We start from the raw sequence: 72089 nt of genomic DNA, 5'->3' as shown, positions 1-72089 counted from the left end.
TTGAACCCCACAAAGTATGCATTCGGGGTTCTCGTAGGAAAGTTATTGGTATTCATCGTTAGTCATTGAGGGATCGAACTGGATCCGTCTAAAGTCAAAGCTATTCAGGAGTTACCACAACCTAAGAGCAAAAAGGACGTGATAAGCTTCCTAGGACGTCTCAACTATATCAGTCGCTTCACCATAGTCCACAGTTATATGTGAACCCATCTTCAAGATTCTAAGAAAGGATGTCGAAACAAGTTGGACCAAAGATTGTCAAAAAGCTTTTGACAAAATCAAGGAGTACCTGTCCCCACCGCCAGTTCTAGTCCCGCTAGAACCAGGACGACCTTTGCTACTCTATCTATTTGTATTAGATGGAGTATTCAGATGTGTTTTGGGACAATATGACAAGACAGGAAGAAAGGAGCAGGCCATATAATACTTGAGTAAGAAGTTCACACCTTATGAAGCACGGTATTCTCTGCTTGAACGCACTTGTTGTGCTTTGACCTGGACAGCCTAGAAATTGAGGCATTACTTATGTGCCTACACTAAATACCTCATATCCATGATGGATCCTCTGAAGTATATATTCCAGAAACCCATGCCGACCGGTAAGTTGGCTAACTGGCAGATATTACTAAGTGAGTTCGATATCGTCTATGTAACTCAAAAGACGGTCAAGGGACAAGCACTGGCAGATCACCTTGCTAAAAATCAGGTGGGAGGAGAATACAAACCCTTAAAAACGTATTTTCCCGATGAAGAAGTATCATTCGTAAGAAAAGACATTACCGAAGCATATGACGGTTAGAGGATGTTCTTTGACGGAGTCGCAAATTTCAGAGGAGTGGGCATTGGAGTAGTTTTGGTATCAGAAACGGGTCAGCATTATCCGGTATTTGCTAAACTCAAATTTCCATGCACCAACAACATGGCAGAATATGAAACTTGTATACTAGGGCTCAACATGGCAGTCGACATGAACATTCAGGAGCTGCTGGTGATCGGTGATTCAGATTTGCTTGTGTACCAAGTATAAGGAGAATGGGCCACCAAAAATTCCAGGATATTGCCATATCTGCACCATGTTCAGGAGTTGAGAAAGAAGTTTACAGAGATAGAATTCCGACATGTGCCCAGAATTCATAACGAGTTTGCCGACGCATTGGCCACTTTGTCATCCATGATACAACATCCAAATAAGAACAACATTGATCCCATTCCAGTGAGGATCCATAATCAACCGGCATATTGTGCTCATGTCGAGGAAGAACCAGATGGAAAGTCTTGGTTCCATGACATCAAGGAGTACTTATCGAAAGGAGAATATCCGGAGCATGCAAATCACATCCAAAAATGCACACTCCGGAGCTTGTCAAACCACTTCTTCCACAGCAGAGGAAACTTGTACAGGAGAACTCCTGATTTGGGTTTACTAGGATGTGTTGACGCAAGGGAAGCTTCTAAGCTACTTGAGGAAGTGCATACAGGGACCTATGGTCCACACATAAATGGTTTGTCGTGGCTAAGAAGATACTCAGGGAAGGTTACTTTTGGATGACCATGGAGGCAGATTGCATTTAGTATGTCCACAAATGCTTTCAATGTCAAGTGCATGCCGACATGATAAAAATTCAGCCGAATGAGCTCAATGCAACAAGCTCACCTTGGCCATTCGCCGCTTGGGGAATGGATGTTATTGGTCTGATTGAGCTCACTGCTCCAAACGGACACAGGTTTATTTTGGTAGCCATTGATTACTTCACAAAATGGGTATAGGCTGCATCTTACAAAGTTGTGACCAAGAAAGTCATCGTAGACTTTGTCAAGGATCGAATGGTTTGCCAATTCGGTGTTACCGAATCCATTGTCACTGAAAATGCTGCCAATCTCAACAGTGATATGATGAAAGCTATGTGTGAAACTTTCAAAATCAAGCATAAGAATTCCACAGCCTACAGACCTCAGATGAATGGAGCCGTAGAAGCTGCCAACAAAAACATTAAAAAGATACTAAGAAAAATAGTAGAGAACCACAAACAGTGGCATGGGAAGTTACCCTTTGCTCTGTTAGGGTACCGCACCACGGTTTGCATATCAACTGGGGCAACTCCCTACATGTTGGTTTATGGTCCCGAGGCTGTCATCCTAGCCGAGGTGGAGATTCTTTCTTTAAGAGTCATAGAGGAAGTTGAACTTAGCGATGCAGAGTGGATAAGGAGTCGCTATGAACAATTGGCCCTTAACGATGAAAATAGGATGAACGCAGTATGTCACGGCCAACTTTATCAGAATAGAATGTCCATAGCTTTCAACAAAAGGGTCAAATCAAGATAGCTCGCACCAGGGCAGCTGGTATTGAAGAAAATCTTCCCACATCAGGATGAAGCCAAAGGGAAATTCTCTCCCAACTGGCAGGGTCCGTACATAGTTCATAGGGTGCTAACAGGAGGAGCACTCATACTTGTAGAAATGGACGGAGAAGTTTGGCCAAAACCGATCAATTCAGACGCAGTCAAGAGATATTATGCCTAGATTACTTTACATTTCTCTTCTGATGTAATTGAACTACGCTTGACCTGATTCCCATTTAAGAGGGGATACTTAGGCAGCCTTATGGGTTTGGTCATATCATAATAAAATTTTCATTTCCCCCCAATATCAGAAATTGGGGCAGAATTTTGAGGAGGATCCTCAAAATTCTGGAGCAAGTCCAGCCAACGCCATCACATGCCAGAAAGTCAGTAATCATTTAAGAAACTGGGTAGAATTTTGAGAAGGATTCTCAAAATTCCAAAAAGATTCAGTATGGCTTATTATCCGTAAACAGTCAAAAGATCACCCACCAAATTGGGGCAGAATTTTGAGGAGGACCCTCAAAATTCCATAAGAGAGCTGCAATGTCTTTGAGATGCGTCACAGTCACTAGTTCATCTAAATGTATCAATACATTTCCAAAACAGCTCTATTTTTATCAAATTGTATATTTTCGAAAACTCTACTTCCATAACAGTCAGGTGTCGCCCAGGGAAACTCAAAAGGCTTTCAGAACGAAGCAAAGCAAGGTCGGGAGATGAAGGCACGAACCAACCTTCCCCCCACAAAACTTACAATTTTTCTTTGAACGCAGTCACATTTGACGTAGCGATAGCATTTGCAAAACATGTATACACAAAGATAATTCACTATCAATCAGGCCATCAGACATTGAATACATCTCCAGCTAAGACATACACTACTCTTATTTGTTGCTCGCTCTTTGCATGGGACTAATCCCTGTCCCCCATATTTGCATGAGGCTAATCCTTGCCTCTCCATTTGCATGAGGCTAATCCTTGCCTCCCTATTTGCATGAGTCTAATCCTTGACTCCATCCTGCATGAGGTTAATCCCTGCCTCCCCATTTGCATGAGTTTAATCCTTGACTCCCTATTTGCATGAGTCTAATCCTTGACTCCATCCTGCATGAGGCTAATCCCTGCCTCCCTATTTGCATGAGGCTAATCCTTAACTCCATCTTGCATGAGGCTAATCCCTGCCTCCCTACTAGCATGAGGCTAATCCCTACCTCCCCATTTGTACGAGTCTAATCCTTGACTCCATCTTGCATGAGGCTAATCCCTGCGTCTCTATTTGCATGAGTCTAATCATTGACTCCTTATTTGCATGAGTCTAGTCCTTGACTCCATCCTGCATGAGGTTAACCCCTGCCTCCCTATTTGCATGAGTCTAAACCTTAACTCCATCCTACATGAGGCTAATCCCTGCCTCCCCATTTGTATGAGTCTAATCCTTGACTCCATCTTGCATGAGGCTAATCCCTGTCTCCCCATTTGCGTGAGTCTAATCTTTCACTCCATCTTGCATGAGGCTAATCCCTGCCTCCCTACTTGCTTGAGTCTAATCCTTGAATCCATACTTGCATGAGTCTAATCATTGTACCCTACTTGCATGAGGCTAATCCTTGCATCCACCTTCACGTGGGACTAAGCATTGTCCATTTTGCAGATATTGCCCTATTTTACTATATATTTGTTTTCCAACCAGGCTAAGCTCTGCCCTCCATTTCACAAGACTAAGCATTGTCCTGTTAATATCATATTATTGCATATCATGGGCTGAAATATCACCAATCTATCCGAAGGCGTCATAAGTCTAAAGGCATCATCCTCATAGCCGAAAGACACCATGACATGGCCTGACGATCTCTCAAACTTGCATATCATTATTGAAAGGCGTCATGGTTCGGAGGCACCATCTTCATGGCCCGAGAACATCATTTCATGGCCTACGAATCCCTCACTAAACAATTCATGTCCCAGAACGTCATGGTCTGAGGACGTCATCTTTAACCGTCCGAAGACAACCTTCATGGTCCCAAGGGAATTTGCATCATGTTTAAATTTTCGCAAAATACATGTTTGTAGCATCTTTTATATGCAGGTAACCAGTAAGCAACTGCTATCCTAGTAGGAGCGACCTCGCTCCAGTTCCTTCAACTATCCCGAGCTTCAACCGTTCATCATAACCGTTTTGCATCTCGTGTTTGTTCTTGCAATAATTTCATCGGCATATTCCGCCAATGAATCCAGAACTACACGCGGCCTGATTCTTGTAAAACTAGGTATATGTAGGCATCTCAAAGACCAGAGTCTGGCCTCTAACTTTCAAAACCTCCCGCCCGGTCAAAATTGGCCATCATTTCTTTACCCGAAAACTCTTTCATCCTTCCCAGATAAAGAGGGGCAGCTGTTGATACCCAATTTTTTTCTATATTTTTTATATGTATAAATACCTTCAAAATAGCATATATATGCATATATAAGCATGCACAAGGTTGTTATAATTTTTCCATAATTTTAAAGATTTTAAATTGATTTATTTCCTTCCATTTTACTTATAAAATCCCCAATAATTATCACTCAAATTATTGTTATAGTGATTTAGTCATTTAATTCCTATATTTATGTCAAAATATATTTTATGCATTTTTATAATTGCATTGGTATTTTTAAAGCTAAATTGCATATAATTGCAATATTATCCCTATTAATGTATAATTACATTTATATGCATAAAATCGACCTTTTATATTTTTAAAATGCTGAAAATCCATTTAAATCTTTTAGTACATAAAATTATTTTCTAGAAATTATTTATTATAAATTATATATGGATAAATTGGCTATTTAAAATATAGCCAGATTACATTTCAATTTTAGCCTTAATTTTAACCCAACCCCAGCCCAATTTCAGGCTAAAATACCCGACCCAAACCCTAAACCAGCCTACCCAACCCAAAACCAATTAAATCATGGCCGTTGATCTAAGAGATCAATGGCCCGTATTAAACCTTGCCTTTTTTTTAACTCTAAACGACCCCTAACCTTAATTCATTTTCCCAAACTCGACGCCTCTAAATTCTCTCATCTCCTCTCCTCTCTCAGCAATTCAATCAAACCATAGCCCTTCAAACCACTGATCTCTCTTCTCCAGTCTTCTCCGGTGATCTCTCATCAACTCCTAAGCCTCCAATGGCTCCTCTAACGCCATGTTTGCCTTCTCTAAGGTCTTCAAGGGCCCAGGGTCACGCCGACTTGCATCTAGGGTTCGTCACTTGTTTGTTCTTGGCTACTCCAGTGTGATTTCGAGCACAATCACGCCGTATTTGTTACGATCCTTAGGATTCTAAACAGGTTCTTTCATCTCTATTTGGGTTTCTTCTGAAACCCTAATTTCTGCCTATATATCCTAGATATATGCAAACTTAAAATGATTTGAGTTTGTTTCTTTGATATTTTACACTATCCTTGGAACTCTTTACAAGAATCACATGATTTCAAGTGTTTTCACCTTCTTCTAAAAAATTAGGGTTTCAGAACTTCTTTTAAAACTTTGTTTGAACTGATTGTTTATGTTTAAACTTCTATTTCTTGCATATTTCAACTGATTCTATGATTTTACTACCTCTTCAACTCACCTATGTTAAAAGCCCTAATTTTCTAGGTTTTTCTCATTTGGTTCTATGTGTTAGCATGATTGATCGTTGCTTGTTTAAGTTTATGTGACTATCTTGCTTCGAATATGTTCCTACTGAGTTTTTAGCCTAACTTATATCACCTCTATGTGTTTTTGTTCATCTTGACTGGTCGATACTTGAATCTTTGCTTGCTATGTTTGGTTACTCCTATCTCACTCTTTTATATGCTAAAATTCTCTCTTTGATTGACTCTGAACTCCTTGTTTCTTGGCTTGATTTGAAAAACTTCCCTTTTTAAACTTTGTTTATTTGCTTATTTATGGGAACCCATGATACTCTCTTTAAATCAGTAATTTTCGAGTCATTGATTCAGTGATTTACTATATGTTGATTTTTGATTATTTCCCTATTCTGCAACTTTATTTTGTTTTCTTACATTATTTGGTTAACCGAGTATTTTACTGATTCTGCACTAGCTATTTCCTTAATTGAACTATTATGTATTTACCTCTAATTGCCTATTTTGTACCTGATACCCTACTTGATTTCTATCCTTAAACATTTTTCTACCTATTACTGTTGGTTGATTACCCCTTAATTAAAGGGGTACTTGTATTGATTTGATTCTGAATAGTACTTGGTTCCATAATTACTATACTATTGTGATTCATGCCTTATTTACTAATTTTCGAACTACTATATATACACACTCTCTCATTAACACAAACACACGAACACTTTGGTTCAAAAAGCTCTCTCTCACACTTAAACTTTCTGCTCTCTCTTTTGTGCTACTTGCTATTGTTCTGAGTTAGCCTGCTGCAAGCCAAGGCTAACTATTGTGCTCTCCTGCTCCTTCACTTTTGTTACTATCTTCTTTACTGGTATGTCCTAATTTAAGTCTCAAAAACAATATGTTTCTTTTCTCCTTCAGTTCATCATGTTCCTGATTTGTTTCTACCTCTGTTTCTACTGTTCAACATGTAATTAATCTCTATGTTAATTATATTCCACCCTTTAGACTCAGCATGTTTATGAAATGTTAAACCCCTTCTAGTGTACCCCAATATGACTCTCCCTTACTAATGTTCTATGCAAAGTAGTTGGGTTATCCTTAAGTAACCTGATTCTGTATTAATTATGAAGATCCTCAACCCTTTAGCATTTTGCTGATTCTGTACTTAAATGCTCCTGTCACTATGTGTTTACCTATGTAACCTATGTATCCCCAAATCCCTTGACCCTCATGTTTGTGATTGCTGAACCTGCTTTGGTTCTATGATCTCTGGTTGTGTATGAACTTATTTTAGGTGTGTTGTGTTTTGACTGTTGTTTACTACTCCACTCTCTCTTTTCAAAATTGTCTCTGTTCTCTTTCACAAAACTGTTTCAAACAAGTTCCTTTTCAAACTTAAATCTTTTTAAGCACTCTCACATCTACTCTTAGGTTTTAAGTTTTGCCCCTCTAATGTGTGACTGCTTAGGGATCCCTATGAGATCCCTCTAAACTCTGATACATTAGATCTGGCCCTTCCACACTGCACTTATTCAATTTGATTACCAAGTCTAGGTGTGAGTACTGCCCGGGATCCTTGAGATCCTTAGAGAACTCTGACACACCTAGACAATGGCATTGTCTATGGAATTTGGGCATTTGATGCTATTGGAGGCTTTGGAAATCTGGGCCTATTTGTAGGCTCCCTACAGAATAACTTCTTATTTTCTTATCTACTTATGTAATTCATTCATATGGTCTGTAATAATTTATAAACGAATATTGGGGTAACTAGCGAAAAGGGTGGGTAGTTACATATTTGTGGGGTAATAAGAGTAGAAACCGTACCTATAGGACTTTATATTAGTTACTATGTTTGCCTTACCATGTTAGAAATCATGCCTATAGGTCTCAAGTGGTTTCATAGTAGAAATCATGTTTATAGGTCTTAAAATCAACTTCAAGAGTAGATGCCATGCCTATAGGATATAATCCAAGCCAACTTCTGTTATAACAAATATTTACGTGTGTTTTTCATTTGTCATCATGTCTGCAAGTTTCTAAAATCAGTTTTAAACAACTAGATATCATACCTATAGGGAATACCACCAGAAATTCTGCCTATAGATTTAAACCATTTTAGTTTGAATAAGTTAATCCAGTTTACGATTAGTTCGCTTCGAAACTAGTTTAATTAATGGCTTATTTTCCCTGAAACAAGTTCTTTCAATAAATGCCTTAATCTATCATAAGACAGCATGCCTATAGGGATTCAAGAATCTGTTTTAAAATCTGCCCTGTTTTACTATAAAATGTAATTATCATTATTCCGCGTATAGGCAAGCCTCTAGGGCGTTTCCAAATCCTGTAACTCTGAAACTGTTTCTGTGACTTAATGTCGTTCTGATTTTTAACAGGCTTTTGAAACTCAATAGGCAACTGATAGGGTCATTACTTCTGAGTTTATAAAATAAACTGCCTATCTTATGTGTCTTGATATTTACTTAGACGTCATGCCTTAGGATACTGTTTAACAAAAGGCCCTTGTTTGTGCTTAAGTCGTGCTGCTTATGTCTATTGTTTGAGGAGGTAAACTTAAGCCTCTAATTTCTCCCTTTTATCTTATGTGATATGGTCCTAATTGTTCTTGCATGTCGCCTTAGTATTTTCACCTTTAAAACCTTAGGGGTCTGTCTAGAATTACCTATATGTAGAGGTCCTCAAATTCCTCCAGGACCATTAAGAAGGGACGGGTAACAACACGCAATAGATATTGCTGACCAACACTCGCTTTAATGACCACTAAAGGGGTGGGAAGGGTAGATATGGGATATGATGACTACGCGTTAATGTCATGTGTAGCCCCTCATTGAGGAGTATTTACCGGACATTGTATGGGGTGATCCTATAGGCTAACCAACCTAAGACTCCCCTTTCTTTCAAAATTCCTCTTGTTTAAACTTTGTTTTATAATACAACTTGTTCAAAACCTTTGTCTTATTATTTGAGTTATACAAACATGCTTCATTTGTAATTATTTGTTTTAAGTATTTATTTGTTAATGGACTAATTCGTAAATATAAGTTCGTCTGGGACCCACAGTTGTGGACCAAGAGGGGTGCCTAACATCTTCCCCTCGCGGTCATTTCGAGCCCTTACCCTAATCTCTGGTAATGCAAACCAATCCAAGAGTTAATCGCTCTAGGTTCCCTAATGCACCATAATCCATTAGGTGGCGACTCTTCAAATACCCAATTCCCAAATTCAAATGAGTTATTACCCCCATGATTGTCGAAACTAGTACTTCTCTCTCTGCGGATGGAAAAAAGGGAGCACGACAGTGGGTAGATGAACATCAGGGAACATACATAAGTCATTGTAAGACACGTTAATCTGATTTCCCCTCTCTTACATGTTCTTTAAGGATTGCTCTATACCTTTCATCTTTCTGGATATCTCATCTCGCTCTTATTTTCTTGTGAACTTTTCATTCTCAACATGAGGCTCATTCTGAGAGGTATGATCATATGAGTCCGGGACCTGGTGGGCCAGCTCTGGAGGGTAGTATTGGGCATCAAGGGGGTTGAATTGGTGTACTGTTGGACCTAAGGAGAGGTTGTTTAGAAGTTGTGATCGTGGGGATAATGAATATGACAGGAGGGCAATTTTTGGGAAAGGTAGTTAGAGGACAAGTGATGGAGCTATTAGGGTAGTTGGAAAAGCTGTGATAAGCGGGAGAATCTGGAGAGTATGGGGGATCATCTGGAACTATGACCGGAGTTTGGGAAAGGGTAGCATCTAACAAGCTAGGTGGTGGCGGGGGTGGTGCCTTCCCAGTCATCCAAGTCCGATACATGTCCACCATATGTTGTCTTAACATCTTTACCTCTTCAACCAACCCATTGTCCTGTTCAACCAATTGTTTTTGGGCACGAGTATCAACCAACTCAATTCTGTTGTCATCTGCCATTGCCTTTCGACTTTATGTTGTAGAGAAAGTTACCACTTTAAGAACCACAAACCAACCACCCTTCTGTTATAATGAAGATAACAAAGAAGAACAAAATGAAGTCATCACGTTAGCGTTAGGGCATGTAATATAAGATAATCTCACATTATATGCAATGTACCTAGTCACAGTTATCGGTTCTAAAATGACTTCAAGGGTATGAAGGTCATATGGCATCATCCCAATTTCACTCTTATTGCCCCATTTTCTTCTTCATTTTCCTTTCTAGCACTGCTTGGTTTTTCATTTCCTTCCCCCTCTTTTGTTTCCCCTCATTTCACATGTCCCACAACTTCATTCTCTTTTTCTTTTTTTTTTCTTTTTTTTAATGATGATTCGATCGAACCCTATGTAGGTTGCGTACGTATCATGTCCCTCATGAATCAGATCAAGCGTAGTTCTGAAAAGTAATGCACAAAATAAACTAAAAAACAAAATTATTTTTGGATTTTTCATTTATAATAATTTTTTTTGGGTTTTCAAATACAAAATAGGAAGTACGATAATGAAAGACTCGAAAAACTCAACTATACTACGATAAACCCTGACACCAACTAAAAGACTAGAACACTACTAGACAGGGCTAGAAAGTAAAAAAAACAACAAAAATAGACTCAAAATATAAAAGGTTTCTTCAAACAAGCTCCCAAATATGATGGTCCTGGGGTATTTGTCATGCTCGAGCTCTGAAAATGGAGTCATACCTGAATGAGAAAAATAAGACCAAATAGAGTTAGTGACTCGAAACACTATGCTACGCCACAACACCTCATACTGGACACACGCAAGACATGATTGGACTATTTTTACAAAATGACCTACGTGGCCAAGAGTGGCTAGAAGTGCAAACTCAACAAGAGTGACTACTCAGATATGGAAATACCTCACTAAGGCTTATATGGATTCAAAACTCCCAATAATCATGGCCCAAAATTAATTTGTCGAAATGACCAATTTTGCAAAAAGGCTGATATGACCAAAAGTGGATAAAGATGCAAACTCAAAAAGGACGGACCTTAAAGAAATATGACACTTATTTGTGGACTCAAGATCTGAAGACATGGATCATTGAACCACTTTTGCGAAAATGACCTCATTTTGCAAGAATGACTGATGTGGCCAAAAGTGGCTAGACATGCAAGATTTGGCTAAGACCCAGTGAAACCAAGAACCTAAGACTTACTAGGAAGACCGGACCCTATGTGGGTTGCCTACGTATCCCGGCTCGAAAGACGAGAATCAGGTATGCGTAGTTCGGGAAGATTGGACATGGAGAAAGCTTTTTTTAAAAAAAATACAACTAATTTGGAAAAACTATATTTTTTATCTTTTTGAAAAATGTAAACAAAAATTGGGTTTTTTTTTTCGAAAAAAGCTGGGAAAGTGCAAAATCTTTTTGGATTTTTCATTTTTCAATTTTCTTTTTGGTCTTTTCTTGAAAAAGTTGTGAAAGAAAAATATAATTGGTCCCTACTTGCTTCATTTTTCACCATTCTTTCAAAAACATCGGTCTGCCAAATGACCTTTCTACCCTCGTAGATGCAACATTTAGCATATAGGATGATTGAATGTCATTTTGGGCCACGAGCCAATTTTGACATAATTTGGATAGGCCTCCTACGACGGGACACACTGCCTGGGACCGAGCCATGCTAGGTTTAAAGAACATGATGCAAATAAGAATGACCTAAAGGCTGACCTAAGTTTGGGGTTCACTAACAAGGCAATTCGGGAGAGCGTATGGTCGATGGTGGATGCTCTATCTTTCCATCCACTCCATACATCCGACGCCCCCCACCCCCCCCACCCTCCTAAAATAAGGGTGACTCAACAAAGAGTTCGTGTACGCGATGCGTACTCCGAGACTTGTTGTAGAAAAAAAGACCTAGGGTTATGCAAATGATGACAGTTTATAAAGCAGTAACACATAAAGGAAAAACTGTAAACAAATAAGCAACTAGCAAATAATAAAACGACATAAACAAAATAAAAATCAAATAAAGCAAACAAAACACATAAAAACCTCAACCGAATATCCTAAAAACCAACAAGATCAAGTATTAGCTCGAACCTGCAACTCCCCAGTAGAGTCGCCAAAGCTGTCACACCCATTTTTTTACACTTCATTGACCCTCTTAAGATAATAAAAAGATTTGTAAAGCTCAAAAGGGTTTCAATTATGAACAATGACAAAAGATTGTGTTAAAAAGGATTTTTCCAAAGTCGCCACCTAGCATTGGGGGTTTCAGTGTGCCAGGTCACTGTTCCAAAGCAATTTTTCCTTTCAAAACACATTTTTTGACTCTAAACATAATCTGCATCAGAGATTCGGGTAAGGGGGTTCATTTGACTCGGGGAGAAGGTGTTAGACACTCCCCAAGTCCCGTAACTAGTACGGTTGCATACATGATCAAGTTGGATTTTAAAACGTTCAAATTGAGGTAAAATCACAGAAAAAGAAAATAAACATAAAAGAGGCTCGAGATCGTCCCCACCTAAATGAAGGAAAATTAAAATTAAAGTTCTAAATTATCCTACGCTACTTATTCTACGATGTTCGCCACGGCCTCCAATTACAAAATACTACAGGGCATTCCCCAGAATAAACTATGTACAGATCCTTCGGGGCATTCCCCGGATAAATTTAGCTAAGGGAACAATCTTTCGCCTCAAAGCTAACAAACATCCTAAAGTTTGCCTACCGAGGTGATGACGGCCTAAAACATGCTCCTAACGATCCAACCCAAAAACACAGGAGTAATGAAATTGTATTGAGTCTAAACTCTTTTTAATTTTAGTCCAAAACCCACATACCCATTTAAGCAAAACAATCCAATACGTTTGACTGTTAAGTACATTTGTTCTTCAGTACATGTTTGTATTCCTATAATGTGAGTTCAACTATTTTCTTATAATTAAAAAAACAAAGAACCAACTCAAACAAATTTGAAATTGACACTGCAAATCACCACATGATAACAACTAAAATGCAATAACAAACCAACACAGAATATTCACATAAGAGAATAAATAGAAGAAGTAGAGTTTAAGATTGAACCTCAAAATGAAATCGAGCTTCACAAATACTCGAGCAAAAACTATGGAACGGGGCTGGAATCGGGAACTCGAAACCCCCACGAACAATGTCAAACGGCTCGAACTCAAAACGGCTCCAAACTTAACTAGATTCCATGTTTTAGAAATTTAAAACCAAAGAAAAATGAAAGTTGTCCATGTACGTATGTGTCTCTTTTCTGTCCTTGCCCAAGAAGCCTTAATTCACAAAATAGAAACATTTTTAATGTATAATTCTCTTATGGAATTTCAATGAAAAATGAAAATAAGGGAAAGGGAACTCTTCGTCTGTCTCGTAATTTTTTTCTATCTGTGACTGTATGTGCGTGTTTTATGCCAGTGGCTTGAGTTGAAGTAGCAGTGGGCAAGATATGGGAGGCGGCGGGAGAGGTTAGAGCGGGTAGGGCAGGCGACATTGATGGGTGGATGGGTTTTGGCGGAGATAAGGGTGGGCGACTGTAGCGGCGGCTGTTGGTTCTCTTCTGTGTGAGAGATCAGGGGTTTTCGCTGGAATGAGTGTGTGTGTGTGTGTGTGTGTGTGTGTTTGTGCTGCTTTAGGGTGGAGGAGATGTGGGTGGTCGTTTGGCTGTGTGCGTGCATGTGGTCGGCGAGCAGCCGATGGGCGGTTGAAGAATAAGAACGACAGTGAGGGGTCTCTTGGTGAGGGTGACGGCTGGGAGATCTTCTTCTCTAGGGTTCTTGAGGTGTTCAAGGTCTGAAGTAGAGAAGCCATGGCTGAAGGGTTAAGAAGAAGAAGAAGAAGCTTCTGATGGGGTCTCTTAGGTCTTAGGAAATTAGGCTTTTTTTTTTTTTGGTTTTAAGGGGATTGGGCTCATCTTGTTGGGTCTTAAAATTGGGCTCCAAGACTCCAAAAATTATTGTCTAAAACCTTAGCTAAATCTCTTTAATATATAAGATAACTATATTACATAATGCAAAAATCAATCCAATTAATTACACTATATAAAATAGGAAACTATTTTGGTATTTTCAAATATCATACTAAAAATAAAAATAGGGTTAGATTAAAATCATCGCAACATAAAAATAATACTACTAAAAATACTAATATTTTTTAAAATAAAGTGAAACTATTTTTGTATTTTATGAAAGGTAGATAAACTAAAAGTAACAAGATAAAATATCAATTACCTAAATAAAAGAAAATATTTTGTTAACTTTTATTTTTGTGACAAAATAAGTTAAAAGAGTCAAAACTAGTTGAAATAGCGATATTAGGCCTAAATTAAATATTTAAATGCTAAAATATGTAAAATCTTGTGGAGGGTTAAAAATTACATGTCTACAAAGATATCTTATGAAGATAGATCTGAGGAAGGCTTATGACATGGTGAATTGGGAGTTCTTAAAGAAGCTCTTGGGGGTTTTGGGTTCCCAGACAAATTTACTCAGTAGATCATGGTGTGTGTGTGTGTGTCTACTACAATATTTTCAGTTAAAGTCAATGGAGAAAGTCATGGATACTTTGCTTGGAGAAGGGGGCTTAGGCAGGGAGATCCTATCTCCCCTCTTCTATTTGTGCTTGTTATGAAATACTTATCAAGGATATTGAAGACAGTTAGTAGACTTCCTGATTTCAAATATCATCCAATATGCAACACACTGAAGCTGACTCATCTCATATTTGCAGATGATCTGATGATCCTTAGTAAAAGAAATGAAAGCTCAGTTAAAAGGATTATGGAGGCAATAAATTACTTCAACAATGTAACAAGGTTGACAACAAATATGGACAAATCTAGTATCTTCATGAATGGTGTGGATGATAATACTAAGAAGAAGTTGCTTGAAATAACTGGTTTTATGCTAGTTACACTTCGCATAAGGTACCTTGGACTTCCCCTCTCCCCAAAGAAATGGAATAAGCTTGACTGTCACATGCTAGTAGAGAAAATAACCCAAAGGATCAGAGTCACCTACTCAAGGCTTCTATCACATGCTGGCATATTGCAAATTATTAATGCAGTGTTGTTTTCCATCCATAGCTTCTAGGGCACAATATTCATATTACCGCAAAGTATACTCAAGGAGGTTGACATGATATGCAGAGAATACCTCTGGGGCAGCTCGGAGGAGAGAAAGAAACTTTTCTTGGTTGCTTGGGAAAAGATCTGTTATCCTAAGAAGCTAGGAGGATTGGATGTTAAGGGTTGCAGAAACTGGAATATGTCATCAGTGGGTAACTTGTTATGGTAGCTGATTAAATGTAAAGAAGCCTTATGGGTGAAATGGGTACATGGGGTATACATGAGAGCAGAAATAAATGTATGGAACCACCAACCCCCGATAGATAGTAGTTTGTATTGGAGAAAGATTAATGGTCTAAAAATCAAAATACGGAGCTGGTATGAGCAAGATAATTATAAGCTTACTAGAAGTGGTGACTACTCCATTACTAGTAATTATCTTGCTCTCATTGGTGAACATCCTAAGTTGAAGATAGCAAACCCGATATGGACTTCAATAGCTCAACCTAAGCAAATGTTTATAGTGTGGTTGACAGTGCATGGGAGGCTACTCACAAATGAGAGATTACTCAAGTTGGCAGTTCCACTGGAGGATAACATGTGCTATTTATGTAATGCTCACATGATTGAAACTAATATCCACTTATTTGTAGAGTGTACATGGATCACAACTCTAAGACAAGAGGTAAATCAATGAACAGACATCAAGATACAAGCAGGAAATATCTCACAGTCTTTGGATAGTGTAAACAGGAAACATTGGAAGGTCTATAAGAAAGAAGTGGCAGCTGCTACCAATGGAGCTGTGATTTACCACACATGACGTGCAAGAAACTGGAAGATTTTCGTATGTAGTTAGAGCACATTGTAGTTATTTTCTTGTTTCGTTGGAGGCCAAATTTCTGATGCAGAAAGGGGGTGAAATTCAAAAATAGCCAGATTTACAACTGGTTGTTCAATAATAGCTCAGTTTCAAAAGTAATCGAAATTTAGCCACTTTTCATGTAAAGATAAATCTGAGCGAAAACAGTGTTCAAAACCCGGAAAATACGCCAGTATATTATGCTGGAGTTCCAGCATAAGTATACTTGAACTCTAACATATTATATTGGAGTTCCAGGATAAGTATGTTGGAACTCCAGCTTAATATGATGAAGTTCCAACATAAGTACACTAGAACTCCAACATAATATACGGGAGTTCCAGCAAGTATACCGGTCCAGCATAATATACTGGAGTTTGGAGCACCGGTGCTCCAGTCTCCAGTTTATTATACTGGTGCCAACAAAGTATACCGGTCCAGCATAATATGCTGGAGTTCATACACAGGTGCACCGAACTCCAGTATATTATGCTGGACTGGTCTTTGTTGCAGCAAAATAGTGGCTATTTTTCATTGACTTGGTAAACGGTGACTATTTTTGAATGACCAATCCGAAAACTAGCTATACCGTGCTATTTTTACTCAGAAAGGAGGTGCTCTTTATTTGTAATGGCTTTTGGAGTTAATGGTAATTTGACAATGGTTGTCAAAAAAAAGTATAAAAATGATATAAAACTTTATATTACTAATAAAATATAATTAAGTGATGAATGAATGTATATATTCAAAAAAGCCCGTGTCAATTATTCGTTGGATTAATGTAAACTCCAATTGTTGATAAGTTTTACCATTAACCAATTCACAGTACCATAAACAATTTTGCGTAATAAAACTTTTAGGTAATATGATCGATTAGCTAATTTTAGTAGTGTCAGCATATAAAACTTAATCATTTTTAATAATTAGATAAAAATGAATCCTTAAAAACGTACTACTGGATTGATTATTTTGTTTCATTTGGGAGTGCCAAAGAGTCACTGTTGGAATGAAAAGGTTAGTGCACGTACAATTGACCGTCAAAAATATGTCCCAGTAGTTCTTTTACCTTTATTAACTATGATCTCAAATAGATATTTATATTAAACGAATGAATACATGACATGTGTCTTTTTATTATACTTACCTATGGTTGGTTATTTAACCATAATTAAATGGCATTTTTTATATTTTGTTATCAAAATAAATATTTATATATTTATATTAGACCAGTAAATATAAGACATATGTCTTTTATACATTTATCACCTAACTCAGGTTACTTAACTATGATTAAATGATATAAATTCTCACTGTAACTTGTAAAGGCTAAATTGTCTAACAGTGTGGCTCACCCCTGTTTGAAGAAGTTGAGCTAGAGAAAGGAGTCGAATAGGTTTCTTGGTGCTAAAGTAAAAGGTATTTTAATTTATCATTTTTTACTGTTCATTCAAAGTATGGTCCACAAAAGTTTTGTTTTTTTGAAAATCAAGTTTAAGGTAACATGAATAGCTTTTTCATTTTTTTTTTTTTTTTGATTTTTCACAGAATTTTAACTAAAACCCTAGAGGATCAGTGTTGCAATGGGGTTACACAAGGATGATCCCGAGTTCTATTCATGTTGAGATATAACCCATTAATATTGGATAGCTAAAATGGTTTCATGCATGGAAAATATGATATATAATGTTTTTCCCTTTTTAATGTATTTTTTTTTGTAGTTTCAATCTTATAAAAACCCAGAACTAAGAACATTTTTGCTGTGTTCCTTATGTTTTCAGAAAAAGAATTTTGGTTGTCTCATTTGGAATATGCTCTGTTTCACATTTTGTTGTGTTATTACGTTTTTTGTAATTTTTTTTATTTTTCTAATACCTGATTCTGATTTTACTACGCTACGGTGTTGATGATTTTTCTTTTTGATAATTTTTATTTTATGTTTCATCTGTTAAATAGGGGGTTTCCTCGTATGATTTGGTGAAATCACAGTGGTTTTGTTTCTTGCGTGCACTAAAGGTTTATTCTGTTTTTTGCCAAATATTCATAAAATAACAGAAGAGTTTCCTCTATTTATGATTTTTTGGTATTCTTACTGTGCTTGTTTAAGGCTAATAAATTTGCTTGGGAGTGCTATCAGATACTGATAATGCCATTCTCTGTCTTTTTATTTTTTTTATTTTATTTCATTTTATTTTTTTATTTTTTTGCTTCGGGTGGTTTCCGGTTAGTTTGCTTGCACCTCACCTATTCCACCAAGTATTTGCTATATCTCACAAACATGAGTATCGGATAACTCTGTCTATTGAGGCATAAATGTTAGGAAGGTCTCTTTTAAGCTAGAGAGTGGATTGTTATTTACTTAATTTATGTCTTCGACACACCCTTTAAGTGCGAGCCTGGGTCAAGCACATGTGAATTCTTTTTTGATAATGGGTGGGAGTCTTATGCTGGTTCTGATACCATATTATAGTCTGTGATTATTTTTTTCATTGATAACCGTGGTGTCCGGGCCCACTTGGGCGTACTTTAACTAATTCCACGAGATACCTGCTATCTCCCACTGGCACAGGTGTCGGATAATTCTGTCCGCCAAGGCTTGGAAAGATGGAAAGAAATCACTTATTGTTTCTTACCTCCCCTAAGTATTGAATCTGAGACCTCATGATTCTCAATCTATTTCATTGATCAATAGGCGGCATCTTTGGGTGCAAGTGTGTTATCATTTATCTGAAAGTTTAAATTATTAGAGAGTATACTTTTATTTGCTTAATTGTATGTATTTAACACTATTACTATTTGGTGAGCAAGTTTTTTTTTTTTCAACTATAATTTTTTTAATATTTTAAAACATTCTTTAACTGTTGCATTGTGTGATTTATGTATTTCTTAATTGTACTTTCAAATATGTGAAAACATGAATGTCCAAATTTTCACAGAAATAAGATATGTTGACCTTTGCACTCCAAATCCCCTGTTCATTTTTGGATGGGAGGTAGTAGTAAAAGGAGTTTTGGAAGCAAAGTTGCAGTTAAAGAGAACCTCATATTTGTTTTTACTGGTTGAAGATGGTCTTAATTAACTTAAAGCATAGTAATCATGTGTGGGCAGGGGCAGGCGGTATTTGTGTAAAGAATAACATTACAGTAAGTGTATTTGTGACACAGCTGAAGTGGGGACTCAGTTTCTGTTAAATTGATGTTCTATTGCTCTGTGGAACCATACAACTGTCATGGGACTAATTTGTTCAATTCCTTGTAGATAACCCCCCTCAATATTGTGTCCGAAAAGGCTAAAACACCCATCAACATCTTTTCTTGTGACAAATGGGTTTTCTCAGCAGTATTAACATTGTCATATTGTGATTATAAAGCTCTTTTTCGTTAGTGGTAGGAAGATGTCTGATTGAACAAAGTTTGACAAGTAGGATCTACTTGTGATCACCATTCCGCTGTCGTTTCCTTTCGGCTATAGAGAACATGTTTACTGATAAAAAAGAAATAGTGTTTGTGAGATGTCAGTAATGAAACATGACTTGGTGAAATATGGGAAATAATTCTCCCGCTGCATTAATTGTATTTTGGTTGATGAAGAGACTATTGTGCATTCGAGTCTTTTCTGCTGTTTCAGACTGAGCTCTATTAGGAATTTCTGTACATGATGAAGTATCGTCTTGATGCTTAACAACGTCATACAGTGTCTTTTTCTAATTGATGTAGCAGCATTTGATAAGACCAATATTTTACACCTCCAATTAGCTTCTGGAAAAAAAATGCTAGGAGTCTTCATAGATTTGTACTGGATACCTTCAACTTGGAATGTCATCTAGTAAGTTAGTATTCTTAAGTTTAATGTACTTCCAGTCATTATGTTGGTAAAATTCAGATGGTGTTTTTGTGTTTCCTTGTTTGTGGTTATAATGCAGATGTTGTGTTTTTGCTCTTCGTTATCAAAAAGTAATGCTTTAACTCTATTTTTGCATTGAAAGGAAGCAGCTACTGCAGTACCTCAACCTCATTGAGCTCCTTCAAGTTCTGCATTGGTAATATAAAATGGCGTTGAAGTCAAAGGTGAAAAGGGCCTGTGAGGCAATGGAGGTCTTTGGCTATACTGAAGAAATTGTGAAGCCAGTATTGAGGAACCTTCTGAATCTGTACAACAAAAACTGGAAGCTTATTGAAGATGAGAATTATTCTGCTCTTTTGGAGTCTCTTATAGACAGCGAGGAGTCAAAGGTGCTCCCTATGATTACTTAAGCTTCAGTGCTTATTTCCATTGTTCATCATCACATGATACCCCTTGCAATGTGTTAATCCTTTCTATAGATTATGTATGGTAATATTTCTGTCTATCTTGATATCATGCACAAAATGAAACACAGACCGTTCATCCATCTTCACATCTTTCCTTTCAATTTCCTATGAGAATGCATGTGATAATTGATTATAGTTTCACTGATGATCAGGAAAGGCAGAAATCCCTGTTGGAAGATGAGCCAGAAGAAAATGAACCACCACTGAAAAGATCTAGGTTCTGCTCTCAAAGACATCATTCCTCACCTGCTAAACATGATCCCAGTCCTAGTGCTGACACATGTACTTCAGAGTTGCAACCTCCCAGCAAGCATAAGATGGCTGGGTTCACCCCTGAGTCTTATGAAACTGAGGATGTCGAACTGAAGCCTCTTCTCTTGAAAGATTATCAGGGCAAAGGTAAGAAACAGAGTTCTTCAGAGGCTTCTCCTATTTCAGAGCGGGATAATGACATTGTACTACTCTCTGATAATGACATGAAAGAACCTGTTACTATGTTACCTCATTTGACTATAAAGGAAAGGGGTGACACATCTCTTTCATATCCTGCTCTGGTACCTAAAAGAAGACTGTGTTTTGGTTGCCGGGAAGAGCCAAGTGGTATAGGTTCTTCTGATGCATCCAACGAAGGTGCTCTTGTTGAGTACGACCTTCGTGATGCTATGCCTCTAAATGAGCCATTTTCTGATAACCTTCCAGATTTTGATGTTCCTCTTGCTGTTGCTCCTTCAGGTATTCCTTCGATATTTAGAGTTTACTATAATAAGATCCATCTGTCTCTCTTCCTACACATGGTTTTGATACTTTGAAATATAGAATGGATTGTTCCTTATTTCGAGTTTGGATACCCATTCAGTTGATATTCTCTTGATGGATTTTTCTTTTTGAAGTTTCTCTTGTCGTCATATATGCTTGTTTTGGTGATTTTGTACTAAATTGGAATATGAATATTGAAATGATTGACTAAAAGGAAGAAACAGAGAAGGGTTAACTTGGTAATGTCAACAACTTTATTCTAGAAGTTAATGTGGAATCTGAAAGCCAAAGAAAGACAGCATAGGCAAACTGCTATGCTGCAACTTTCTCCACTAATATACATTCCTTCTTATGAAGTTCCAAAGTTGCTATTTTTCTGAGGGAAAGTTCAATGAATTTGGTCTTGTTCTAGTGATTTGTCTTCGGACGAAGCGAATATGTGATTTTATAAACACTTGTTATCGGAAAGGCTACGTCTTTTACTCTTCATTGATTTTATAAGCGAATAGTTCAATGAATTTTTCTGCTCATAGCAGGTCCAACTTTTAATATGTTGTTTGATGAAAAGGAAAAAGGGATGTGTATAAAGAACATCAGTATTTGTTCCATCAGATGGGGGTAAATTGTCTTTCTGGGTAAAACCACATGGAAAATATATCTGTTGGTAAATTGTACTTCTGAGATTGGAATCATTTTATTTGCATTCCGTTCCTCTTAGTATTGTTGTCAAATTCAGTCATACCAAAATGTGAATGCTATCTATAACCTAGAAGCTTTATTCTCTCATTTTCTTTGGACTTGAATTTTTACAAATAGCTCCTTCCTGTCAATTATTTGAAGAAGGCTCAAGAAGAATTGAAAGACAAGACTTGGAGTTTCTCAACTCTGAACATTTGGGTACAGAAGGAAATGGAAAAGGTGCGACAAGTTCATCACAACTAGATATTGCTTCCTCTCAGAAGGGGGAGGTGAAGATCTTCTTTGCCCATAAGCCATATTGCTCATCAGATTTTCATCCACCAAGTTTAGATGCAGTCTTGAAGCGGATGGAGGAAAAGTATATAAAGTCTTATAGAATTTCTCAACCTGATTTCTCTCTGTTGAGGCTGATGGAAAAGCTGTGTGAATGCTATCTGACGGCTGGCACCAAGGCTAGGCCAGCAAATGAGCCATCAGCTGGGATAGAGTCTCAGAAACTTCATCCAGTCGGTGTGAGATATGATGCTGCTAATCATGAATTACACTTTGCTCCAGACATTAGCAATGGCTCATTCAAGTTGTCGAATCTTATCAAAGTCTCACCTCAAATTCCAAAATTTCCAGCTTCTGGAAATAGGGATATAGTGTGCTATATGATGAATTTTAATGGTACTAAGATTCATGGTGCTGAAAAGGACAAAACTAATAAGGTTCTTAAACTCCTTGCGCCTTCAACGATGAAGAATTCATTGGTTGTTCAGAAAAACACCTCATCTCCTGGTCTTCCTAGTTCTGCTTATTATTTTGAAGACATCACCAATGGTCAAGAGGTGCATAGAATTTCGTTGATCAATGAATTCAGCCATGAGATCTTGCCTGTCTTTAAGTACATACCTAAGAACATTATTTTCCAAAATGCATATGTGAAGTTTCTTCTTGCTCGTATATCGGATGACAACTGTTGTTCAAACTGCAGTGAGGATTGTTTGTCTCCAGATATACCCTGTGCTTGTGCTGGTGAAACAGGGGGTGAGTTTGCCTACACATCAGGTGGTTTGCTCAAGGAAAAGTTTCTCGAGAATTGCATCTCAATGAATCGTGAACCCCAAAGGCATGGTTTAGTATATTGTCAAGACTGTCCCCTTGAAAGGTCTAAGAACAATAGCATGTCTGGCGTGTGCAAGGGTCATTTGGTGAGGAAATTTATCAAAGAGTGCTGGCATAAATGCGGCTGCAGCAGGGAATGTGGGAATCGTGTTGTTCAGCGAGGCATAGCAGTGCCATTGCAGGTTAGAAAAATATTGCAAACCAAGGGTCTCAGGTTCGACCACTTTGGCTCATTTGGAACATAAGAAAGAGGAGATTGTTTCACTAATAGTGATAATGAAGTTAGGAGTATTAGAAATGACTTTTATGTCATATAAATTCTTGGTCAGGGAAAGCATGATAGATGATTATGGTTTGAACTGCAAACCTATATTGTACATATTGTTTTTTGCCATCTTGGTGTGATATAAATTATACTTGTTTGATTTATCAAAAAAGAAAAAGAAAAGGTTTAGTGCATGTTGAATACTTTTATAGAAACCTACAGTATTAAGAAATTGCTTGACACATTCTTATCCTGCATATCAGGTGTTTATGACAGCTCATGGAAAAGGTTGGGGGCTCAGGACACTGGAGGATTTGCCTAGAGGTGCTTTTGTCTGTGAATATGTAGGAGAAATAGTGACCAACACGGAGTTGTATGAGCGAAACACGCAAACCGCTGATGAGAGACACACATACCCAGTTTTGCTAGATGCAGATTGGGGTTCGGAAGGTGTCCTGAAGGATGAAGAGGCACTTTGTTTGGATGCTACTTCTTATGGCAATATTGCAAGGTTCATTAATCATAGGTTAGTCTCCAATTCTCATCCTTTACTCTTTGTATTTGCCCTTCAGGTGATAGGTGGTTTGTACACTTTTAAAGCAAAGTAGATAATATTCATGTCCACCAGCTGTTACCTATTTAAGAAGCAGTTGTGATTATGACTTTTTGGTTTAAGTACTATGTCTCATGAGAATGTGTACAGTATCATGCATTAAAGGTAACAATGTAATTAGATTTACTTCTTCAGCATCACTTCTCTATTCTTCCCTGCATCTCTTCACTGCTTTGCCCCCTCTTTCTCCACCTGAATGCATGGCTTAACTTCATAAAGTATTTTACTCTTTGCAGTCTGTCTCCTTCTGTGTCTCACTTTGAAAATAATTCCTGTCACAGCACTTAAATGGTACCCTTGGTCTCTGATTCTTGGAATTAATATTTTCGCCCTCACTCTTTCAGCGGGGTCTGTTCTTCTTTCTATTACTTTGGTACACAAATTTGAAAAGAAAAGTAGTAGGTAAACACTAGATGCAACGTTATATCTGGCATGAAGAGGTATAATCAATCAATTGACTTTTTTGTTCGTATCGCTTTCTTTATGAAATAAATTTGACATGGAATGATCCACCAGTGGAGCATCATTATAAGTTTCCATTATTCTTCTTGGGTGCAAAATCAATAGCTTGTTCTTTGCTTTTAATTTTTGTTTCTACGAATCATATTTATGTTGAAGAAAAGTTTGTTGTTTCTTTTTCTCTTCCCAATGTGGACAGAAACTAACCACATTGTAATTTTATCTTGGTCAGATGTTATGATGCTAACTTGGTTGAGATCCCAGTTGAAGTAGAGACTCCGGATCATCACTACTACCATGTATTTGTTATCTTTGTTTTCGCTGCCAGTATCCTTCTGTTATTTAGAAATGCGTGGAAAATCACATCAAACATCTTTTTTCATGTCACCGCAGGTTGCTTTTTTCACTACGAGGAAAGTTAATGCTTTAGAAGAGTTAACTTGGGTAATGCCCCCATCTATGTTGAACATTATCGTTTTATAACTCTCATCTTAATGTACAGGAAGCATGAGTTAAGTCAAAGAAAGTGTAATTTCTTTTTAACTAGTTGTTGACTGAGACTCGCAAAGAATCATTATAAATATGAAACATTGCAGGATTATGGTATTGACTTCACCGATCATAGTCATCCAGTGAAAGCGTTCAAGTGTTGTTGTGGAAGCGAACTTTGTCGAGACATCAAGTCTTTGAAGAGTCAGTTCATCTTTTTACTCCTCTTTCTTATACAAGCCTAGCAGTAAAATCTGCCTCCTATTTTCATGTGCATATTGACCTCAGTACTTCTCTAGAGCTTTATGATACCTATTACTATGTGCCAGAAGTGCATCAAATACACCCATACAAGTACTCACTTAAATATACTAAATATCTTTAATAATATTCGGGTGTTCCCTGGCTATATTTTCATTGAAGATGCAATTGGCTTCATACATACCATTTTAGTTGCTTCCTTCTCTAACTTATTCTCCTCTTATATTTGCATCTCTTCCCGCCCTTTATATTTGAAACTGTTTAATGAGTATGTTGCTTCTGTTACAGTTCTACCTACAATGCCTTTAGAGCATCAAACTGTTTATTAGGTGCTGTAGTAATGGAAACTATTAATGCATGTGTTTCGCTTCAAATAGCTTGCTGATCGTGAACATCTTTATATCTTCATTTGATCTTTATATCTAATCTTATCTTGCAGGAGCTAGGAAGTAGATCCTGATGAAGATTCCTTCTCGCTGATGATATACTGACCTCATCGATAACTCACATAGATATAGGTAAATCAAGAAGCATTAGTGGTGAAAAAGAAATCAAGAAGCACTAGGCTTTTTTTGTTTTTGAAAAGAACTGCTGATGTTAACAATCAAAAAAAGAAATGCTGATGTTATGTTTTGGTGAAATTGCATATATGTATGCTGGAAAAGCACGTTCTTTTTTGTGGATTGTTTCGTACATTCAGTATTTTACTTCTTAATCCTCTGCCTCTGCGACAATAAGTTACTAGCATTTTCGCAAAGTCATGAAATACAAAACTGAAACGCCAACTTAAAGTTGCCAGTATCACTGTCTAGTTTGCTTTGTGAACCATGGTCAGAGTGCTCAGTATGGCTTTACAAGTACTAGTAATTTTCATTAATGTAACATGGTAAATTATGCTACTGAATACTAATAGTATATAAGTAAATCTTCCATGGAAATGCTATCCCGCATACCATTCAAACATCGAAGTATAGTCCATAAAGAACTGCATATTATGAAGTTAAAAAAAGAGGGCAGCTCGATGAACAAGGCACTCCGTATTCATGCAGGGTCCGTGGAAGAGCCACACCCTCCAAGGGTTGATGTAGACAACCTACCCTAATACAAGCATTAGTGGTTGGTTCCACGGCTCGAACCCGTGATCTATAGGTCAAACATAAACTTTACCGTTACTCTACTGTCCCCCTCCATGGAAATGTTACCCCGCATACCATTCAAACATCGAAATATAGTCCAGAAAGAACGGCATATTATGAATTAAAAAAAAGGGCAGCTCGATGAGCAAGGCATTCCGTATTCATGCAGGGTCCGTGGAAAGGTCGCACCCTCCAAAGGGTGTGATATAGACAACCTACCCTAATGCAAGCATTAGTGACTGCTTCCACGGCTCGAACCCATGATCTATAGGACAAACAGAAACAACTTTACCTTACTCCAATGTCCCATATTATGAAAAATGTCCAAAATCACTCTTCATTTGCTTTGTGATCTTTCTTGCCAATCCTTCCATCCTTTGAAGTTTGATCCTTCATTTTGTTCACAGTAGCTTTGCAGGTAACACTAGTTTTCTCTAATGCAATTACAATTAGCATAGCAAATTACAAAATAAGAAAGTCTTCTGTTTAAATACCATCAGTCAATGACTAAATACTCTTACACTGCAACATCAAAATATAGTCAAGAAATTACTAGTACATACTATGCAGCAAGTGGTTAAATAAATAAACATTCTGCAACATGCAAACTCTAAATTCTTTCAAAATGTTGATCCTTCACCTTTGCCTTCTGCATTACCATATCCTTGTCAAACACATAGATACTCTCCATACCAATAAAACCTTCAAAATTACTCTCCATTTTCTTAACCATAGTAATTTCTTCCCATTTACCTAAGCCAACGATTTTACCGCAATCTTTTTCGTGCATTATCTTCTTCACACCATGAAGTTGTAAACTCCTTGTGAAACCTTTCACCTTACCTTTAAATTCTACCATTTCCAACTGAAACTTCTTTTGCCTACCATAATAAACACGTTTATAGTGTGCCATTAATCCTTTGATCCAAAATTTTCGGCTTTTCGCAACCTCAAATGCATATTCTTCGACTTTATCATCAATCTTGAAGGCAATCCTTCGAATATTATCAACCATTTCACTTATCTTTTTGTTTTCCATTTGTTTCTCTTCAGCATCTTTAAGAAATTGCTTCGTTTTCATGAGCTCTGATTGAAGATCTTTCACACATTTTTTAGCACCACATAAGAGTGTGCCTTTGTTTAATTTCAATACTCCTTCAATCCTCTCAATGAGAAAGGAAACAAAAGCTTCTGCCATTGATGTTTCTTCAGCACTGAGTATCATAATGGACTCAAATGTAAAGTGAATGCTAAGTGTTGTTGGCTTCCGGCTATTTCCTTAAATTTATAGTCTTGAAAATAAAGTTTCACTAATGACTGAGAAAGTCCTTGTAATTTGTTAAAAGTATAGAAAGCTTCCAGTTAACTTTACAGAATTACACTATTGGTTAAACTTTTGAAGAATTCCTTGATTGTTTTAAATCTTTGAGAGGTCGTTTGGTTTGAATACAAGTTATGCTGGGATTAGATATTCTGGTATTATTTTTTATTGACTGTTTGGTATGTTAATGAACCGAGGGTCTTTCGGAAACAACATCTCTACCATCATAAGGTTAGGTCTGCGTACATTTTACTCTCCTCAGACCTTACTTGTGAGATTTTCATTGGGTTTGTTATTGTTGTTGTTATTGTTTGGTATATTAAATTAATCCTGAGATTGTCAATTTTATTGTTATATATTAGGATAACTTAACCTGAGATTATTATCCCATACTCTAATAGGTATAAGTTATCCTGGTACTATTTTTAATCATATGATAACTTTTCCTATGATTAGTAACCAAATAAGGGATAAGGCGATACTAAATTTTTATCCCAGGATTACTTTTGTTTATCCATCATACTAAACGATCCCCAAGAGAGTTGTTATGATTAATAGCCTGTTTGGCCAAGCTTCTTTTTGGCCAAAAGTACTTTTCTTGCTAAATGTGCTTTTTTCAAAGTTAAAGTGTTTGACCAAGCTTTTAGAAAGGAAAAAACTAATTTTGAGTAGAAGCAGAATTAGTTTTGAGAAGCAAAAAAAATAGTTTCTCTCTAAAAACACTTTTCTAAACAGCAGTTTTGAAAAAAATATACTTAGAAGCAAGTTTTAAAAGTTTGAGTAAATACTAATTACTGCTCAAAAATGTTTTTTCAATTAATTAGATAAACACAAATTGATTCTCACCAAAAATACTTTTTTTAAAAACACTTTTAAGAAAAATAATTTTGCAAATAAGCATTTTTAGAATCTTGGCCTAACATGCTATAAATTGGAAAAAGGTTAAATTGATTGACTCCATTATTCGTCTAAAAAATGTCAAATAGCATTTCTATAAATTTGATAAACTCCTGATGTTAAAGTGAAATAACCAATAAAATAACTTGACACTAAAATAGCTAAAAACACAAGGAATTTAAAAAGGGTCATCATTCAGTTTAACGCCATTTTCATCTTTGCCTAAAGGTGATAATACTGGTTAATCACATACTCATAGGGCACTTATTATTACATTACATATTTAGGTGTCAACCCAAAGTCACTACTAGAGTGTGAGCTGCCATATAACATTCTATTTTTGGCAATTCTTATCCCACTTTACGCGTTTTCTTAATTCATATATGACAGAAAATGTAATTATCTTAGGGTGTGTTTGGTACGAAGAAAAATGGTTTTCTGGAAAATGAGTATTATTTATTTTTTCTTATTTGGTTGGTGAGTGAAAAACTTTTTTCGGAAAATATTTTCTAGTGTTTGGTTAGAGAGTATAAAATATTTTAGGAAAATAATTTTTTATGCTACTCTCTTCAACCCACCTTTCCCAAAATCCCAATGTTTTTTGTACTCCTTCCCCCACCCCCTCCCTCCGGACTCTATTTTCTTTAAGAATTTAATTATTCTTTTCAAAATTCACATAAACCCAAAAGCACTAATGTGCTACTTTACTTGTTCACGCAAGAACAACATTGAAATTTGAGTTCGATAACTAAAAAGAAAATACTTTATTTTGTTGAAAAAGAAAGTATCCATTCTACAACATGAAAAGAAAGCACTCATTTTGTTGAATGAAAGCAAATTCTTTTTTTACATCATGAAAAGAAAATACTTATTTTATTAAAATGAAAGAAAATATTTTTTCTACATAAAAAAAAAATTTGTTTGTTGAAATGAAAGAAAGTACTTTTTCTACCTTATGAAAATATTTTCGTATTTTCCTCATACCAAACACACCCTTAGTTACACTTTGTTTTCTGTGGTCTATTTGTAGATGAAAATATCTTTGTAGGTGAAAATCAGATATTAAGTACAAACTTCCAACATAGATCACACAAGCTGTCTTTTGCTCTTTTGTAACTGTGCACAAAATGCTTAATTACGTCTTGTTTTATCTCCTCAGTAGACAAATCAGATGAACTCAACATGTTATGTTCTGACTTTACTATTAACTAAATATCTAGCCTATGTTTTGTGGATGAACAAAAAACAAAATTATTTACTTCTTCAAACTTATCAGTAGCATCTTTGGCTAAGCTTATTTTAGTTAAATGTGTTTTTTTTTTCAAAGTTAAAATATTTGGTTAAATTTTTAGAAGAAAAAATATATTTTTGAGTAGAAGTAAAAATAATTTTTGAGAAGAAAAAAAATAAGTTCTCCCTAAAAATAAAAAATACACTTAAAAATACTTTTCAAAAGCGTGATCAAATACTAATTACTACTTAAAAGTACTTTTTAAATTAATTAGCTAAAATAAACTAATTTTAAAAGTTTGACCAAACATGGTATTAATCTTGCATAATGTGAAAGGACAGTGATTATGTAATTGTAAATCTTGCCCGACTGTCATCTTAAGAAGTGAGAGTGACTTGTTTCATTGATGAATCAAGTGACTTCTATTTAGTACATCCAACTCGAAACAATTTAGTAAAATCAAGGAAATTTTTCATAAAGCACATCTTTTTGGTCTAATTAGCCATTTATAGATACCCTTTGTTATATTATGTGTTATAGATACCTTTTATATTTTTATACAATATATTTCATGTATTTAAGCTATTGTATTCATTAATACAACCAAAAATATAGGCGCAAAATCTGGAATTCCAGCTAAGTTTGACATGTATTTAGCTGTATTCAAGTGACATTAACATTAAATACAGTAACGTATCTGCACTAAAAACGGAAGGAAATAAAATCACATGCTATTCTCCTAATTTAACTCAACGAACTAAAACGATCCCTCATTAATCTGTATTTGAAAGATACATAATAAAGATTATAGCTGAATAAAGAGAAATGCATATGAATAATACAGTTGAATACAACAAAATACACCTTAATTCATCTGAATAAAACACTTGAATACAACAAAAATACAACTGCATACAGCTGAATAAACTCTTGAATGCAACAAAATACAACAAACTTCTGCTGAATAAAATAGTTGAATATAACTAACTACAACTGAATACAGTTGTATAAAACACTTGAATACAACTAACTACTGCTGAATAAAATAGTTAAATACAACTGATTAAACCTGAATACAAGTGAATACAACTGAAGAATACATTCGAATACAACTGAATACAAATAGGCGATTTGGGCGATCTAGAGAGAGAAACAGGTTTTCAAGGGATGCATAAAGCATTGGAAGGCTTTGTTGGGTATGGAACCCGTCGGACAGTGGCCTATCCTCTTTTCCCTTTTCTGCTTCTGCAGCTATGGCGTCTACAGTAAGTCGTAGATTTACAAACAAGCTTCTTAAAAATCCTTCTTTTTTTTTCTTCTCCACTTTCATTCCTCAGCCTTGTTATGACTTATTTAAGGTTTTCTGATGATAACGTTGGTGACACGGAGCGGAAAAATGAGAATTTAAGTGGGAGAAGAGTTAAGAAACTAGGGTTTGTGGGAGAAGAGAGTCTGGTTGTATGCAAACAGAGAGAGATTGTATTGGGGTTTGCAGATACGCGATAATTATGTGAGAGAAAATACAAAAAGGGAAAGAAAAAAATAATATTTAGCATATATGGTGTCTTAATTGTAGGATGTAACTATATTTAGATTTTTTGCTATAAAAGATAAAAGGTATTTATAGGATGTAATATTTTAAAATGGTATTTATTTAAAATAAATAGGGTACTAAGGTTTTCTATAGGGTGTAAAAATTCCTAAAATCAACCTAAATAGGCCTAGAGTTTCGCCTATGCATCCATGTAAAGTCCAAAAGTTTGTACCAATTGTCCTCCTAATAGATTGGTCTTCTAATATTGTTTTTTTTTTTTACTTTGTTATAAAAATAAGTTTTCTCTTCACCAAGAATATCATAATTCTTCAATGACGAAAGCTTGAAATTCTTGTTTGAGGGTAGAAACCGGAAATTAGTGATTAATTATTGTTAAAATTATTTGAATATTGGTATTTAAAGGTTTTGTTTCAAATTTGATATAATTTGAAGCAAATTTAGGGTGGTTTAATCGAAATTGGAATTTCAATTTTGAAGAACACTTGGTTGAACATAGAAAAATAATGTCAATCGAGTAGACTTTGATAAACAATTTAACAGATAGGTCAATTGTAGATAATATAAAAGTCATGCCAATCTAATAGAGTTTAATGAATAATTGAACAAGACAAAATTATACCAACTAGGTAGAGTTTGTGAACAATCTAATAAATAGGTCAATATAGATAACACAAACTTATGCCAATATGGTAGAGTTTGTTGAACAATTAAACAATTACAAAATCATGCCAATCGGGTAGAGTACATGAATAATTAACAATATGGTAGTGATAGACTAAATAAAGCATAAAATTTTGCTTTTGTTATAAAATCTTTAGTAAATGTGGATGTCCACGACTCCTACTTTCACCCATGATGTAAATAACCTTCCACTACCCATCACCATTATGATTATAACTCCCACACCTCCATAACCCCTCCCCATGATCTCAATTGTTAATGTCATGTTTAAGACAATTATTTTGTAACCTTCATATGTAATAGTATAAGTAGAGGCATGAAATGTGAGATGGAACACACTTGAACACTTGATGAAATAGAAAGTTGTCTCTTCTTCTCTTATTCTACTTATCTTCTTGTTTTATATTGTTACTTTGAGCTATTTTTCTTCATACATTATCAACACGAAGTTGAGCTCTTTTCGTTGTTCAGGTATATTTGTTCATTTTGTTTTCTTCCTTGTATATTTTGATTTCATGATTAGTGTCTTTAATATGCAGTTTTATAATTTTTCACATCTCTAGATATGTGTAAAAATAAAAAAAAATTCTATGTTTCTTTATTTTAAGTTATTTGTATGATTGTCATGTGAAAGTTGCTAATTTTCATGTTAATAGAATTAATTGAGAGGAGAATACTTATTTTATGTTGTTCGACATTTGAAATTATGTTAAAGTTAGAAGACATTTTTGTTCTAGTTAACATTAAAGATATACGAATAATTTGAAGAAACAAATAGTATTCTTTTCTATAGAATTATCACTTTAGTGTATATAGATCACAAATTTGATATTATGTCAATTTTTAAGATTTTTACGCTATTATCCTAATGATTTCTAATTATTTATCATCTTTGATAGTTTTCACTATGTCGAATTTGTCAAAGCCTGAGTTTGTGGCACTTGACATTTCTGGAAAGAATTACCTATCATAGGTTCTCGATGCTGAGATTCACTTAGCTGCTAAAGGCCTTGGTAACACCATTACTCAGGGTAATGAGGCATCAAGCCAAGAAAAAGCGAAGGCCATGATTTTCCTTCGTCATCATTTGGATGAAGGTTTGAAGGTTGAATATTTGATAGTGAAAGATCCACTTGAATTGTGGACTGGCCTGAAGGAAAGGAATGATCATCTTAAGGCTACAGTATTGCCAAGGGCTCGATATGAGTGAATGCACTTACGGTTGCAAGATTTTAAGACCGTAAGTGAGTATAACTCTGTTGTATTTCGAATAACTTCCCAATTAAAATTATGTGGGGATGTTATGAATGATGAGGATTTGTTGGAAAAGACTCTTACGACTTTTCATGCCTCAAATATGGTATTACAGCAGCAATACCATGAAATGAGTCTTAAAAAGTATTCTGAATTGATCTCATGCATTTTGGTGGCTGAGCAATATAATACTATTTTGCTAAAAAATCATGAAGCCCGTCCCACATGGTCAGCTCCACTTCCTGAAGCGAATATGGCAGCTAGACGTGATAAATCTGAAAAAAGACAGAATAATAATCATGGCCATATGAATGTACGTGGGCATGACAATGGTAAGAGACAATATAATAGTCGTCATCGTGGTGTTCATGGCAAATGAGAGAACAATATGGGTTCTTAAAACAATCCTTCAAGAGGAAAAAACGGTAACTGCCACCGTTGTGGCATGAAAGGTTATTGGAAAATTGAATGTCGTGCACCTGAGCATTTTGTCAGGCTTTATCAAAACTCCATCAAAAGAAAGACAAATAATGTTGGAGCATCTTCTGCTAATGCCCCAGTGGAGTCTCACTTGACCTTTAAAAATAATTTTTGAGGCAGGGCCTTCAAATAAAAATGATGACAATGTCGAGGCAAATCTTGCTTTGAATGATGAAGATTTTCAAGGCCTCGATGATCTTACTCATTTGGAAGTTGAAGATTTCTTTGGAGATCAAAACTAAAGTTTGATCATTTTACTGGGGAATGCAATTATGTTGTTATTTTTATTTTTAGTGTTTTTGTCTCGTCTAATATTATTTTTATTTTCAATTAGTACTTAAGTTGTCTTATGTTGTTGTTAGTGTTGTTAGTTTTTTCGTATTTCTCATGATGTACTTTTATTTTTTTATTAAGAAATTAAAATTCTCCAGTCTTCAATTAGATCCAAGATGAGTAATGAAGATTTATGTCTTTTGGATAGTGCTACAACTCATACAATATTAAGAGAAAAGAAATTTTTCTCTTATTTGGTTATAAAAAAGGCCTATGTTAATACAATATCCGGTAGTACAAAGTTGATTGAGGGCTCTGGAAGAGCGACCTTATTACTACCTGGAGGAACGATATTAACTATTGATAATGCATTATATTGTATTAAGTCTCAAAGAAACTTGTTGAGTTTCAACGCTATTCATCAAAATGGCTACCATGTTGAGACATCAAAAGAAGGAAAGATTGAATACCTTTATATTACTACAATAAAAGCAGGTAAAAAATATGTGCACGAAAAATTACCCGCATTTTCTTCTGGGTTGTACCACACAAACATTGGTGTGGTTGAATCGCATGCCATAGTAAACAAAAAGTTTACTACTTCTTATGATTTTATCATTTGGCATGACCGGTTGGGCCATCCCGGTTCTAACATGATGCGCAGAATAATAGAGAATTCAAATGGGCACACATTGAAGAACAAGAAGATTCTTCAATTTAAGGAATTCTCTTGTGCTGCTTGTTCTCAAGGAAAATTAGTTAATAAACCATCAACAGTTAAAGTTGGGATTGAATCCCCTGCATTTCTGGAATGTATACAGGGTGATATATGTGGTCATATACACCCTCCATGTGGACCATTCAAGTATTTTATGGTCTTGATAGACACATCTACAAGATGGTCACATGTGTGCTTATTGTCAACTCGTAATATGACATTTGCGAGATTGTTGGCCCAAATAATAAGGTTAAGAACACAATTTCCAGATTATGAAATTAAGACAATTCGTCTTAATAATCCCGGTGAATTAAAATCTCATGCCTTTACAGATTATTGTATGGCCACTGGAATAAAAGTTGAGCATCCAGTTGCTCATGTTCATACTCAAAATGGTCTAGCAGAATCATTAATTAAACGCCTCCAACTAATAGCTAGACCTTTATTAATGAGGACAAAACTTCCTCTTTCAGTGTGGGGACATGTTATTTTGTATGCAAAAATACTTGTGCGCATAAGGCCAACCAGTTATCATAAAGTCTCCCCATTACAGTTGGCTTTTGGTCAGGAGCCAAATATTTCCCATCTAAGAATTTTTGGATGTGCGATATATGTTCTAATTGCTCCACCAAAACGCACAAAGATGGGTCCCAAAGAAGTTTGGGAGTATATGTTGGTTATGAATCTTCTTCTATTATTAAATATTTGGAGCCTATGACAGGAGATTTGTTTATAGCCAGATTTGCTGATTGTCATTTTGATGAATCAGTTTTTCCAACATTAGGAGGAGAAAATAAACAGCTGGAAAAAGAGATAAATTGGAACGTATTAGCTCTATCTCATTTGGATCCTCATACAAATCAATGTGAACAAGAAGTTGAAAAGATCATTTATATGCAAAATATTGCAAATCAATTGCCAGATGTATTTACTAACCTTCCACGAGTTATTAAATCGCATATTCCAGCTGTAAATGATCCAATTCGAGTTGATGTCCCAGATGGATAGTATGATGATGCAAATGATTCTAGGCCACGCTTTAAACATGGTAGATTAATTGGTTCCAAGGATAAGAATTCCCGAAAAAGAAAGGAGCAAATGATCAAGTTACTCATAACATGGAGGCAATTGCTCAGGAGGAGCATAAAGACATAGCAATTGATAAGACCTCACAGGAGGTTCTAGTACCTGGAAATGATGAAAATGAAGAGATCTCAATAAGTTATGTCTCTATAGGAAAAAGGTGGAACCGAAATAACATTATTGTTAACAACAATTTTGCATATAATATTGTAGTTGAAATAATGCAACAAGATGAGGATCTTGAGCCAAAATCTGTCGATGAATGTAGATAGAGAAATGATTGGCCAAAATAAAAAAAACACAATTCAAGCGGAATTGGCTTCACTCGAAAAACATGAAGTTTTTGGATCAATAGTACGAATGCCTAAAGATGTCAAGCCAGTGGGGTACAAATGGGTTTTCGTGCGAAAACGAAATGAGAAAGGTGAAGTCGTAAGATATAAAGCACGACTTATGGCACAAGGGTTTTTGCAAAGGCCTGACATTAATTATATGGAGACATATTCTCCTGTAGTAGATGCAATTACCTTCAGGTATTTAATAAATCTTGCAGTCCATGAAAATCTTGATATGTGGTTGATGGATGTTGTCACAACCTACTTATATGGCTAACTAGACAATGAAATTTTTATGAAAATCCTTGAAGGATTTAAAGTTCCTGAAGCACATAAAAGTTCAAGAAAAACTTGTTCAATAAAGCTTCAGAAATCCTTATACGGATTGAAGCAATCAAGGAGGATGTGGTACAATCGCCTTAACGAGTATTTGCTAAAGGAAGGGTACAAAAATGACCCTATTTGCCCTTGTGTCTTTATTAAGAGGTTTGGATCTGAATTTGTCATCATAGCTGTGTATGTTGATGGCTTGAATATCATTGGCACTTCTTAAGAGCTTCCAAAAGCTGTAGAATATTTGAAGAAAGAATTTAAAATGAAAGATCTTGGTAAGACAAAATTTTGTCTTGGCCTACAAATTGAGCATGTACCAAATGAAATTTTTATCCATCAATCAACATATAGTGAAAAGGTTTTAAAGTGATTTTACATGGATAATGCACATCCATTGAGTACTCCAATAGTTGTGAGATCGCTTGATATAAATAAAGATCCATTTCGGCCTCAAGAAAATGATGAAGAGCTCGTTGGTGATGAAATTTCATATTTTAGTGCAATTGGGGCATTGATGTATCTTGCCAACAATACTCGACCAGATATTTCTTTTGCAGTAAGCTTATTAGCAAGATTCAGCTCCTTCCCAATAAGAAGACATTGGAATGATGTTAAGCATATATTTAGATATCTTTGGGGAACCATAGATATGGGATTATTTTATTCTAATGAATTCAAGTCAGAAATGATTGGCTATGCTGTACTCTCTCTCGAGCAACACATAATAAATAGGCACAATCAATCGATGGCCATTCAATCAACAACAATAAACACGTAGTTGAACAAGTAGAGAAATTCAACGGCTCAATTATATGAAAACATAACAAGAGTTTATCCTACAAAAGGTTCTATCAAAACCCTAGATAACAAATTAGCTATTCATAATAGTATGTAAAACTACAATACTAAAAGTCATAACCAACAATGAAAAAAATAGGAAGAGGAAGGAAAAACTCGTAGAAGAATTCTCTGCCTTGCTCCTATTGTGTCTCTGCCTCCTTAGGTCGAATCTGTGTAAAAAATTGGTCTCCTCTCCTCCTTAGGTCTAAATTATGTCAAAAGTATGTCTCCTCCCTCAAAAATACCGTTTTTCCATGTATATAAACCAAGTAGGGTTGGGGCCAATTAATTATACCTTCTCCTGCGCGAAAAAAGGACAAGTTTTCAGGCCTGGATGGCCGCGGCCCGAGCGCGGTACGGGCGCGGTATTTGTCAAGTCTACTGCCTCAGCCCGCCTCAGGTCCGGGGTCGCGGTTTCGACCGCGTTTATCACCCTATTCCATTTAGGATTTGGAAAAACGTAAAACAATAAAGTTGTAGCCCTTTGAGTTAGATTTCCAACCATATATTGTGAGCCCAAATGGAGTTCTGAGCAAAACGTTATGTACATTTTACTAGACAATGCGCAATATGCCTACTCGATTCTTTGTTTTGTTGCTCTATCATCCGTTGATCCCCGAATACGATCCCGGCTTAATTCCTTGGGCTTTTACTCAGACTTCAAAGCTCCAAATCACTTGAATTCATTCCATAACATCTACATAACTCGGAATCACTCCTACAAGGCATAAAACACACAATTAGTGCAAGACACTAGCGATTAAAACGCAAACTCAACTAAAGTGCAGTAAATTTGAGTGTAATAAGCGACTAAAATACGTAATTATAGCCTATCATCAGTTTTCTTCTTCTTCTTTCTTTGTTGCTGTTGGTGCTGCTATGAAACTTCAGTTCATGGGTGATGATATTGCCATAAGTATGTTTATCAGATTATTTAAAAATAAATTATAAATAACTTTCTAAAGTAAGTACGCACATGTATGTAAATATAAGTCTATTCCTTTAATTCACATTCTATTTTTTTTTTGGATTCAGCTTTGTACATTATCAATGCATTTTAACCCGTTGTGCCAAGTGATTATCTAGTTTTTTAAGTTACTAATTCTACTTATGGTAAACTTATTATCTGTACAAAATATCAATTACATGATAGCATAAAACATGCTGAAGTTCAGCAAATATAGAACAAAACTTCAGCTAAAACATGCTGAAGTTCAGCAAATAGAGAACAAAATTTCAGCTACTAGAATGCTTAAGTTCAGCAATTACAAACAAAAACTTCAGCAAATAGAGAACAAAACTTCAGCTACTATGCTTAAGTTCAGCAATTACAAACAAAAACTTCAGCAAATAGAGAACAAAACTTCAGCTACTATGCTTAAGTTCAGCAATTACAAACAAAAATTTTAGCAAATTTAGAACAAAACTTCAGCTACTATGCTTAAGTTCAACAATTACAAACAAAAACTTCAGCAAATAGAGAACAGAACTTCAGCTACTATGCTTAAGTTCAGCAATTACAAATAAAAATATCAGCAAATAGAGAACAAAACTTCAGCTACTATACTTAAGTTCAGCAATTACAAACAAAAACTTCAACACACTTGGTTCAGCAATTTTTGCTACTTCAGGCCCGTCTACTAGAATGCTGAAGTTTTGCGTGATTGCCTTTGCTACTTTAGCCCCGTAGGCTGACGTTATGCGAAAAAGTGGGTACGCTTGCAATTTCGTTTGCAAAGCGGACACAAGTTAAAACGTAACCCAAAAAGCGGGTATAGATGCAAATGTCCCCCCCCCCAAACCTCGGGCAAGTTAAATGAGTTTGAGCTTAAATTGACACCCCTAGAAAAAGACGTCACATAACAATTTAAAAAGGATCTTTACATAACTAGCCGGTCGGATTCACAATTTACTCTTCTTAGCCGATATACATAGATTATACATGGAGTATTTAGGTTAATTCTTCATTTAAAAAGTTAATCAAAGCTGAAATTCATCCGACTTCTCGGCGGGCTTTTCCTGCTTATCCTCCTCATTAGTAGCAACAGAGTATACAGTAAGGATTGATCGACATCCTAGATATCCAAGTATCAGATGTGGCATTCATTTTAAAATCCTACTTTGTCTAATTTCAATGCTTTCACGTTCTTTGGGATTTTTTTTTTTAATTTTTTCATGCACCATTAAGTGTAGAACTAAAGAATGACAATTAAGATACAATCTGCATTTTTATAGACTAGTCTTAGTGCACGTGTATTGCGCGTGTTATTCGTGTTAATAAAAATAAAAATTTTAAAATAACAAATAATATTTATCGGTTAGAAAAAGTAAATAATAAAATTGACCGTCTATTTGTGTAATATTTTTTAATCAAAACTATATTTTACTCGCACTTTTTTTTATGTGCCTTAGCTAAAACAATTGAATTATATTTATTGCATCCTAATTGAACTATGTTTTTTTAACGTTCTAACTGTTAACTATAATTGAACTATTGTTAACAATTTAGATAAGAAAATGACTTATGTAAATAAAAAAATTCTTGATTTTGTATTCCTAAATATTAGAAGTTCCTACATAATTTAAATAAGAAAAAAAAATTAGTTAATTTCAAAGTCCTAAAAATTAAAAAAATTATTTAATTACGATTTTGTTTAGTGTGAAATCTGTTTTAAGGCCATTTCAAAGTCCTAGTCTTAATGTACGCACTTTGCACATGTACCCATAGCAAAATATACAACTTTAAAAAATTACATCATTACTTTATAATAATGTATTTAAGTTATAAAATTAAAAGTAAAAAAAAAAAGTGTAAGCTCCAAAAAAATTGATAAGTGATTATGTAAAGTTTAAAATTGACTATCGTTGATTTACTACTATTTATAACATATAACTTAATACTTTATAGTTAATCACAAATGAAAAGGAAGAGAAGTAGAAAAGCATACCTAGAAGGGTTGATGGATGTATGTGTTTAGATACTTTCAAACGTGATGAATCCTCTTTTAATCCAAATTTTCAAATAGCTTAATCTTTTGTCTAAAACAAAATTGAATAGAATGGAATAAGAAAACGAAAATACATTAGCCTAAATTTTGAAAGATGCTATTCGATAAGAAAGGAAAACTGAATATTAGACACAAATCTTAACCAATATAATATTTTTTTCTTAAAGAAATTGAATTGGATGGTCAATCAAGAAAAAAAAAAGGCTTAAATGGAAAATAATTCTTCCAAAGCAATATAAAAGCATCAAAAACAAAAATAACAACAAACTAAAACAAAACAAGACTATTAAAGCTTACAACATTATTCTAAAGAACGACAAAGAAAAGCTTAATGAATTCATCTGCTAAGGAGCAATTCATAATTCGTCAAGCAAAGTGCCAGATATCAACATGCATGTCTTTTTATATTATTTAGTAAAACAATATAGAAGGAATTATAATTAAGATTCTATAATATAAATAAGGAACAAATTTATGTAAGTAAAATCTTGTGTATATATAGTTCAAATACAAAGAAAAATTTATTAAAAATAATGACTCCCAAATTGAAAAGGAGTTCAAGTGCTCGTTCACATGATCTGAAATCCAATATCCTAATATATTTTTATAAAACATTAATATGTAAAAATTCATTAACTAAAAAGACCCTCCTAAACCTAAAGGACTATAAAGTGGTCGAAACATAATGTGAATTGAAAAGTGTAGGAATTTTAGAATGGTAAGGAATTGAAAAGTCAAATCCTAAATATTAGGAAAATAATAATATGACTATTTTTAAATACAGGATAAATTACCAAATGATTATTTTAGCCAATGTGAACTATATTTTAAAAGAATAAAAAAGACGAACGACATTTCGCTAAAGGCTTTCGTGCTTTTAATATAGTACTAGTCTCTCTGTTCGTGCGTTGCACGAATATCTTTTGTCAAATATTACAAAATGTGTCCCAAAGTTATACGATTAAATTGTAAATTTGATTAAAGAATGCACAATATTTTTTTTAAAAAAGGTAAAAGATTACCTAACTTGTAAAAGTCGAGTAATCAGGTTTTATTGAGTTTTTTTGTAGAGTTAATCAGGTGGCAAACATCTTTTTATACGAAATCAATGTGTTTGGTTGTTCTTCACAAGGACATAAATACGTGCGCGAGGAAAAGTTTTAATCCTTGTAGGTTCTCTTTCTTTAACAATATGAAATATTACATATTATATGGCGATAATTAACTACACCATAGCATAGTGGAACCATAATATTAGGCAGTCCTAAGTACTATAATTCTATCCGGTATGAAATAACTTCTTCAAAAAATAATTCAAATTTTAACTGTGTTATGACTTAAAGGTACCGACTGTGATGTAAAGAAATTACATTTTTATCTGGAAATATAATGGTCCAATTTTCTTAAAGAAATTTCATTTTAATCTGAAAATATAATGGTTTTAAAGAATGACAGGTGTCTTTAAAATCTGCATTAGTCGGAAGGATAATTATTAAGTCCTACTTATATGCAGTTTTTAAATTTTCATCACATATCACAATTTTTAATTATCATAATTTTAGTTAGTTTCAAAGTCATAATCGTAGGAAGAGCTCCTTAATATTATGATTCTATCCAATATGTCAAATAATAACTATGAAGAAATAATTTGAAGTAGAACAGTATTATGGAATTTCAAACCGTTTGGAGCTTAGTTCTTTGCTTTGTAACCTATTCAATATAGGTTACTCTATCTTTGTATTCGATGTGGCATAGAATTATTCTTAACCGAAGGACTGGGTTTTTATCCTATATGATAATTGTATCCAATATTAAATTTTCATGAAAGAAAAGTTTAACTTTAAGGGCAAAAAAGTTGGTTAATGTTTTGAAGATATTTTTGTCACTCAATATTTAGCTTCTAAACATTGGTGCTTTTATAATAACTAGTTACTATAAATGTGCATTGCACGTAAATATTTAGTCGGAACTTTTATGTGAAAGAACAACTAACTAAATTTAGTAAGAAATTATTTACAAGATGATATAATCATTGTAAAGTAATTAACGTGATAAAAATACAACAATCATTTAAATGCTAAAGATTAATGTTATTACATAGATAAAATACTTGAATTCAAAATTATATCGTCTTAACCTACAAAGATGATCAATTTAGTTAAGTTAAGTGATATTCTATTTATAGTGTATAAATATCCAGTGTGTTAATATCATATCTAATGCTTTATAGATGACGTTTTTGGTGTATGTTTCCTTCTATAACTTTGGCTTCTCCATCTCAAAAGTAAAATATATAGTTGTCCATCTTTGAATCACCTCCGAAAAGTATTACTTTTTCACTATTATACTTTGACATATTTGTGAGGGTTGTCTCAATTATATATAAAATTATGTCAAATTTAAGTTATGTCGGATATAACCCGAGTAAAATTATTACTACTTTACCACATTCAAAACAATAAAATATTAATCATACACGTGTTTGATAAATCAAATCCATGATTAGTTAAGATTTTAGAGAAATATATATATTTTTAACTATTACAAAAAATAATAGCAGATAATCTTTTTCTGTATATATGTGTATTATATATAGTATACATATTTTACATACTTTTTAGGAGAAATATACATATTTTTTTACCAAGTTATGGCACATGAGCATCTAATGAAAATAAATCAATTAAAGAAAAAAATTGTTAAACTTTGATATATTGGATACTTGGACAAACTTGTTTTAGGAAACCTAATCTATACTAACATCAATTGATATTCTTTGAGAAATTTGTAAAGGAATCAATTACTCATACTAAAGTAAAAATAATAAATTAAAGATCACAATCTAACCACTTTATTATCATGTAAAATAAAAATATTCATCTAAACTTTACCCTATTATTTTATATTTTATATTTTAGATTTTATATTTTAAAAAATTATCATTTAATTATTTTCTTATTATTTAATATTTTAAAATTTAACTCAATCTGTTTGAAATATGCAGTAACTCCTAATATTTAGGTAAAAGATACTAACTTAACTTAGTTGTAGCTTTATATGTATTAAATACAAATTAAGACTTTAAAGAATAGTAAGAATTTCAACTTTGTTTAAAATTTTATAAATGTTTTATTTAACGTAGTACTAAAATTTTCTTTAGTACGTATCTTTCTTTTATCACATTCCTTGTTATAAAGGAATTGTAATTAGGAACACTACTTTTCTAATTCAAGTAGGATCAACGTTGTAGGGTCGGGTATATGTACAATTTAAATCGAAAAAGAATTCTATGATTAGGTAATTTACCATTAGATCCTTAAATTATACAAATATTAAGGACATAAAAGTCGATCAATGTATCAGGAATATTTTAGTCGTTCAACATTTAGCATAAATTATTAGTGCTTTTATAATAATATAGACTAGTCTCTATAGACGTGCGTTGTCAATCATCGCAAAGACTGTTAGGTGATACTAATTCTATTTACATTACCTTAACAACAACACTGCATAAAGTGTCAACATTAAATAAAACAAACAAGTTAACCCGTGATGCCTCATGTCCCCAAACATGTTATCTATGATATTCGAGATGTAAGATCTTAAAAAAGAAAGATTAAGGTGATGGCATATAACAAATATAGAGAAATATGTACATTTTTAGTCCCTCCTAAAAATAATATCCAACAATCAATATATATATATATATATATATATATATATATATATATATATACGAAGTTAAAAGAGTTGTCTGAAAAGTAACAATGAAGAGGCTTTTGTAAGTATACTGTGACGACCCAAAGGGGTCATCACTTGCTTTTAATTGTATTCTGTGCTTCTGAGGCCTTGAAAACCTCATTTAGGGTCGTCTCGATTTGCGTGCGCAGTCCGGCGCGTAGCCGAAAAGCTTAAATATGAAAATCTGTGAAAAATGCTAAGCTTTGATTATAAAATGAGTAAATTTGACTTTGGTCAATATTTTGGGTAAACAGATCCGGACTCGTGATCCGACGGTCCCGGAGGGTCCGTAGGAAAATATGGGACTTGGGCGTATGCCCGGAATCGAATTCCGAGATCCCAAGCCCGAGAAATGAATTTTTAAGTGAAATTATTTTCTGAAATTGTTTAAGGAAATTTGAAATGAAATCTGATTAGAAAGCGATGGTATCAGGCCCGTATTTTGGTTCCGGTGCCGAGTACAGGTCTTATATATGGTTTAAGTCATTCCTGTAAAATTTGGTTGAAAACAGATGTCGTTTGACGTGATTCAGACCTAATTTGCTAAATTTGAAACTTGATGAAGTTTGAGAAAAGTTCTTGATTTTGAGGTTTGATTTATTGTTTTTGAGGTTATTTTGGCGATTTGATCGCACAGATAAGTTCGTATGATGTTGTTGAGTTAGTACATGTGTTTGGTTAGGAGCCCCGAGTGCTCAGATGTGTTTCGTAAAGTTTCAGACTTAAGAAAAATTGCAGAAAAAGTTGTTCAGGTGTTCTGGTATTTCCTTCTTCGCGTTCGCGGGATGGCCCTCGCGAACGCGATGTGTAAAATGTTGCTGAAGGAACTTCCTTCTACGCGAACGCGTAGCCCAGGTCGCGAACGCGAGACAGCAGGGGGCTATACCTTCGCGAACACGTTCCTGGCCACACGAACGCGAAGGCCAAATGGGCCTGGGCAGGGGGAGGGGTAGTTACCTTACGCGAACGCGACCTGTAGGACGTGAACGCGAGGGCTCGAGAAGCTAAAGCTTCGCAATCGCGAGCTCGTTAACGTGAACGCGAAGGCTAACCAGCCTGACCCATCGCGAATGCGAAGGGTCTGTCGCGAGCGCGTAGAGTAAAATCGCCCAGTGATTTTTAAAAGACAAAAACAGAACACTTACGGGATTTCTCAAAATTTCACAAAACCTCTTCTTCTCCAAAACTCTTAGTCGATCTTTGAAGCAATTCTTCACCATAATCTCTTGGGTTAGTAATCTTTAACTCGTTTTCTTCATTTTTTATCAACATCTATTGAAAATCTAGGCCTAAAACATGTAATTAAGGGTAGAAATTAGGGAATTGGGTAGAGTTAGGGCTTTTTAATTTTTCTATATTTAGACCTTATTTTGGGGTCAAATTTGAAAACAAATTATATATTCGGGCTCGTGAGTGAAAGGGTAATTTGATTTTGGTTCGAACCTCGTATTTTGACCTAGCGGGCCCGGGGTCAATTTTTGGAATTTTGGGAAGAATGCTTGGAAAGCTATAATTAGTCATTGGGTTCGCATTGTTTAGCATTTATTGATGTATTGAAGTCATTATTGTATAGATACAATCGATTTGGAGCCAAATTCGAGAGGAAAGCGGTAATTGAGGATTAATTTGGCCGTGAAAATTTGAGGTAAGTGTTAGGTCTAACCTTAGCTTGAGGGATTAGGAGTTGAGTCTTATTTGCTACGTGCTAATTATCGAGTACAACGTATAGGAATGGTGACGAGTATCTATACGTTGGTGTCTAGCATGACCGTGAGTCTTTATATTACCGATATTCTGATTTTTGTTTTATCTTTCATGCCTTAATGATGATTCCTATATGTTGTAAAAAGCATGTGAAAGAAATTGTGATCTTTGAACTTCGATGAGCATTGGCTCGAGTTATAATACGAATGATGAAAGTATATGAGATAATTAAACCCTTTGGAGAATTGAATCAAATGGTAAAGTGAGTTATAAAGTAAGAAGTGAAAGGAAGAGAAAAAGTTATTGAATTGTTCTCTTGCCGGGATGTTGAGATTTATTGATATTGTTCCCTTGCCGGGATTTAGCTGTTTAATTGTATTCCCTTGTCGGGATTTCTACCATTATTTGTCTACTCCCTTGCCCATTTGTTTGTGATTGTTGTTTGGGTGAGGAAGAGTGTTAAAGCACGAAGGGTGATGCCATGCATTATTTGCTATTGTGAGGAAAGAGTGTAAATCACGAAAGGTGATGCCGTGTCGTATGATGTACCATTCCGTACCGATATTTATTGACTATGCGGTGAGGAAAAAGAGTAAAAACACAAAGGGTGATGCCATGCACATTATTATGGTATGATTGATTTGGTGAAAACGAGAGTCAAAGCACGAAGGGTGATGTCGTGCACATTTTTATTATAAATATTGTTTGGGTGAGGACGAGAGTAAAAACACGAATGGTGATGCTATGCAAATCGTTGAATTTTGATTCTTGTTGATATTCTGGCTTTGTTGTTTCTTTCTTTTATTGAGGTTTTCTATTTGGAACTGTTACCTCCCCACAACATGTTTTCCCTTCCCACATTGACTGATTATTTCCTGTATTTCTTTTCCGCTGTGCATATAGATATTTGAACTGCACAGGTTATTTGTTAGTCTGGTCCTAGCCTCGTCACTACTTCGTCGAGGTTAGGCTAGGCACTTACCAGCACATGGGGTCGGTTGTACTAATAGTACACATTGTACTCTTTTGCACAGATCCAGGTATTGGACAATAACAGTAGCACGGGAGCCAGCCTTCAGTCTATCGAGACACCGAGGTAGCTTTGTAGGCGTCCGTAGGCCCGACATCTCCTCTATCTTATATTTCATTATGTTATCTCATGTATTCGAGACAAACAATGTTATATTTCTTTCAAACGGTTGTATTTAGTACTCTTATTAGTTCGTGAGTGATGTGACACCAGTTCTTGGGTAGAGGCATATGTTGACTTTCGCATTACTGTTCAGCTTATTTAATTTAAGTCTTCCTCTTACTTATTTAATTTCGCTGTTCTCATGCTATCACTGACAATTGTTAAAAGAAGTAATGTGTTAATGAAAAAGGTAGTTAAGGGTGGGCTTGCCTAGCTCTCATTAGTAGGCGCCATCACGACTCCCGAATGTGGGAAAATTCAGGTCGTGACAAGTTGGTATCAGAGCTCTAGGTTACATAGGTCTCACAACTCATGGACAAGCTCAGTAGAGTCTGAGGGATCGGTACAGAGACGTCTGTATTTATCCCCCAGAGGCTACGGAGTTAGGAAAATTTCGTATTTGTTCTTTCTTGTCGTGCGGATTTTTTCCTCAAATGCTAATTGGATTTCTACTCTGTTCTTTCGCAGATGGCGAGGACACGCGCTTCCTCATCTACCGCTCAGCAGCCCGAGCCCCTAGCAGCAGCTCCCACTAGGGGCAGAGGGCAAGGCCGAGGCCATGCTAGAGGCCGAGGTAGGAGCAGATCTAAGCCCTGATCAGCAACACCAGTGGCGGAGCCTCAGGTTGATTTTGAGGAGGAGGTTCCGGCCCCAGCAGTTTCGGTGGGCCCAGCTCAGGTCCTAGAGGGGTTCATTGCCACCCTAGTTCTTCAGGACGCTCTGGTCCGATTGGTGGGCCTCATGGAGAGTGTTACCCGAGCAGGTTTGCTTCCTGTAGCACCAACCACTTCTCAGGATGGAGGAGGGGCTCAGACTCCTACTAAGCGCACTACGGAGCAGGTAGCTCCCCAAGTTCAAGTTCCAGTGGTTCAACCAGCTATGGCACTTTAGCCGGGTGTAGTAGCTCAGACCGCGATGGAGCAGCTATGTTCGCTGATGCTTTGTGAAGGCTGGATAGGTTCACCAAGCTCTTCACCTCTACATTCAGCGGTGCATCTACTGAGGATCCCCAGGATTATCTGGACAGTTGTCACGAGGTTTTTCGGAACATGGGGATCGTTGAGACCCATGAAGTTGATTTTGCTAGCTTTTGTCTATCTGGATCCGCCAAGACTTGGTGGAGGGATTATTGCTTAGCTAGACCAGATGGTTCTCCATCTTTGACTTGGGAGCAGTTCACAGCGTTGTTTTTGGAGAAGTTTCTCCCCGTGACTCAGAGAGAGGCCTTTCGGAGGCAGTTTGAGCGCCTCCAGCAGGGTTCCATGATGGTTACCCAGTATGAGACCAGGTTCATCGATATAGCTCGCCATGCTCTTGTCATACTTCTTACCGAGAGAGAGAGAGAGAGAGAGAGGGTGAGGAGGTTTATTGATGGTCTTATTCAGCTGATTCGTCTTCAGATGGCTAAGGAGGCTGGGAGTGAGATCACCTTTCAAGAGGCGGTTTGAGATTGTTCTATCATAGGGAGGTGGTCATGGGTCGGATAAGAGACCCCGTCATTCAGGCAGATTCAGTGGTACCTCGTCTGGAGGTAGAGATTCATATGGTAGAGGCCATCCTCCTAGGCCTTTTTAGTCAGCTCTCTAGGTCTCCTATGGCACTTCAGGTGGTCGTGGTTCTCAGACGCATTATTCTGATCAGCAGCCTTACAATGCACTACCAGCTCCCATCAGTGCACTGTCGCTTCAGAGTTTCCGAGGTGGTCATTCAGGTCGACAGGGCCAGCAGTCTCAACAGCCGAGGGCTTGTTACACTTGTGGTGATCCGGGTCACATTGCCAGGTTTTTCCCTCGAGAACCGGGTAGCTCTCAGCATTAGGGTTCTCGTGCTATGGTACAGGCACCAGGTGTTCCACAGCTCACCAAGCCAGTTAGAGGTGGGGGTAGAGGTGCTAGAGGTGGAGGTAGAGGTCCTAGAGGTGGAGCTCAGGCCGCTAGAGGTGGAGGCCAGCCAGTAGCAGGCTGTCCCAAAGAGGTAGTTCAGGGTGGTGGGGCCCAGCCGGTGCATGATTCTATTGTGGTGTTTTCGAGTTCATCGTTCTTGTATTGTGGTGTTTGGGGGTCTTGAGACTTATGTAGATTTGTTGCTTTTAGACATGGTTGATTTCGATGTTATATTGGGGATGGACTGGTTATCACCTTACCACTTTATCTTGGACTGTCATGCCAAGACTGTGACCTTAGCCTTACCAAATTTGCCCCGTTTAGAGTGGAGAGGGACTCCTAGTCATTCTACCCACAATGTTATCTCGTATGTGAAGGCTCGGCGTATGGTCGAGAAGGGGTGTTTCGCCTATTTGGCATATGTTCGCGATTCTAGTGCTAAGGTTTCCTCTATTGATTTTGTGCCTGTTGTTCGTGTGTTTCCTGAGGTATTCCCTTCAGACCTGCCGGGGATGCCACCCGACATGGATATTGATTTCTGCATTGATTTGGCTCCGGGCACCCAACCCATTTCTATTTCACCGTATCGCATGGCCCTGCCAGAGTTGAAAGAGTTGAAAGAGTAGTTGCAAGACTTGCTTGAGAAGGGTTTCATTAGACCCAGTGTTTCGCCTTGGGGTGTGCCAGTTTTGTTTATTAAGAAAAAGGATGGTTCGATGAGAATGTGCATTGATTACCGACACTTGAACAAGGTCACCATTAAGAATAAGTATCCACTGCCGAGGATTGAAGATTTGTTTGATCAGCTTCAGGGTGCCAAGGTATTTTCAAAGATTGACTTGAGATCTGGCTACCATCAGTTGAGGATTAGGGCATCTGATGTCCCTAAGACAGCTTTCCGCCCTCGGTATGTGCATTATGAGTTCTTGGTTATGTCGTTTGGGTTGACAAATGCCCCAGCAACCTTTATGGATTTGATGAACCGAGTGTTCAGGCCTTATTTGGACTCATTCGTGATCGTCTTCATTGATGATATTTGATATATTCCCGTAGCCAGGAGGAGCACGAGCAACATCTTAGAGTGATTTTTCAGACTCTGAAGGATAGTCAGTTATATGCTAAGTTCTCAAAGTGTGAGTTCTGGTTGAGTTCAGTTGCATTCCTAGGTCATGTTGTGTCAGCAGAGGGTATTCAGGTTGATTCGAAGAAGTTTGAGGCAGTCAAGAACTGGCCTAGACCAGCATCAGCTATAGAGATTCGGAGTTTTTTTGTATTGGTAGGCTACTATAGTCGGTTCGTGGAGAGGTTTTCATCTATTGTAGCCCCGATGACCAGGTTGACCTAGAAGGGTGCCTAGTTCAGATGGTCGGACGAGTGTAAGGAGAGTTTTTAGAGGCTCAAGACAGCTCTGACTATGACACCGGTGTTAGTATTTCCCACAGGTTCATGGCGTTACACAATATATTGTGATGCTCCCCTTATTGGGCTTGGTGCGGTGTTGATGCAGGATGACAAAGTCATTACCTATGCTTCGAGGTAGTTAAAGATTCATGAGAAGAACTATCCAGTGCATGATTTGGTGTTGGCAGCCATTGTTCACGCATTGAAGATTTGGAGGCACTATTTGTATGGCGTGGTATGTGAGGTGTTCACTGACCACAAGAGTCTTCAGTACTTGTTCAAGCAAAAAGAGTTGAATTTGAGGCAGAGAAGGTGGTTGGAGTTGTTGAAGGATTATGACATCACTATCTTATATAACCCGGGAAAGGTCAATGTGGTGGCCGATGCTTTGAGTAGAAAGTCAGCCAGTATGGGCAGTCTTGCTTATATTCCAGTTAGTGAGAGGCCGCTTTCGTCGGATGTTCAGGCTTTGTCCAATCGATTTGTGAGGTTGGATATTTCTGAGCCTAGTTATGTATTAGCTTTCATGGTCGCTCGTTCTTCGTTATTGGAGCGTATCCGTGATCGACAATTGATGATCCCTATTTGTGTATCCTTAGAGACACGGTGCAACTTGGAGGTGCCAAGCAGGTTACCTTAGATGCTGATGGAGTTTTGAGATTACAGGGTCGAGTTTGTGTGCCTAATGTGGATGGGCTTCGGGAGTTGATTTTAGAGGAGGCCCATAGTTCCCGGTACTCTATTCATCCGGGCGCCGCGAAGATGTATCAGGATTTCTGGCAGCATTATTGGTGGCGTAGAATGAAGAAGGATATTGTGGCATATGTGGCACGGTGTTTGAATTGTCAGCAGGTTAAGTACGAGCATCAGAGGCCTGGTGGTTTATTTCAGAGGATTGAGATTTTCGAGTGGAAGTGGGAGCGGATTACTATGGACTTCGTTACTGGACTTCCACTGACTCGGAAGAAGTTCGACGCAGTTTGGGTCATTGTTGATAGGCTGACCAAGTCAACGCATTTCATTCCTGTGGCAGTCTCCTATTCGTCCGAGAGGTTAGCGGAGATCTATATTCGGGAGATTATTCGTCTTCATAGTGTGCGGGTCTCTATCATTTCGGACCGAGGTACGCAGTTCACCTCGCATTTCTGGAGAGCAGTTCAGCGAGAGTTAGGCACCCAAGTTGAGTTGAGTACATCATTTCATCCTCAGACGGACGGGCAGTCCGAGCGGACTCTTCAGATATTGGAGGATATGCTCCGAGCTTGTGTTATTGACTTTGGAGGTTCGTGGGATCAGTTTTTGCCTTTAGCAGAGTTTGCCTACAACAACAGTTACCAGTCGAGTATCTAGATAGCTCCTTATGAGGCTTTATATAGTAGGTGGTGTCGATCTCCGGTTGGATGGTTTGAGCCGGGAGAGGCTCGGTTGTTAGGTACGGATCTAGTTCAAGAGGCCTTAGATAAGGACAGTATTATTCAGGATAGGCTTTGTACAGCTCAGTCTAGGCAAAGGAGTTATGCAGACCGCAAGGTTCGAGATGTGGCTTTTATGGTTGGTGAGCGGGTATTGCTCCGAGTATCGCCTATGAAGGGCGTGATGAGGTTTGGGAAGAGGGGCAAGCTTAGCCCTAAGTTCATTGGTCCGTTTGAGATTCTTGATCGAGTGGGAGATGTGGATTATAGGCTTGCATTGTCGCTGAGCTTATCAGTCGTGCATCCAGTGTTTCATGTGTCCATGCTTCGGATGTATCACGACGATCCATCCCACGTGTTAGATTTCAGCACTGTCCAATTGGACAAGGACTTGTCGTACGAGGAGGAGCCAGTAGCCATTCTAGACGGGCAGGTTCGTCAGTTGAGGTCGAAGCGTTTCCTTCTATTCGTGTCCAATGGAGAGGCCAGCCCCCTGAGGCATCGACCTGGGAGTCTGAGCTCGATATGCGGAGCCGTTATCCTCATCTTTTCCCCGACTCAGGTACTTCTTTCTTCTGTCCGTTCGAGGACGAATAATTGTTTTAGAGGTGGAGAATGTGACGACCCAAAGGGGTCATCACTTGATTTTAATTGCATTCTGTGCTTTCGAGCCCTTGAAAACCTCATTTAGGGTCACCTCGATTTGTGTGCACAGTCCGGGCGCGTAACCAGAAAGCTTAAATATGAAAATCTGTGAAAAATGCTAAGTTTTGATTATAAAATGAGTAAATTTGACTTCGATCAACATTTTGGGTAAACGGACCCGTACCCGTGATCCGACGGTCCCGGAGGGTCCATAGGAAAATATGAGACTTGGGCGTATGCCCGGAATCGAATTCAGAGGTCCCAAGACCGAGAAATGAATTTTTAAGTGAAATTGTTTTCTGAAATCGTTTAAAGAAATTTGAAATGAAATCTGATTAGAAAGTGATGGTATCGGGCCCGTATTTTGGTTCTGGTACCCGGTACAGGTCTTATATATGGTTTAAGTCATTCCTTAAAATTTTGTTGAAAATAGACGTCGTTTGACGTGATTCAGACCTAAATTTCTAAATTTGAAACTTGATGAAGTTTGAGAAAAGTTCTTGATTTTGAGGTTTGATTCATTTTTTTTGAGGTTATTTTGGTGATTTGATCGCATAGATAAGTTAGTATGATGTTGTTGAGTTAGTACATATGTTTGTTAGGATCCCAGAGGGCTCGGGTGTGTTTCGGAAGGTTTCGTACTTAAGAAAAATTGCAGCAAAAGCTGTTTAGGTGTTCTGGTACTTCCTTCTTCGTGTTCGTGGGATGGCCCTCACGAACGCGATGTGTAAAATGTTGCTGAAGGAACTTCCTTCTATGCGAACGCGTAGCCCAGGTCGCAAACGCGAGGCAGTGGTGGGATATACCTTCGTGAACAGGTTCCTGGCCACGCGAACGCGAAGGCCAAATGGGCCTGGGCAGGGGGAGGGGTAGTTACCTTACGCGAACGCGACCTGTAGGACGCGAACGCGACCTGTAGGACATGAACGCGAGGGCTCAAGAAGCTAAAGCTTAACGATCGCGAGCCCGTTAACGCGAACGCGTAGGCTAACCAGCCTGACCTATCTCGAACGCGAAGGGTCTGTCACGGACGCGTAGAGTAAAATCACCTAGTGATTTTTAAAAGACAAAAACAGAACACTTACGGGATTTCTTAAAATTTCACAAAACCTCTTTTTCTCCAAAACTCTTAGGCGATCTTTGAAGCAATTCTCACCATAATCTCTTGGGTTAGTAATCTTTAACTTGTTTCCTTCATTTTCTATCAACATCTCTTGAAAATCTAGGCCTAAAACATATAACTAAGGGTAGAAATTAGGGAATTGGGTAGAGTTAGGGCTTTTTGATTTTTCTTGATTTAGACCTCGTTTTGGGGTCGAATTTGAAAATAAATTATTTCTTCGGGCTCGTGGGTGAAAGGGTGATTTGATTTTGGTTCGAACCTCGTATTTTGACCAAGCGGGACCGGGGTCGATTTTTGGGATTTTGGGAAAAATGCTTGGAAAGCTATAATTAGGCATTAGGTTCGCATTCTTTAGCATTTATTGATGTATTGAAGTCATTATTGTATAGATACAATCGATTGGGAGCCAAATTCGAGAGGAAATCGATAATTGAGGATTACTTGGCCGTGGAAATTTGAGGTAAGTGTTAGGCCTAACCTTAGCTTGAGGGATTAGGAGTTGAGACATATTTACTACGTGCTAATTGTCGAGTACGACGTATAGGCATGGTGACGAGTATCTATACGTTGGTGTCTAGCATAACCGTGAGTCTTTATATTGTGGATATTCTGATTTTTGTTGTATCTTTCATGCCTTAATGATGATTCCTATATGTTGTAAAAAGCATGTGAAAGAAATTGTGATCTTTGAACTTTGAGGAGCATTGGCTCGAGTTAGACGAATGATGAAAGTATATGAGATAATTGAACCCTTTGGAGCATTGACTCAAGTGGTAAAGTGAGTTATAAAGTAAGAAGTGAAAGGAAGAGAAAGAGTTATTGAATTGTTCCCTTGCAGGGATGTTTGTTGATTTGTTGATTATCTCCTTTGCTGGGATGTTGAGATTTATTGATATTGTTCCCTTACCGAGATTTAGCTGTTTAATTGTATTCCCTTGCAGGGATTTCTACCATTATTTGTCTACTCCCTTGCCCCTTTGTTTGTGATTGTTGTTTGGGTGAGGAAGAGTGTTAAAGCACGAAGGGTGATGTCGTGCATTGTTTGCTATTGTGAGGAAAAAGTGTAAAGCACGAAGGGTAATGTCGTGCCGTACGATGTACCATTCCATACCGATATTCATTGACTATGCGGTGAGGAAAGAGAGTAAAAATACGAAGGGTGATGTCGTACACATTATTATGATACGATTGATTTGGTGAGAACGAGAGTTAAAGCACGAAGGGTGATGCCGTGCACATTTTTATTATAAATATTGTTTGGGTGAGGACGAGAGTAAAATCACGAAGGGTGATGCCGTGCAAATCGTTGAATTCTGATTCTTGTTGATATTCTGGCTTTGATGTTTCTTTCTTTTATTGAGGTTTTCTATTTGGAACTGTTACCTCCCGACAGCATGTTTCCCCTTCCCACATTGACTGATTATTTCCTGTATTTCTTTTCCGCTGTACATATAGATATTTGAACTGCACAGGTTATTTGGTAGTCTGGTCCTAGCCTTGTCACTACTTCGCCGAGGTTAGGCTAGGCACTTGCCAGCACATAGGCTCGAGAAGCTAAAGCTTCACGATCGCGAGCCCGTTAACGCGAACACGTAGGCTAACCAGCCTGACCCATCGCGAACGCGAAGGGTCTATCGCGAACGCGTAGAGTAAAATCACCCAGTGATTTTTAAAAGACAAAAACAGAACACTTACGGGATTTCTCAAAATTTCACAAAACCTCTTCTTCTCCAAAACTCTTAGGCGATCTTTGAAGCAATTCTCACCATAATCTCTTGAGTTAGTAATCTTTAACTCGTTTCCTTCATTTTTTATCAACATCTATTGAAAATCTAGGCCTAAAACATGTAACTAAGGGTAGAAATTAGAGAATTGGGTAGAGTTAGGGCTTTTTGATTTTTCTTGATTTAGACCTCGTTTTGGGGTCGAATTTGAAAACAAATTATTTATTCGGGCTCGTGGGTGAAAGGGTGATTTGATTTTGGTCCGAACCTCGTATTTTGACCAAGCGGGACCGGGGTCGATTTTTGGGATTTTGGGAAGAATGCTTGGAAAGCTATAATTAGGCATTAGGTTCGCATTCTTTAGCATTTATTGATGTATTGAAGTCATTATTGTATAGATACAATCGATTTGAAGCCAAATTCGAGAGGAAATCGGTAATTGAGGATTTATTTGGCCGTGGAAATTTGAGGTAAGTGTTAGGCCTAACCTTAGCTTGAGGGATTAGGAGTTGCGACTTATATGCTACGTGCTAATTGTCGAGTACGACGTATAGGCATGGTGACGAGTATCTATATGTTGGTGTCCAGCATGACCGTGAGTCTTTATATTGCGGATATTCTGATTTTTGTTGTATCTTTCATGCCTTAATGATGATTCCTATATGTTGTAAAAAGCATGTAAAAGAAATTGTGATCTTTGAACTTTGAGGAGCATTGGCTCGAGTTAGACGAATGATGAAAGTATATGAGATAATTGAACCCTTTGGAGGATTGACTCAAGTGGTAAAGTGAGTTATAAAGTAAGAAGTGAAAGGAAGAGAAATAGTTATTGAATTGTTCCCTTGCAGGGATGTTTGTTGCTTTGTTGATTATCTCCCTTGCTGGGATGTTGAAATTTATTGATATTGTTCCCTTACCGGGATTTAGCTGTTTAATTGTATTCCCTTGCAGGGATTTCTACCATTATTTATCTACTCCCTTGCCCCTTTGTTTGTGATTGTTGTTTGGGCGAGGAAGAGTGTTAAAACACGAAGGGTGATGCCGTGCATTGTTTGCTATTGTGAGGAAAAAGTGTAAAGCACGAAGGGTGATGTCGTGCCGTACGATGTACCATTCCATACCGATATTCATTGACTATGCGGTGAGGAAAGAGAGTAAAAACACGAAGGGTGATGCCGTGCACATTATTAATATACGATTGATTTGGTGAGAACGAGAGCAAAAGCACGAAGGGTGATGTCGTGCACATTTTTATTATAAATATTGTTTGGGTGAGGACGAGAGTAAAAGCACGAAGGGTTATGCCCTGCAAATCGTTGAATTCTGATTCTTGTTGATATTCTAGCTTTGATGTTTCTTTCTTTTATTGAGGTTTTCTATTTGGAACTGTTACCTCCCTACAACATGTTTCCCCTTCCCACATTGACTGATTATTTCCTATATTTCATTTTCGTTGTACATATAGATATTTGAACTGCATAGGTTATTTGGTAGTCTGGTCCTAGCCTCGTCACTACTTCGCCAAGGTTAGGTTAGGCACTTGCCAGCACATGGGGTCAATTATGCCGATACTATACTCTGTGCTCTTTTGCACAGATCTAGGTATTGGACAGCAGCAGTAGCGCGGGAGCCAGCCTTCAGTCCACCGAGACACCGAGGTAGCTTTGTAGGCGTCCGCAGGCCCGACGTCTCCTCTATCTTATATTTCATTATGTTATCTCATGTATTCGAGACAAACAATGTTATATTTCTTTCAAACGGTTGTATTTAGTACTCTTAGTAGTTCGTGAGTGATGTGACACCAGTTCTTGGGTAAAGGCATATGTTGACTTTCGCATTACTGTTCAGCTTATTTAATTTAAGTCTTCCGCTTACTTATTTAATTCTGTTGTTCTCATGCTATCACTGATAATTGTTACAAGAAGTAATGTGTTAATGAAAAAGGTAGTTAAGGGTGGGCTTGCGTAGCTCTCATTAGTAGGCGCCATCATGATTCCCGAGGGTGGGAAAATTCGGTTCATGACAAGTTAGTATCAGAGCTCTAGGTTACATAGGTCTCACAACTCACGGACAAGCTCAGTAGAGTTTGAGGGATCGGTACGGAGACATCTGTATTTATCCCCAGAGGCTATAGAGTTTGGAAAATTTCACATTTGTTCTTTCTTGTCGTGCGGATTTGTTCCTTTCTACTCTGTTCTTTCACAGATGGCGAGGACACGCGCTTCCTCATCTACCGCTCAGCAGCCCGAGCCCTTAGCAACATCTCCTACTAGGGGTAGAGGGCGAGGCCGAGGCCGTGCTAGAGGCCGAGGTAGGGGCAGATCTCAGCCTTGAGCAGCAACACTAGTGGCAGAGCCGCAGGTTGATTTTGAGAAGGAGGTTCCGGCCCCAACAGTTCCGGTAGGCCCAGCTCAGGTACTATAGGGGTTCATTGCCACCCCAGTTCTTCAGGATAATCTGGTCCGATTGGTGGGCCTCATGGACAGTGTCACCCGAGCAGGTTTGCTTCCTGTAGCACCAGCCACTTCTCAGGCTTGAGGAGGGGCTCAGACTTCTGCTATGCGCACTCCGGAGCAGGTAGCTCCCCAGGTTCAGGTTCCAGCGGTTCAACCAGCTGTGGCACTTCAGCCGGGTGTAGTAGCTCAGACCGGCGATGGAGCAGCTATGTTCGCCGATGCTTTGTGGAGGCTAGATAGGTTCACCAAGCTCTTCACTTCTACATTCAGCGGTGCATCTACTGAGGATACCCAGGATTATCTAGACAGTTGTCACGAGGTTTTTCGGAACATGGAGATCATTGAGACCAATGGAGTTGATTTTGTTACCTTTTGTCTGTCTCGATCCGCCAAGTCTTGGTGGAGGGATTATTGCTTATCTAGACCAGCCGGTTCACCATGTTTGACTTGGGAGCAGTTCACAGTGTTGTTTTTGGAGAAGTTTCTCCCCGTGACTCAGAGATAGGCCTTTTGGAGGCGGTTTGAGCGCCTCTAGCAGGGTTCCATGACGGTCACCCAGTATGAGACCAGTTTCATCGATCTAGCTCGCCATACTCTTGTCATACTTCCCACCGAGAGAGAGAGAGGGTGAGGAGGTTTATTGATGGTCTTATTCAGCCGATTCGTCTTCAGATGGCTAAGGAGGTCGGGAGTGAGATCACCTTTCAAGAGGAGGCCAACGTGGCCCGCAGAGTTGAGATGGTTCTGTCATAGGGAGGTGGTCATGGGTCAGATAAGATACCCCGTCATTCAGGCAAATTTAGTGGTACCTCGTCTAGAGGTAGAGATTCATATGGTAGAGGCCATCCTCCTAGGCCCTTTCAGTCAGCTCTCCAGGTCTCCCATGGCACTTCAGGTGGTCATGGTTCTCAGACGCATTATTATGATCAACAGCCTTATAGTGCACTACCAGCTCCCATCAGTTCACCGCCACTTCAGAGTTTCCGAGGTGGTCATTCAGGTCGACAGGGCCAGCGTCTCAGCAGCCGAGGGCTTGTTACACTTGTGGTGATCTGGGTCACATTGCCAGGTTTTGCCCTCGAGCACTGGGTAGCTCTCAGCATCAGGGTTCTCGTGCTATGGTACAGGCACTAGGTGTTCCACAGTCCGCCCAACCAGTTAGAGGTGGGGGTAGAGGTGCTAGAGGTGGAGGTAGAGGTCCTAGAGGTGGAGCTCAGGCCGCTAGAGGTGGAGGCCAGCCAGTAGCAGGCTGTCCCAAAGAGGTAGTTCAGGGTGGTGGGGCCCAGCCCCAATGTTACGCCCTTCTAGATAGGCCCGAGGCTGAGGCTGAGGCTTCATATGTAGTTATTACAGGTACTATTCTAGTTTGTGATAGAGATGCTTCAGTTTTATTCGATCCGGGGTCTACGTATTCGTATGTGTCATCTTATTTTGCACCGTAACTGGTCATGCCTAGTGATTCATTGAGTATTCCTGTTTATGTGTCTACACCGGTGGGTGATTCTATTGTGGTCGATCGAGTTCATCGTTCTTGTATTGTGGTGATTGGGGGTCTTGAGACTTGTGTAGATTTGTTGTTTTTAGACATGGTTGATTTTGATGTTATATTGGGGATGGACTGGTTATCACTTTACCATGTTATCTTGGACTGTCATGCCAAGACTGTGACCTTAGCCTTACCGAATTTGCCCCATTTAGAGTGGAGAGGGACTCCTGGTGATTCTACCCGCAATGTTATCTCATGTGTGAAGGCTGGGCGTATGGTCGAGAAGAGGTGTTTAGGTGTTTAGCCTATTTTGCGTATGTTAGCGATTCTAGTGATGAGGTTCCCTCTATTGATTTTGTGCCTGTTGTTCACGAGTTTCCTGAGGTATTCCCTTCAGACTTGCCGGGGATGCCACCCAATAGGGATATTGACTTCTGCATTGATTTGGCTCCGGGCACTCAGCCCATTTTTATTTTGCCGTATCGCGTGGCCCCGACAGAGTTGAAAGAGTTGAAGGAACAGTTGTAGGACTTGCTTGAGAAGGGTTTCATTAGACCTAGCGTTTCGCCTTGGGGTGTGCCGGTTTTGTTTGTTAAGAAAAAGGATGATTCAATGAGAATGTGCATTGATTACCGACAGTTGAACAAGGTCACCATCAAGAATAAGTATCCACTGCCGAGGATTGATGATTTGTTCGATTAGCTTCAGGGTGCCAAGGTATTTTCAAAGATTGACTTGAGATCTGGCTACCATTAGTTGAGGATTAGGGCATCCGATGTCCCTAAGTCAGCTTTCCGCACTTGGTACGGGCATTATGAGTTCTTAGTTATGTCGTTCGGGTTGACAAATGCCCCAGCATCCTTTATGGATTTGATGAACCGAGTGTTCAGGCCTTATTTGGACTCGTTCGTGATCATCTTCATTGATGATATTTTGATATATTCCCGTAGCCAGGAGGAGCACGAGCAACATCTTAGAGTGATTCTTCAGACTCTGAAGGATAGCCAGTTATATGCTAAGTTCTCAAAGTGTGAGTTCTAGTTGAGTTCAGTTGCATTCCGGGTCATGTTGTGTCAGCAGAGGGTATTCAGGTTGATCCGAAGAAGATTGAGGCAGTCAAGAACTGGCCTAGACCAGCATCAGCTACAGAGATTCGGAGTTTTTTGGGATTGGCAGACTACTATCGTCGGTTCGTGGAGGGGTTTTCATCTATTGCAGCCCCGATGACCAGGTTGACCTAGAAGGGTGCCTAGTTCAGATGGTCGAACAAGTGTAAGGTGAGTTTTCAGAGGCTCAAGACAGCTCTGACTACTGCACCGGTGTTAGTATTGCCCGCAGATTCAGGGCCTTACACAGTCTATTGTGATGCTTCTTGTATTGGGCTTGGTGCAGTGTTGATGCAGGATGACAAGGTCATTGCCTTTGCTTCGAGGCAGTTAAAGATTCATGAGAAGAACTATTCAGTGCATGATTTGGAGTTGGCAGCCATTATTCATGCATTGAAGATTTGGAGGCACTATTTGTATGGCGTGGCATGTGAGGTGTTCACTGACCACAAGAGTCTTCAGTACTTGTTCAAGCAAAAGGAGTTGAATTTGAGGTAGAGAAGGTGGTTGGAGTTGTTGAAGGATTATGACATCACTATCTTATATCACCCGGAAAGGCTAATGTGGTGGCCGATGCTTTGAGTAGAAAGTCAGCCAGTATGGGCAGTCTTGCTTATATTCCAGTTAGTGAGAAACCGCTTGCTTTGGATGATCAGTCTTTGTCCAATCGATTTGTGAGGTTGGATATTTCTAAGTCTAGTCTTCCACAAAGGGTGATGTCGTGCACATTTTTATTATAAATATTGTTTGGGTGAGGACGAGAGTAAAAGCACGAAGGGTGATGACGTGCAAATCGTTGAATTCTGATTCTTGTTGATATTCTGGCTTTGTTATTTCTTTCTTTTATTGAGGTTTTCTATTTGGAACTGTTACCTCCCCACAACATGTTTTCCCTTCCCACATTGACTGATTATTTCCTGTATTTCTTTTCCGCTGTACATATAGATATTTGAACTGCACAGGTTATTTGATAGTCTGGTCCTAGCCTCGTCACTACTTCGCCGAAGTTAGGCTAGGCACTTGCCAGCACATGGGGTCGGTTGTGCTGATACTACACTCTGTGCTCTTTTGCACAGATCCAGGTATTGGACTGCAGCCGTAGCGCGGGAGCCAGCCTTCAATCCACTGCGACACCGAGGTAGCCTTGCAGGTGTCCGCAGGCCCGGCGTCTCCTCTATCTTATATTTCATTCTGTTATCTCATGTATTCGAGACAAACAGTGTTATATTTCTTCCAAACGGTTGTATTTAGTACTCTTAGTAGTTCGTGAGTGATGTGACACCAGTTCTTGGGTAGTGGCGTATGTTGACTTTCGCATTACTGTTCAGCTTATTTAATTTAAGTCTTCCGCTTACTTATTTAATTCTACTGTTCTCATGCTATCACTGATAATTGTTAAAAGAAGTAATGTGTTAATGAAAAAGGTAGTCAAGGGTGAGCTTGTCTAGCTCTCATTAGTAGGCGTCATCATGACTCCCGAGAGTGTGAAAATCTGGATCGTGACATATACAGAAGAGGAATCTTAGGGTACACTATTATTCACTGTCTGTAGTTTGTAACAATTGACTCACCACACAAATAAATATTTTAAGAATTATTTTATTTTAATATTGCCCCGAAAAATAACCTAAAATGTAACCGACAAAAACAATAACAGAAATAACATACTTCAAAGGTAATTTGAGTACTATGGATACAGAATTTGTCAAAGTACTTGATAACATTGTTGGCTTTTGCTCGCTTAAAAAAATCTCACAAATCCAAATAGCTTGCTCTTCATGTTCATTTCGAACAAAAGTAATGATCCAAAGACTTCAATAATGCTTATTCGCCAGCCCCTATTCTCAGTGGCAAACTAATAGTTTTAGAGCTATATAAGCAATGTCACCGTTAATTATTGGTAATATGTGGTTCAAATAAAAAATTTGTCCATATAGAATTGTTGTCACTTTAGATCAAGAATAAGTAGGGCATAAAATCTGAAAAACTAAAACTTGATTGGGATTAGAATTCCATTAAACTTAACAATAGAAATGTTTTAACTATTACAATTTTATACATATATCATATTGTATTTTGATGCATAAAATATTCTTGAAGAATAAGAGACCGAGCAATTTATCCATCATAAAATTATATTTAGAAGACAAAAAACCTTTTGAATAGTAAGCAACTGATACAACTCCCTTTCAAGGTTCTAACTTCCCACACTACAAGAGAAGGTTGAAAGAAGCAATAATAAATAGATCACTGCAAATTTATATCTTTATCTGCATACAAGCACGATGCAATATGTCAATAATTAAGAATTAATTTAATGTGTGACTTATGCAAAGTGAGGAATTCAGGATAAAGAAGAAAAACTGAAAGAAGGAACACATGACTTTGACTATTTTATCTTTAACTATAGAAGGCAGACAATTAAAGTTTCTATCTTTCACCTTAAAATATTCTATTTTGTGATAGTACGAAATTAAAAAGTTTATAGCAAAAATAAAGAGAAAAGCTGAATCTGCGTTAAGCTGATGGTGAAATTAAGGCATTCGAAGATACTTAGAGTGCCATGAAGAGTATTATTGATACAATATATCGAATACTTCAAAAGTGTTTCTCTAAATCAAATAATTACATATGGTGATATTCAACTTTTCATAATGGTCGAACATTGATCTTTAGGTTAGAGTCCTTTACAAACTTGACAATATCTGCGATAGTAGTGATTTACCAATTCAAAGTTAACAAATTTGTTGATTTGAAATCCTAATTACTATTAGATAGAGTGCTAAAGACTACAAATATTTTAATGGTATAAAAATATTTAACTATCCCTTTTTCCAAGTATAACTCGAACACAACGTAATAATGCTAGTCTCACCCAATTGCATAGTTGTTTGCAATTGCAACAACAAAAGAAAATTATAAAAGAAAATTATGGATGTGCTTTTCGAATCGAAGTAGGACCAATTTTGTAGGGCATGCGTAGTTTAAATCGAAAAAGAATTCCATCATTAGCTAATTTACTATTAGATCCTTAAATTATATAAATATTTAAGGGAATAAAAATCAATTAATATGTGAGGGATATTTTAGTCGTTCAATATTTAGCATAAATTATTCGTGCTTTTATAATAATATAGATAATAATATAGATAGATAGTTTTAGTTCATATTGTATCTGTATTATTAACTGCAACTCCTCAAGTTCTTCATGTTTTGAGAGTAACGAAGAAAAGTTATGTCACTGATTTCTTTTATCACGTCAATTGCTTTTACTTTTAAGTCTTTTGTTTTGTGTATTGGTTGTTAGTGGAGGATATTCAGGTGTTCAATAGATCGAAATGAAAAATAATGCCAAGCTTAAGGGGCCTTTATATATAATGACCAATGCATTTGTTCATACCTTACGTAGTTACTTTTATGCAGGAAATTTATTAGTGGTATTAAGTGTTATAGTTTAGAATTATTGTGGGTATATATTCAATTGAGTTATATTAAAGGGGGGAACGTTTTTAACCCTAATCCATATAGTCTCCAAATTAAAGATATCGATCAACCGACTGTGAATGAGAAATGGAAGCTTCGAGCAAGAGTGTTGTTTATCTCCACTGTCGCGGATCTGATGAAGATTCAGTTAGATCTATATTTATTTTAATGATGCAAAATAATAATTTTTTATGTGCAGAAATACTCCAGAAGCAAAGTAAAGGAATACTATCATAAATATGAAGAAGGAAGGAGTGGCGAAAATCAGAAGGAAAAATCAATCAAGGATTTGACAGCAAATTGACGGAAAATATTATAGGAAGGACCCAAATTAAAGAAAGTCAAGAATGCAAAAATATGCAGTGAAGATTCCTCTATCAAATGAAGACCGTTAACTCACGGAATTAAGGGATTTAATTTTGATTGCTCAAATAATAGTAAGATCTGCTCAGCGGAGGAAAAGACCATCAAAACCACAAGGCAAGGCAAAATTAGCGGAAGCTCCACCCTTATTCTTGGAAAGAATGATCAACTCCCTTGGGTCGGTAATCTCTCAAGATTCTCATCAATCAACAGTCAAGAAGACCTCACGAAGTATATATACATTTGTATCAGCCTTGAAGAATATACTTTGATCAAATCAATTTCATACTCTTTGTTCTACTGTATACAAGCATGGTAATCTAAGTGAAATTTACTGTATAATCAATGGAGAGAAGAAGGAGAGAAAAACATTGGTAAGGCATTGTATCGAAAATACCACGACCGTACATAGAACCAAAAGTGAATTGGTCTTCGAAGATAACATCAACACGATTGTACGAAATTATTCAAAGAGTTTTGAAGAGAGAACACCCTTGCAATCAATGGAACTGGAGTAAGATTCTGTTAGCTTCCATGGCTATGGAAGCTCTTAGCTGAAATTGTGACTTGGAGGAGAAGATACGAAGGAACTCAGAGAAAACAGAGGTACTGTTTTATTGAAGAAGAGGAGGAAATAAATTATTTTTATAAAGTAGTATCTATAGTGTGTTTATACTACTAATTAACTACTAACTTCTTAACAACCTTCCTAACTAATCCAACTAATAAGATTAGCTAACTCTACTCTTAACCCCCTAAGCTAACTATAGTTTAATAGTTCCACTTCTCTTAACACTCCCCCTCAAGCTAAAGGCTTGAAGAGGTTCTTCACTCCAAGCTTGTCCAGTAGGTAGTCATGCCGAGTCTTTCCCAAGCTCTTTGTGAGTAAGTCTGCTAGTTTTTCCTTGGTGGACACATGCTGAGTTTTTATTATCTCTTGTAGTATTCTTTTTCGAACAAAATGACAGTCTATATCAATGTGTTTGGTTCTTTCATGGAAGATGGGGTTAGTTGCAATTTGAGTTGTAGCTTTGCTATCACATATAAGCTTAATTGGTGAGTGTAGCTGAATTCCAAGCTCTTTGAACAAACCAATTAACCAAACTATCTCAGCAGTGCATGATGACATACTTCTAAACTCAGCTTCTACAGAGCTTCTGGACACAGTCTCCTGTTTCTTTGATTTCCATGAGATCAATGCATCACCAAACTTAACTACATAACCTGAGACTGATGTCCTAGTTTGTAAGCAGGAACCCCAGTCAGAGTCACAGTATGCAGACAACTGATTTGCATTCTGTGCTGGCATAAAGAGTCCTATCCCATGAGTCTCTTTAATGTACCTTACCAATCTCAAGGTTGCTTCCATGTGAGACATCTAAGGATTGTGCATATACTGACTTAAGACTTGAACCACAAAGATTAGGTCTGGTTTGGTCATAGTCAGGTAAAGTAGCCACAAGCCTTTGATAAATTCTTGGACCCATGAGTGTTGCATATGCTGCTTATGAGCTTCCTACACTTGCTACAACTTTGTCATACTCCTCAGAAGTTAGCTTCTGATTCAGCTCAAGAGGTGTGCCTGCATGCTTAGCTCCCCCTAGCCCTAACTCAGAGATGAGTTCCAATGCATACTTTTTTTGAGACATGACTATACCTTCTTTTGATCTAGCAAATTCAATGCCCAGAAAGAACATCAGATCACCTAGATCTTTCATCTTAAAATTTCTCAGCAGATCTGTTTTTATCTGGTTCAATAGCTCCACATTGTTGCCTATGATTAGTAGATCATCCACATAAACCAACACCACAACTAAGTCACCGCTCTTGTGTTTGGTAAACAAAGAGTAGTCAAAGTGGCTTTGCTGAAATCCCATGTACAGTAAAGCCTCAGTTAGTTTCTTGTTCCATTGCCTTGGAGCCTGTTTGAGCCCATACAGGGCCTTGTGTAGTTTGCAGACCTTGTGAGACTCCCCCTGTCTAGCAAACACATTAGGAATCTGCATGTACACTTCTTCTAGGAGATCACTATTAAGAAAGGTATTGTGCACATCCATCTGATAAATGACCCACTGTTTAGCTGCTGCTAAGGTAATGATGGTACTAATTGTTACCATCTTGGCAACATGAGAAAAAGTCTCAGTATAGTCAGTCCCTCTTCCTGGCTATAGCCTTTGGCTACTAGCCTGGCCTTGTACCTCTCAACTTCCCCTGAAGCCTTGAACTTTATCTTGAAAATCCATTTTCACCCAATAGGTGTTTTGCCTGTAGGAAGGTCCACAATACTCCATGTGTTGTTGTTTTCTAGGGCAGCTATTTCAAGTTTCATAACTTCAATCCACTTGGGGTTTGTAGCTGTTTCTTTGAAGGATTTGGTTATATGAGAGAAGAGTAAGATGAAAGAGCATGTATATAAGATGGTTTAAGAGTGTCATAGGACACATAGGGTATTTACAGGTATGATATGTGACTGACTGTGTCACATAATCTTGTAGCCACAAGGGTGGTTTTCTAGGTCTTGATGATCTTCTAAGGTTCATAGAAGGAGGCTGTAAAGACTCTGGAACACTAGGCTCAACGGCAGAAGGAGAGTAGCCTAAAGAAGTAGGTTCCTCTAAAGTTTGGGGAATATGTGGTGCATCAGTTGGGAATGTGTCCATAATTAGACTTTAAGGTGAGGCAGGAGACAAAGGAGGATCATAAGGCTCAGGGAAAGACTGCATTTCTGTGGTAGAAGGCATTAGGTCTACAACAAAAAATATGGGACTGCTAGTGGTTTGTAGGTGTTTAAAAGGAAAAATATGTTCTTTAAATACCACATTTATACTCATAATAAAGGTTTTTGAGTGTAGATCATAGACTTGTAGCCCTTCTGAGTTGAAGAATAGCCCAGAAATGCTCCAGGTACTGCTCTTGAAGCACACTTATCCAGTTCCTCGGGTGAGGTTGCATAGCACAAACAACCAAACACTCTGAGATGTGAGAGAGATGGAGCATGCAAATAAAGCATCTCAAAAGGAGATTTTACGCCAATAACTCTTGAGGAAAGTCTGTTTATCAAGGAAACAATAGTAGATACACACTCTCCACAGAATTTCAAAGGAATAGCAGCCTGGAATCTCAGAGCTCTGGCCATCTCTAAAATTGTCGTGTGTCTCCTTTCAACAACTCCATTCTGCTGAGGTTTGTAAGTGCATGTACTTTGATGAATAATGCCCATGGATGACAATAGATTGTGTACTTCATAATTGAAGAATTCACTACCATTATCAGTTTTAAGAGTCTTAACTGATGTAGAGAACACATTCTTCACCTTTGTTAGGAAATCTTTCAGAATAACCATTGTATCATACTTAGAGACAAGTAAGAAAATCCAGGTAAACCTAGAATAGTCATCCACAATAGTAACAAAGAACCTTTTACTGTCATATGTTGGTACCCTATAAGGCCCCATACATCACAATATAATAGTTTAAAACACTATTAGAGGTAGTAGTACTCAGTTTGAAAGGTAACTTTGTTTGCTTGACTAGAGGATACAATGCAGTGAGTATGATTATCCTTCAGGTTACTCAGTGATGTATATTTCTTGATTGCATTATAGGTGCATGACCTAGCCTTCTATGCCAGATTACACCAGAGTCAGAGTATTCATTAGCCATACAAGCAAACTTATTCCTAGACATAGTAGATTTATGTATAGATTTCACCTTAGATACTTGTTGAGGAGTTTTATTCCTTAGTTGAGCTGGATCATGATTAAGTATACCACTTAGTAATGACTTGCCTTGTAGTAGGTACAGTCCTTGATCCTCCTTACTAATTCCCTTCACCTGACCACTGTAAAAATACTAGAAGATACAGAAATCAGGAAAAATTGCCATAAGACACTGCAACTCCTTGGTCAGTTTAGACACAGACAACAAATTGTATTTAAACTCTGGTATGTACAACACACTACTGATATCCTGATAGTTAAACACACTTGCTTTTTCTACATGTGAAATAGAGGTAACATTTCCTGTAGGCAAGTGAACCTTACTTCCCTTTTGAGGCGGAATACTGACATGAACTTAACAAATCTAATGTGGATGTCATATGGTTTGAAGCTCCAGAATCCATTATCCAATTGTGGTTAACATGATTGGATAATAAAGCCATCAGTTTGCCTACAGTTGCAGCTCTGGCAAAAGGACCTTCATCTGCTCCCTTGTTCAGTAGCTGAACTATCTGCTGATATTGCTCCTGAGTAAAGAAAAGAGTTGGTGCTTGTTGCTGAGTCTGAAATCTAGTTAGTGAAGTCATCATATGCATTTACTGAGGCACATGCTGAAATTCAGGTGATAAAGGCATTTGCATATGATGTTGTCCATCTGTTATTCATTCTGCTCTGCCCTGTAAATCTCCAAGTTGCATCTGAGTGTTTTGCATAGTAGGATTGTAGTTAGGAGCAGTGTTGACATGATTGGCATATGCTCCAGAGTTACCCCCTTTCTTCTTTGTCTTGAAGTTAGACTTAAAGTCTTGAGGATATCCTATCAACTTGAAATAGTTTTCCTTGGTGTGGCCTTTGTAGTTGCAAAACTCACACACCACTGTCTTCTTCTAAGCTCTAAACTATCCATTCCCAAGGGTTGGATTTTTGTTGCCATACAAAGCACTGATGTTAGCAACCTCTGTCATTTGCACCATTTGAGTGAAGTTTGCCAGATTCCTTTGGCTTTCCACATCCATAAGAAGAGAATATGCCTTGTTAATACTAGGCACTAATATCATCATCATGATTTGGTTTCGAGCTAGAGGGTGAGTATCATTCAATCCCAGGAGAAATTGAAGTAATCTATGATACTCAAAATGCTCAGCATATTTCTTTGATTCTTGACAGAGACAACCAGGACAGGGCATGAGGGCATCAAACTCATCCCATAGATCACTTAGTTTAGAGAAGTTATCAGCCACATTCATTGTTCCTTGTGTTAGTGTATGAATATCTCTATGCAGGTATAGAGCTCTAGATCTATTTACTTTATCAAACCTATCCTTCAGATTTTCACATACCTTATGAGCATTAGAGGTATACACTACACTACTTAATAGCCCTGGGCACACAACATTCATCCAAGAGAGTACTACAACATTTACCTTTTCCCATTGCTCATGAAATTCAAGTTCAAACTTAGATTTTGGGTATCGACCATTCACAAAACCTAGTTTACTTTTACCTAATAGACCTATTCTCATAGATCGACTCCACAAAGCATAGTTATCTAAGCTAGTTAGCTGAAGAGAAATAAGCAAGCTACCTGGTGTATCAGTCGGTTGAAGGAAAAGAGGATGATTATGATCAATTATGGGGAAAACAGCAGGTGCTACTGGTGCATTCACATGTCTCGATGTGCTCTCGTTAGTTTCGTCTCCAATCGCCGTTGATGAAGCTTTTTTTTCTTCAGCTAATTAAATTGCAAACCCTAGATCAGGGGTGTTGCTACTTTCAAACACTTCAGGAGCTTGACTGAATCACAGTAATATAAATACACACAATTGAGCAAGGAATTAGACTAAGATCATCATCACGAGCTCTGATACCATGTTAGCTTCCATGGCTATGGAAGCTCTTAGCTGAAATCGTGACTTGGAGGAGAAGATAAGAAGGAACTCAAAGAAAGCAGAGTTACTATTTTATTGAAGAAGAGGAGGAAATGAATTATTTTTACAAAGTAGTATCTACAGTGTGTTTATACTACTAATTAACTACTAACTTCCTAACAACCTTCCTAACGAATCTAACTAATAAGATTAGCTAACTCTACTCTTAACCACCTAAGCTAACTATAATTTAATAGTTCCGCTTCTCTTAACAGATTCACATTAAATCCGAACTAGTATGCAAATTCTGGATATCTTTAATTCCTGCACTTTACTTCTGCTTTCAATTATATTCTATTTTTAGCGTTTGTCAACTAATTAGTAAGCTAGTCAACTACTTAGGATATAAAAAGAAAAATTGACAATTCATCCTCCCTTCTTGTACTTTCAGATTCGTGGTATCACGTCGATCTTGAGACCTTGCCACCGGATGGTTGCGCTGTTCGATTCAAGCTCTAGAGAAATAGAAGAAATGAAATGACGAAGAAGAGAAATGAGAATTGTATTCTTCAGCTCATTATCATTCAATACAAGGTTGCACTATATAGTGCTAATATCCATAACTCCACTAACTGATTAACAACAAATTTACAGCCGTCAAAACAACAACTTTAACTAACTAATATTAACTAATTCTAAACAACTCCCCTCTACTTCTATTGTGTACAATTTGGCCCCTCATATCCCAAGACTCCCCTTCAAGCTCGAGGTTGAAATACATTGAAAACTCCTAGCTTGGAAAGAAGAAAACAGTGTTGCGCAATACCAAGTCCTTTTGTCATAATGTCTGCCAATTGAGGCTTTGTTGAGATATGATGAGGCATGAGTAGTCCATTTTTGATCTTCTCTGGGACAAAGTGATAATCAATTTCTATATGTTTAGTTCGTTCACGAAATATAGGATTTGCTGCAATTTGGAGAGCAACTTTCCTGTCATAGTAGAGATCAACTGGTTGTTGTAAATCAACATTCAATTCCTTTAACACCCCAACTAGCCAAGTGATTTCAGCTGCTACTGTTGCAAGACTCCTTTACTCAGCTTCAGCTGAGCTACGACTTATTGTCTGCTGCTTCTTGGACTTCCATGATAGCAAGGACTCCCCCAATTTTATAACATTATCCAGTAATTGATCTTCGTGTATTTGGGCATGCCGCCCAGTCAAAATCACAGTAGGCAGTGAGATGTGAAATAGGACCCTTCTTTAGGAATATATCAAGTCCAGGTGAGCCTTTGATGTACCTGACTACTCTAAGTGTAGCATCCATGTGAGATTGCTTTGGATGTTGCATGAACTGACTCAGCACTTGTACAACAAAACAAATGTCAGGACGTGTGATGGTCAAATAGAGTAATTTACCTACTAACCTCTGGTAACTTGCTATATCCTGCAATTCTTCCTCTCCACTATGTCCTACATGTTGATCATACTCTGTGGTAGTCAATTTCTAATTTGTCTCAATAAGAATAGAAGCAGGTTTGGCTGCAGCTAATCCTGTGGTAGAAATCAACTCCAATGCATATTTTCTTTGGTTTAACAGTAGGCCCTTATCTTACCTCATTACTTCTATACCCAAGAATTATCTAAGTTCCCCCAAATCTTTGACTTTGAATTTGGTATGCAAAGTACTCTTGGCCTTTTTTATTAAGTACATATTGTTACATGTGATTAAAAGATCATCAACATACACCAAGATGATAATAATGTCTTGTCCTGATTGCTTAGTAAACAAAGAGTGATCATATGCACTCTGCTAGTATCCTGCTCCTACTAAGGCATCTGTGAGCTTAATGTTCCATTGTCTCGAAGCCTGTTTCAAGCCATAGAGTGATTTCACTAGTCTACAGAATTTATTCTCCCCTGGCTTTGGAAACCTTGTGGCAAGAGCATGTACACTTCCTCATATAAATCACCATGTAGGAACGTATTGTTGACATCCATTTGATGTAGAATCCACCCCTTTGAGGCTGCTATGCTAAGTACAGTTCTCACAGTTACCATTTTTGCAACTGGAGAAAATGTCTCATGATAGTCCAACACTTCTTGTTGAGTGTATCCTTTGGCAACCAGCCGTACCTTGAACATCTCAACTTCACCATTGGACTTGTATTTGATCTTGAATACCCACTTAGAACCAATTGGTTTCTTACCTTCTGTTAGGTCCACCACCTCCCAGGTGTAATTGTCTTCAAGTGCTTTAATCTCTTGGTTCATAGCTTCTATCCACCTTGGATTATATGCAGCTTCTTTGAAAGACTATGGCTGAGTTAAGATTGAAAAAATACTAAGGTAGAACTGATATGTAGGAGACAAATTATCATAGGAGATGGCATTAGAAATAGAGTAGGAATTGTTAGTGTGTGTCCTAATAGTAGTAACATAATCCTTAAGCCAAATGGATGGCTTTCCTTGTCGACCAGACTTCCTAGTTCTCACATCTGCAGATGCTTGTTGAGGATGTATACTTCCATCCTCTGTTGGTTCCAAAGAGTGCACCTGAACTTCTATTGGCTCAACTTCTTGTTCAGATGTTGTTGGTTCTGAAGAATGTTGCTGGGCGTCTGTTGGCTCAGCTCCTCGGCCATCAGTAAAATTGTCATTCACTTGAGCTACATTCTCATCTGGTATGACATTGTCTAGAACTCTTGCATCATTTGTGGTTTCCTGTACTGTAGTAGTAGTGTCTTCAATTTGTGGTTGCATGTTCTGAGATGTAGATGGTAGCAC

The 72089-nt window shown here is 37.4% G+C and overlaps 1 protein-coding gene across 7 annotated transcripts; it reads left to right on the top strand.

Moving 5' to 3' along the window:
- The first annotated feature begins 17232 nt into the window (after positions 1-17232).
- Positions 17233-25530, top strand: LOC104230590 (histone-lysine N-methyltransferase SUVR4-like). 7 transcript variants are annotated; one of them, XM_009783438.1, is made up of 10 exons: positions 17233-17313; positions 19880-20126; positions 20357-20936; positions 21777-22545; positions 22636-22948; positions 23295-23557; positions 24336-24402; positions 24497-24547; positions 24700-24796; positions 25293-25530. In XM_009783438.1, the coding sequence occupies exons 2-10, from the start codon at positions 19944-19946 to the stop codon at positions 25304-25306; spliced, it is 2337 nt and encodes a 778-aa protein (XP_009781740.1). In that variant the 5' UTR covers positions 17233-17313; positions 19880-19943; the 3' UTR covers positions 25307-25530. The 7 variants fall into 7 exon arrangements, with proteins under 7 accessions (XP_009781740.1, XP_009781743.1, XP_009781739.1 ...); XM_009783441.1 differs by having other exon boundaries at positions 20357-20603; positions 21804-22948; XM_009783437.1 differs by having other exon boundaries at positions 21804-22948.
- The last annotated feature ends 46559 nt before the right edge of the window (positions 25531-72089 follow it).

This window comes from Nicotiana sylvestris, chromosome 1, assembly GCF_000393655.2.
Source record: "Nicotiana sylvestris chromosome 1, ASM39365v2, whole genome shotgun sequence".
NCBI classification, from domain to species: domain Eukaryota; kingdom Viridiplantae; phylum Streptophyta; class Magnoliopsida; order Solanales; family Solanaceae; genus Nicotiana; species Nicotiana sylvestris.
The sequence above is the reverse complement of the archived record's forward strand: the minus strand, read 5'-3'. Positions and strand labels throughout refer to the sequence as shown.

Excerpts from the sequence above, each read along its gene's own strand:
- LOC104230590 (XM_009783432.1), top strand. The coding sequence starts at position 19,944 with ATGGCGTTGAAGTCAAAGGTGAAAAGGGCCTGTGAGGCAATGGAGGTC. Across the intron at positions 24,403-24,496 it reads CGGATCATCACTACTACCAT|GTTGCTTTTTTCACTACGAG; the intron begins GTATTTGTTATC and ends ATGTCACCGCAG. Across the intron at positions 24,548-24,699 it reads CTTTAGAAGAGTTAACTTGG|GATTATGGTATTGACTTCAC; the intron begins GTAATGCCCCCA and ends GAAACATTGCAG.